This window comes from Malaya genurostris, chromosome 2 (genome assembly GCF_030247185.1).
Source record: "Malaya genurostris strain Urasoe2022 chromosome 2, Malgen_1.1, whole genome shotgun sequence".
Classification (NCBI taxonomy): domain Eukaryota; kingdom Metazoa; phylum Arthropoda; class Insecta; order Diptera; family Culicidae; genus Malaya; species Malaya genurostris.
This window is the reverse complement of record NC_080571.1, coordinates 64,515,289-64,582,551: the sequence shown is the minus strand read 5'-3', so window position 1 is coordinate 64,582,551 and position 67,263 is coordinate 64,515,289. Positions and strand designations below refer to the sequence as shown.

The 67,263-nt window shown below is 39.1% G+C and overlaps 4 protein-coding genes across 7 annotated transcripts in view; all 4 read right to left on the bottom strand.

Annotated features, from left to right (window-relative positions):
• LOC131428499 (uncharacterized) overlaps window positions 1-3,760 on the bottom strand; it is a 23,911-nt gene extending 20,151 nt beyond the window's left edge. Inside the window, exon 1 of the mRNA XM_058592484.1 lies at window positions 3,142-3,760. The gene's annotated coding sequence lies outside the window, so the exon portion shown is untranslated. The remainder of the gene's footprint in view (window positions 1-3,141) is intronic.
• A 6,753-nt stretch (window positions 3,761-10,513) lies between these two features.
• LOC131431635 (ammonium transporter Rh type A) lies at window positions 10,514-19,536 on the bottom strand. 2 transcript variants are annotated; one of them, XM_058597466.1, is made up of 5 exons: window positions 19,149-19,527; window positions 11,774-12,561; window positions 11,486-11,719; window positions 11,339-11,432; window positions 10,514-10,784 (listed from the first exon to the last, which is right to left on the bottom strand). In XM_058597466.1, the coding sequence occupies exons 1-5, from the start codon at window positions 19,321-19,323 to the stop codon at window positions 10,678-10,680; spliced, it is 1,398 nt and encodes a 465-aa protein (XP_058453449.1). In that variant the 5' UTR covers window positions 19,324-19,527; the 3' UTR covers window positions 10,514-10,677. The 2 variants fall into 2 exon arrangements, with proteins under 2 accessions (XP_058453449.1, XP_058453450.1); XM_058597467.1 differs by lacking the exon at window positions 10,514-10,784 and adding an exon at window positions 11,024-11,262 and having other exon boundaries at window positions 19,149-19,536.
• A 10,936-nt stretch (window positions 19,537-30,472) lies between these two features.
• On the bottom strand, window positions 30,473-35,183 carry LOC131429909 (uncharacterized). The gene is made up of 3 exons (XM_058594359.1): window positions 35,026-35,183; window positions 30,869-30,952; window positions 30,473-30,814 (listed from the first exon to the last, which is right to left on the bottom strand). Exons 1-3 carry the CDS (start codon window positions 35,069-35,071, stop codon window positions 30,651-30,653), a joined length of 294 nt encoding a protein of 97 aa, XP_058450342.1. The 5' UTR covers window positions 35,072-35,183; the 3' UTR covers window positions 30,473-30,650.
• Window positions 35,184-35,423: 240 nt separating this feature from the next.
• On the bottom strand, window positions 35,424-58,860 carry LOC131429886 (dynein axonemal heavy chain 3). Of its 3 annotated transcripts, XM_058594328.1 has the most exons (19): window positions 58,692-58,860; window positions 58,121-58,635; window positions 57,858-57,961; window positions 53,615-54,338; window positions 52,584-53,557; window positions 52,329-52,513; window positions 51,994-52,259; window positions 50,709-51,929; window positions 50,331-50,649; window positions 49,303-50,273; window positions 48,804-49,242; window positions 48,627-48,741; window positions 48,362-48,566; window positions 45,574-48,301; window positions 45,357-45,486; window positions 42,410-45,287; window positions 41,720-42,346; window positions 41,578-41,616; window positions 35,424-35,857 (listed from the first exon to the last, which is right to left on the bottom strand). In XM_058594328.1, the coding sequence occupies exons 1-19, from the start codon at window positions 58,822-58,824 to the stop codon at window positions 35,555-35,557; spliced, it is 12,876 nt and encodes a 4,291-aa protein (XP_058450311.1). In that variant the 5' UTR covers window positions 58,825-58,860; the 3' UTR covers window positions 35,424-35,554. The 3 variants fall into 3 exon arrangements, with proteins under 3 accessions (XP_058450311.1, XP_058450310.1, XP_058450312.1); XM_058594327.1 differs by having other exon boundaries at window positions 51,994-52,513; XM_058594329.1 differs by lacking the exon at window positions 41,578-41,616.
• Window positions 58,861-67,263: the final 8,403 nt, after the last annotated feature.

The window sequence follows — 67,263 nt, the reverse complement described above, 5'->3', positions numbered from 1 at the left end:
CAGTTTGTTCGTGGTTCGTCTCGTCATCCATTGCGTGGTATTGTTGTTGATTTCGTTGCTAGTTGCTGTCGATGCGCCTTGTTGTACATTGTTTGCAGTTGCTGGTCGGTTGGATGGTAAGCTGTTAACTGCAGCTGGTGTACTTTGTTCTATATGGGTTACGTTGGATGGTTTCGTTGAAGGAGATACTTCCCTGTTGTTGGTGACTGTCACAGGTGTACTGGGGTTGCTTGGGGTTGATGTGAAGGAAGCACCGTTGTCCTTTGGTATAGTTGTCTCCTTGTCCGGTTTATCACATGGCTTACCGTAGTGAACAGCTTTTTGGCAATATTGACATGTGGCCATCTGATTGTCATAGGTAACAAGTGAATTGCACGGTATTCTTGTATCCTGACCGAATGTCACATAAGAAGGTATAGGCCTCCCCAAGCGCATGCGTAACAAACGTACGCCATTTAGAATACCGGGGAAAAAATTCTTCCACTTTTCTTTTTCGATAGAGAGAATCTCTCCGTATTGGGACATAGTTGCGCGAATATAGGGATCGATGACGCTTGAGGGAAGATCATGCACACGCACTTCTATAGCACTATCTTCCATATATACTGGAATGTTGTACTTGATATTTTCATGCTAAACATAGTGCACATTATTGTTGTCTTTAGCGAATTGAATTGTATCCAACTCTTTATAGAACTGGATATAAACAACATTATTGGTCTTATTGCATTGAAGTAAATGCACACGTTTAATGTCAAGATGCATTTGCTCCTTAAGCAACCTTCAAGTTCTCGTATCGAAGGTCGAATTTTGCACTGTCTGAAGTCAACAATAATTGTATTCTTTCGTACCGGTGGTAGCTTTTGTTCGTTAAGTTCACTCATTTTCGAGGTCTATTGTTCACTACACAATACTGTACTTGGTTTCTTCTGTCCCCTTCTGTGGATGAGATGTAAATGTAAACCCGAACTAAAGTTTAGTTTTGTTTTATTCCGATCGAATTCTCGTGTGATTTAAGCGACATAGAAATAAAATTATCTTTAACACTTAGAGAAATCGTGTAATAAGTGTTAAAATTGTTGTATTTGGATTTTTTCTATACCAGGTAGGATAAATTTTTTATCGTTCCGGAACGTTTTCGACACTGAATTCTAGAACTGGATTTTGATCCGCAGTTGAATTTTAGTTAGAATTCTGGTCCGATATTTAGTTTTCAAAGTCGGATCCCGAACTCTGCTCAGAAACTCAGTGCTAAAATCCAGATCCGGAAATAAGTTTAAAAATCTTTAGATTTTAGTTCTTGAATTACAGTTACAACATTCTGGAAATGGTGATTGAATTTTAGAACCAAATTCTACACCTGTATTATGATCTAGAATTCAGAATCTGTACTCTGTAGTTTAGAACTGAATTCAGGAAATACAACTTAATCTTGGATCTGAGTTCTGTTCCTGCATTTGGGTCTGAAGCTCCAGAACTTCAGTTTAAGAATTATGAACCTGAATTCTACATCAGAATAACCTATTTCAACAAATAAGTTATTCTAATAGTTCTTTTGAAAACGTTTATAGTTTTCAAAAGAGCTGATTTGTAGAATTTTCACGGTCGTTGCTCACTTTTCAGTGTATTTTGTTCCAATGCAAACGATCAGCAGCTGGATGATGCTATATTTTTTGTTTGAAGCGAAACTTCCAATGCGAACCTCTCGCATGATGGTTTTATTCTCACTCGTTTGGTGCGACTCATAACTATCCTTCACATAAAACGTACAAATTTTGAATTATTTGTATTTCAGAGGTTGAGCACCTCTTTGTAATTCGTGCAGTATTGTTCGAATTTTTGCTCTAGGATATTCAGGGAGACCATCTCATGTATCTCAACAGACCTTGTCCAAAGAAAGAAATATATCAAGTGTTAACCTTTTATACCTACCCAGTAGGTAACGCAGAAATGAAATGTCGTTTACTACATCAAAACCGTCGACTCGGGTAACCGTACTTTAGTGTAAATGCATCGTTCCAAATTCTAGTAGTGAAGAAAACGAATGCTTCCACAATTCACACAATCGATCAACGAACTGACAGTCGGAAGTGTGCCAATTTTATTCCTATTCATGACATCCAGTTATGCCTCTGACATTACCTATCCACCTTTTTCATTTCAACCACCCTACGCGCTCTGCCCTTTTTCAGAAGGGTTCATTCAGCATGTATTCTGGGTTTAAATATAACGGCTTTGGAAATTCATTTCCCAAGAAAAAAATATCTTAAATATACCTACTATTTACTATTTAAACCATCGTCCATTGATTCGACTTCGCAGTTGTTGGTAGAAATATCGTTGTGGGGTTATTCAGTCTTATTACTGTTATTTTTTAATGATGCTGGGTTTGTTGTTTGAAACTGCATTCTGAGCCTAGATTTTGGAACTAAAATTCAGGTTCAGAGCAAGATCCAGGATCACAAAAGAGTTGCAGAAATACGTTTCGGGAATTTTTTTCAGAATCCAGAGTTCGGTTCCAGTTCCAAAAGTTGGTTCAAGAATACTGGAACTGAAACTGTATTTTGAATAAAGAATTCAGGCCCTGAATTCAGTTCCTTTCCCAGAATTCAGGTTCAGTATTGTCCGGAATTTTGTAACTGAATTGTGAACCGAAGCTTTGGAACTGAAATTCAGGTTGAGATCAGAATCCAGGTCCAGAATTTAGTTCCATTATCCAGTTCTAGAGTGCTAGGTCCAAAACTCTGTTCCAGTTACCAGTTCAGTTCTAAAGTTCTAATACAGAATTCAGTTCCAGAATTCAATTCCTTAATTCTGTTGAGAAATTCATGTCCAGAATCTAAGTTTAGAATCAATTATTAGAATTAGAATCTGAACCTGTAGGTTCCAAATCTCGAATCAGGAACTGGACCAGGATCTAGATTTTCCGTAAACGATTAGTATGGTAAAACCTGATATGTATCAGGGCAAAAAAAAAACATATTTTGAGCAGAAATCCAAATTTTGTTAGAAATATGACTCGTTGGTTTAAAATGACAGTTTGCATTGGCGTGCAGATTGAACTAAATGTACTGTGAATTTCTTTTTTTTGTTTTATTGTGTGATTGTCGCAGAATATATCATTTTTTTAAATATACCTACCGATTTCCTGAGATCAGCAATGTTTTAGTTCTGTAGAATTTAACCAGAATGGTTAGTAATTTTTACACAAACCAACATAAACGGCATCCCAACAATCGCACTTCGTTCTTCGTATCATGTTCGTAGGTTCATTCAGTTTTCTATTTTCCGATGCACTACCAGCATTTCACTCTTGATTACACTATCGATAATCAAAGCAGCACCCGCACAGTGGCACCAGCTCTTCGGTAGCCAACGAACCTACAGCAGCTAATCCATACAGGAGGTGGGTGGGAGGCGGCCTGTAGAGACGCAGGTTTTGACGTCTCACGCTATGTAACTCATGTCTCGTGCATCTCACGTTCAATTGTTGTGGGAATATCGAATCGAGAGCTTAAGCTCATGCACCAGTGATCCATTCAAGCTAAGGTTTCAAAAGGGTCATTAGACTACCGAACGACTAGCTGATGTATCGATTTGTCGGATGGAATTTCATTTGTTCTATAACCACGATGGACAACAAGGGAGGAACGGTAGGGGGAAACTGATCGACAGGCTTTGTTTGCACCGGACTGCCACAACGGGTGTGAGCATGTAACGCGACAGGTGTGTAAAGGTGACTGAATTAGTTCCTTTTCGGTAGCCGACTTTCTTCGCTTTGATTTCGCACTGTTGGTGGCTTTCTTATGTTTTGACTATCGGAGAGTCTATTTACCGAATCGGCGCGAACGGGAAAGTCTTGAAGTGTTACTTGTTTGGATGTTCCACTGTTGTACATATATGAATTCTAGGCTGTCGTAGAAAAATATTTCCTCGTCTTTCCGCAAAGTGAACGGCTTCCAGTGGCCATTGTTAGTCTCAGGAAGTCTTTTCCCAGTCATGCTTGGCAGTCTAGTGTGGTACAACTTCAGCGTTTCTTGCCGTTCAACAACACAACTATGTTAATGGAAAATTAGCAGCAGCTGTATGGTTTCTAGGTTCTAAATACATTGGTGTGTTCATTTCCTTACACTCAGAGAAAAAAAAGTCGTAGTCGGAATACTCTTAGTAAACAGTCTCTGACGTATACAGCTTTGCTACTTTGAAAGTCATCAATGAATGTAAAAATGAAAGTGTGGCCTACCTTAAAACTCACTTGAATTTAATTGCTGATTTTTTTTTTAACAAAAATGAATTTATTCTATTTTTTTATAGTTGTGTTTGTATAATTATGTTAATAGTACAAGCCAAGACTACCTAGCCTGCTCCGTCTGTCTGCTCTGATTTTGAAAGTAAAACTGTTCAAGTGGAGTCAAAGTGGGGCGAACACCTGTGGTATGGGAAAGTTTTTTTTTACCAATGTGTAATGTCTCTTTCAGCGACTTCGATGGAGTTGCATAACATCATCTTAGAAATTTTGGCAACCTAATTGGATTGGCAGTCGGAAACCGATATGCTAATAGTGATTGTTGGTGGGAAACGAGGGTATGCTTGAATGGTTCTGTATTATTTGCTAATTTCCTACTTACAGCTCTTTAGGGTATTGGAACCTAATTGGATTAATGCGTGTTATGTGTGATTTAGATTGACATTCATGGTATTGTTTCTGGCTTTTGGCTCTTTTCACTTACTTTTCTACTATAATTTTGTTGTAGAAATTTGTGGGAATATGATGTTGCAAGTTGGATTGTTATTGACTTCTAGGATTTTTACTTAATAAAGAGATTGTATCACCATTTTTCAAGGACGGCTGGTAGTCTAAATTGGAAGAATATGTCTTGCGTAATCACTATGTGCAAATTAATCAGTTATTGTACAGAAAAACCGCCGAGTATAATCAAGTCATCTACTTGAAAAATGTACAACGGAATGTGAAAGAAGATGTTTGGGGTTTGAGCGGTTAGTGGAATGAAACTGAACCGTTTTTGAAACAAATGAAAGTTCCCCTAAATTTCACTATGCAAAATTTTAACTGTTTCGTCATAATACTAACGTAATAGCGACAGACTAAAACCAAAGTACTAGTATTTAAAATGCTATTTGCATTCATCCTCAGTGTAACAGTTTAGAAGTCTGTTTGAATAAAGTTTGCTGTGCTTTTGCTTTTATAAAGACTGTCCCAGAAAGTATGTACGCAACCAAAAACCGCTGCCATTTCGCAATGGTTCAGAATCTGTCAATATTTATGGCTGCGTCCTGTTGTTTAACTCTTTTCAAACCACTGGTGCAGTTGTTTATTCGTTTTCATTAGATTGTTTCGAAATGCGTGGACTTTCAGCAGAACAACGTCGACAAATTGTGTACAAATGGTGCACAGAACGCGGACTGTCACTGAGAAAGATGGCAAAAATGGAAGGAGTAAGTGAAAAAGCCGTGCTAAATGCAATCAGGAAGATCGGTGAGGATAAACCGAAAACGGGTCGAAAAAAAGGTCCTGCTAACTCTCAGTTGGATAAACGTATAGTGAAGGCGTTCGAGCAAAAGGAGGCTTCAGTTCGGGATGTGGCCAAAAAAGTGGGCACTTTGAAGTCAAATGTTCTTCGTGCTAAAGAACGTTTGAATCTTCGAACCTATAAGAAGCAGAAACAACCAAAAATCCTTGCCGCGACCACAATATTATACGGTGCGAGAAGGGCAAGTGTTAAAACAGTCCGAGACATCGATTGAAGTCGAAAAAGTTGGTAAGAAAGCTATGGTCCGGCAAACAATTTGTAACTGCGGTAAGATTTCGAAACCCTTCATCACCACTGCTTCAATGAACAGCGAAATATACATCAAGGAATGTTTACAAAAACGACTTCTACCCATGATTCGAAGCCACATGGATCCAGTTGTCTTCTGGCCAGATCTTGCTTCTTGCCACTACTCGAACGGTAGAAACCATTCAACAGTTCGAAAAAGATTGGAAAAAAGTGTCAAAACTTGTCACCAAGAAGTCTGTACGGAATTTAATGAGGAACGTTCGCAAGAAGGTTCGCCAGCTAGTCTACACTGGCTAAGTAGCAAATGTTGAGAATAATATTCTGTTGTTGTAGTCTAATATTATCAGTATATCGAATAAAATTGGAATATCTAACACTTGTGAATTATGGACGCACTTTGATTTCGCTGTAAATAATTCACAAGTGTTAGATATTCAAATTTTATTCGATATACTGATAATATTAGACTACAATAACAGAATATTATTCTCAACATTTGCTACTTAGCCAGTGTAGACTAGCTGGCGAACCTTCTTGCGAACGTTCCTCATTAAATTCCGTACAGACTTCTTGGTGACAAGTTCTGACACTTTTTTCCAATCTTTTTCGAACTGTTGAATGGTTTCGGCTGCCAAGACATGTTTCCTAAGATGTGCCTTCGGTAATGCCCAAAATTCCTCAATTGGTCGAAGTTGTGGGCAATCTGGTGGATTCATGTCTTTTGGGACGAAAGTGACATTTTTGGCAGTATACCATTCTACTGTGGGACGAAAGTGACATTTTTGGTAGTATACCATTCTACCGTTCGAGTAGTGGCAAGAAGCAAGATCTGGCCAGAAGGCAACAGGATCCTTGTGACTTCGAATCATGGGTAGAAATCGTTTTTGTAAACATTCCTTGATGTATATTTCGCTGTTTATTGAAGCAGTGGTGTTGAAGGGTTTCGAAATTTTACCGCAGCTACAAATTGCTTGCTAGACCATAGCTTTGTTTCGCAGCTACAAATTGCTTGCTAAACCATAGCTTTCGACTTCGATCGATGTCTTGGACTGGTTTAACACTTGCCCTTTTCGCACCGTATAATATTGTGGTCCCGGCAAGGATTTATAATCGAGTTTCACCCTCGGCCTGATCGATGCTTCTTGTTTCGGACTACGTTTTGGTTGTTTCTGCTTCTTATAGGTTCGAAGATTCAAACATTCTTTAGCACGAAGAACATCTGAGTTCGAAGTGCCCACTTTTTTGACCACATCCCGAGCTGAAACTTTCTTCTTTTGCTCGAACGCCTTCAGTATACGTTTATTCAACTGAGGGTTAGCAGGACCTTTTTTTCGACCCGTTTTCGGTTTATCCTCACCGAACTTCCTGATTGATTTTCGCTCGGTTTTTTCACTCACTCCTTCCATTTTTGCTATCTTTCTCAGTGACAGTCCGCGTTCTGTGCACCATTTGTACACAATTTGTCGACGTTGTTCTGCTGAAAGTCCACGCATATCGAAACAAACTAATGAAAACGAATAAACAACTGCACAAGTGATTAGAAGAGAATGTAAACAACAGGACGCAGCCATAAAAAATGACAGATTCTGAACCATTGCGAAATGGCAGCAGTTTTTGGTTGCGGGGGGGCAGTCTTTATACAAAATCAGACTTTCTAATGACTCCAAATGTTATCTAAAGAACTATAAAGATTACTTCTTTGCAAATCGGAGATAAATATCATCAGTTTAGTGCAACTCTAGAGTAATTTGATAAGCTTTATGTACTTTTCGCTGTGTGAAATTTGCACCAAACGAGTGTGAATAAAACCAGCATTTGACTTCTTCGCGTTCAAGAAAAATGCTCAGAACAGTGATTAAGAAATCGTACAGAAAACAGTTCTGCGTCAAACAAGAGCGATTGCGTCACTCTGCTGCTGGCCGGTTGCATATGAAAAAAATACAACGGAAAGTGGACAACGTTGGGGAACATTATTCGAAATCATTCCTTTTAACAGCTCAACTTTTATATAAAGAATTATTAGAATTTTTGTTATTATTATTATCATCTGTTTAAATATGCAAATAGGAAGTAAAAATAATCAGTTTAGTGACGGTTTAAAGTCTGATGATTGTAATTGAAAAATTTCCGGCTTTTTTCCAATTGGTTTGAATGCGCTTTGTTGATTTCAGGGTGCGCAAGTGGTATCAGATAACGATATATTTAATAAGACACACTGCCTTAGCTCTTAGATGATAGTGAATAAAAAAGTTTTTTGACGTGTAAAGACTGTCCCAGAAAGTATGGACGCAACCAAAAACCGCTGTCATTTAGCAATGATTCAGAATCTGTCATTTTTTATGGCTGCGTCTTGTTGTTTACACTCTTCTCTAACCACTTGTGCAGTTGTTTATTCGTTTTCATTAGTTTGTTTCGAAATGTGTGGACTTTCAGCAGAACAATGTCGAAAAATTGTGTACAAATGGTGCACAGAACGCGGACTGTCACTGAGAAAGATAGCAAAAATGGAAGGAGTAAGTGAAAACGCCGTGCGAAATGCAATCAGGAAGTTCAGTGAGGATAACACCTTGAGGATAAACCGCAAAAGGGGCCAAAAAAAGGTCCTGCTAACCCTCAGTTGGATAAACGTATACTGAAGGCGTTCGAGCAAAAGAAGGAGGTTTCAGTTCGGGATGTGGCCAAAAAAGTGTGCACTTCGAAGTTAAATGCTTTTGATGCTAAAGAACGTTTGAATCTTCGAACCTATAAGAAGCAGAAACAACCAAAACGTAGTCCGAAACTAGAAGCATCGATCAGGCCGAGGGTTCGAAAGCTGTACAATACGATTCTTGCTGGAAATTTGAACTGCATAATCATGGAACCTACGTGAAACTCGATTACAAATCCTTGCCGGGACCACAATATTATACGGTGCGAGAAGGGCAAGTGTTAAACCAGTCCGAGACATCCATTGAAGTCGAAAAATTTGGTAAGAAAGCTATGGTCTGGCAAGCAATTTGTAGCTGCGGTAATATTTCAAAACCCTTTATCACCACTGCTTCAATGAACAGCGAAATATACATCAAGGAATGTTTACTAGAACGACTTCTACCCATGATTCGAAGTCACAAGGATCCTGTTGCCTTCTGGCCAGATCTTGCTTCTTGCCACTACTCGAAATCAACGGTAGAATGGTATACTACAAAAATGTCACTTTCGTCCCAAAAGACATGAATCCACCAAATTGCCCACAACTTCGACCAATTGAGGAATTTTGGGCATTACCGAAGGCACATCTTAGGAAACATGTCTTGGCAGCCGAAACCATTCAACAGTTCGAAAAAGATTGGAAAAAAGTGTCAAAACTTGTCGTCAAGAAGTCTGTACGGAATTTAATGAGGAACATTCGCAAGAAGGTGCGCCAGCTAGTCTACAATGGCTAAGTAGCAGATGTTGAGAATAATATTCTGTTATTGTAGTCTAATATTATCAGTATATCGAATAAAATTTGAATATCTAACACTTGTGAATTATTTACAGCGAAATCAAAGTGCGTCCATACTTTCTGGCAAAGTCTTTAGATGATTAAAATCACTCTCCAACACGAACGCCTTCATAAAAGGTTCTGGTTTAGAACTATCATAAATTTATTATAAACAACTACACAAATTATTCCGTAATATTTAGTTGTGTGTTAGAATGTTTGATGTAACTTATCCGTAGGCGTAGGCGCGTCGTTTCAAATTCTAGTAGTAAAGAAGGGGAAAGTTTACACAATTGACACAATCGATCAACTGATTGATATTCGGAAGTGTGTTTCAAATTTTATTCGTATTCATGTCATCCAGTTATGTTTCTGACATTACCCACTCACCTTTCATTGTTCACTTGAACACTTGAACTGATTAGTCTTTTGGAATCCTCACCGCCTAAATAGTGCACATAGAAATGTATCAACACAACGTAGATTCATTTGCTTTGCTCTTCGACGTTTTTTTGGAACAATCTTCACCAATTATCAAGCTATGAAAGGCGCGGGTTATAAATCGGTCTCGATAAGCTACAAGCTACAATGACGGGAAGATGTATATGTTTTTCGCTACAGCGCTTTTCTAGAATCACTTTTATCAGGTGTGTCAGTTAATAATGCGGGATAGTAGGTAATAATATACTTACTTCAAAGTTGTTGCCCTCGAGGCCGATGTATGTTTACCATCTTTTCACCAACTTACGAATACCACGTCGAAAGAACTGTTCATCTTTTGAAGTGATCCAGTCATGAAGTCATTTTCCCACATCTTCATAACTAGTGAAGTGCTGATCTACAAACGCGTGAAACATTGATTGAAACGGAAGGGGCCAAGTCTGGAGAGTATGGCGGGTGGTGCATAACTTCCCATCTGAGTTCAGAGATGACGTTTTTAACCACTTTTGTGGTGTTTCCGGGCGTGTTATCGTGCTGCAAAATAGGTTTCGGCATCTTCAATTTGTTGAGCTTTACTTTTAAATCGTTTAAACCAATGTTCACAAGTCCAATTCCATAACGACGCATCTGGTGATTTCAGCATTGACAAAAGATTTGACAATGATGCGATCTATGAACCAAATGTTCTTCAACAATATGTGAATAGTGACGATAACGAAAAAGTGTAACCATAATTTCTATTATATTCAATGAAATTACGTTGTTCAGTTTTTGTTGTCATAACGTTTCGAAAAATAAAACAAGTTGATAAGTATATTCTAACGATGAACAAAGTTAATTGTCATCAACTGTTTTTATTATATATTTTTTGTTGACTTAACCATGAAAACAACTCTCTCTATTCTATGACTTGAATTTTCTTATGAATGTAAGTTGCAGCTTCTGCTATTATCGGTAGCACACTGCAAATTATTAACTAGAACATGTAACGGATTCCGCCGGTGTTTCCCAGTAGATATCATCCTTGTGAAGTTCTTCAGTTTCCAGTTGACGTACTGTCGGTGATTTTAGCACTAAGCCTACGGTTACGAGAAAAAAATTCGTTTATCAGTATAACATCCGTTGGATTGTTTTGTAGGACAACATATAACTGAGAGGTGAAGTGTTTTGCAAATGTGGTAAAAATTAGAAGACTATTGATTTTTTGAGTCATTGTTAAATACTTTTCCTTTATACAATACATGTAGTTTAAAAAGCAGAACATAAATAAAAACAATGTGAACGACAAAAACTGTTTTCTTTTTTTTTATCCAAAACTACTTCCAATTGCGTATTACTTCCGATATTTTTGCTTTGCCCTTTTGAAAATTATATCCGCCTTCAGAATGATAAAAGGAACCTGTGAGTTGGACATGGGTAAAGATGTTGTCAGGCGAGGTGAGGGAGTAACAACTTCGACGGTGGTTTCCAGTGATTCCACTGTCCACCAGGCATCATCCAGGAAATGTTCTTTCGGTGGCATGATACCTCCGAAAAAGCGATGTCGTATAGTAAAGCCTTTTGAGTTGTAGTTGTTAGTAGCATGAATAGTGATATTAGTTCAATAAGATTGTTACTTTGAAGAAGTATTTACCAGTGAATAATCCACCAACTATGGCGATCAGTAGGGTCAGCAAAATCCCCAACAGTTGGTAAGCACCTTGTTTGGGTGCAGTTCGACCAAAGCCCTGCAAAAAAACATTCTAGCATATAGTTTTGAAACAAGTTATTCTGCTCATACCCCAATAATGTATTCGTGAGTTTCGATCACAGTTTCATTTGCGACGGTTGAATTCGTTATCGGAGTGAGTGGTTCCATAGCAGGAAAGATGGTGGTTAGAGAGCTTCCGTATGTTTCGAACGTTGCCAGAGATGCATAGATAGCGGAGAATACAGCGGAGAGAAGTGCCGGCATTCCGTGCAAGTTGTTTACTCCGCAGGTATCCGCTATTCGAAGATTTGACAGCATTGCTGGCTGCGGGGATAATGTTATTATTATTTCAGGTAACAAGACGGCCATAAAACTTACGGTCACAAATCGGTACCCTAAAACAGAAATGGCTCCTGCAATAACACCCACTAGTAGTGCTCCGAATGGATGTATTACCAGATTACAGATCGATCCCACCGCGACTCCACCAGCCAACGTGGAATTCTGGACATGGACCATGTCGAACTTCTTCTCGTGGGACACCAAAGCCGATACCACAAAGGCAGTCACTGTGCATCCAGCTAGCGAGAGATAAGTGTTGATGATTGCTCGTTCCTGATCGGCTCCATCGACTAGGGCCGAATTGAAGCTAGGCCAGAAGATCCAAAGAAAGATCGTTCCAATCATGGCAGTAATATCCGAACTGTACGAAGAACCCTCCATCGGACCGGGCTTGGCATCTTCCTTCTGGGGTCTCATGATGAAACTAACCGCCAACCCGAAGTACGCTCCGAAAGCATGCACCGTAATCGAACCACCAACGTCACTGATTTTCATCAGCTCCAACTGGAGGAACTCGTTGGCTGCAAAGATGGCAATCTCGATGATGCCCATTATCATCAGTTGCATCGGTGTGGTACGACCCAACAGTGCTCCCATACTGATCAGTACTGCTGCTGCGGCAATATCCGCTCCGATCAAGTTATCCAATGATAGAGGAATTTTGCCGTGTTCCATTTCGTAGCATCCGCGCATGATGATGGCCCACTGGATCACGAGTGCTCCCACCAGCAGGTTCAATCCGGAAGCACTGAAACCGTACCGCTTGAGGAACGTCATCAGGAATGCAAAACCGATGAAGATCATCACGTGGATGTCTTGGAAATCTAGGGTGAAAGTAGAAACGAAAATCAATATTTAATTTTAACAACATTCCTCGATGAATTGAGGAATCGATACAATCATTACAATAAGAGTTGAATGTAGCAGAAGCATGAAACTGAATTCTCTAATGGGGAAGTTTATGGCGATCGTGCTCTAACACTTCGAACATGAGGAACGCGGTTTTAAAACTTAAAAAAAGAAGATTTCAACTTAAACAACGTCGCACGGAAAGTGAAAGTTGTTCTATGATGCCAAATTGCAAGCTTTATTGAATGTAGACAACACGCAAACACAACGACAGCTTGCAGAGACACCTGGAGTTCAACAGGAAGATTCAGAAGTGTGGAAATTGGGAGCCGCATAAACTGACCGAGTTCAATGCATAGGGCGCTGGTCTTACAAGGCAGTTGTAGTGTGCTCGGGCCCCGACTAGATAGGATTTTTAGTGTCAGTAGGATCATAGTACTAGCAATGCAATGATTCTGTACGCTATGAATCGGCTGCGAAGTATATTGAAACAAGAGATCAAATTCCACTAAAGGATTGTAATACCAAGGCTATTTCTTTTATGAATCGAACGAGAGATAATTAGAGAACCAAAAAGTGACGTGTGAAATGGTAAAAGCCTTGGTATTACATTCCTGTAGTGGAATTTGACCTTCTGTTTCAACAGACTTCGCAGCCGATTCAGAGTGTACAGAACCATTGCATGGGTGGTGCTACGATTCTATTGAACCTCCAACCCGGGACCATGTGAAATGGTGTTTCTCCGAAATAAAAGAAAGTAAACTGGTGATGAAAAGTTAATTTCTTCTGAAAGAGCTCCAAACACAAGAAATCAAGGGTTAATCCAGGTAAAGCATGGACATTAGAGATGATTGGGTCTTGGCTATTTGTATCCGAAACCCGACCCGAATCTGAACCCGAACCCGACGAGCGGCGGGTTCGGGTTCAGAAAAAAAAGTCGGGTACAGATGACAATTTATTTCTTTTAAAATGGATACGGGTCGGGTTAGGATTAAAAACGGGTTTCGAGTATTTTTCCGAGTTCGGGTAAAGATATTTATTTATTATCGGGTACGGATCGGATTCGGGTTTGGAAGAAAAATTATTCTCGGTTTCGGGTCGAGTACAAAAAAAAGTTGTTTTCTTTAGATCGGGTACGGGCCGGGTTCGGGTTCAATAAATCATTACACCTGGTAATGATAGAAACACGCATTGAAACACGTCACGTTTTGCTCCAAATGGAAGACAAGAATCTGCAAGCAAGATCAATTTGCACAATAAAAGTGAAAATTTTCACACGGTTTTATTGAAATGTATCACTGTTGAAAACATTAAAAAAAAAAAAATTAGAATCATTTTGTATTGTAGAGAAAGGTCAGTTCTGGAAAACTGGTGGACGACGATTTCGAACTCAAATTTAACAAGTGGTCCATGGATGTTGTTGTTAATCTATGATTTCTCGATTTAAAACAACTATTATTCTGATTTGATAGACAACTGATTGTTTTGTTGTTTCAATTAATCATGATTATTCGTCGTACACATATGCTGCAACAAAGTATGTGAAGTATTGTCATCATGTCAATAATTTTGGTTTACAACAAAGAATGAAAGAATTTCGCTGTTCGTGAGAAAATCAATTATAAGATCATTTTGGTTATAAATCGAATGACTAAATTGTTCGTCTAAAACAATATGCACAAATGTGTCTCCCTCATATAAGCCAATAAAAAATACTCATGGTTTAGAACCATACACAGTTAGTGCCTGTTTTACTAGCGAACAAAACGTACCGTAAGGCCGCAGCATTCAATCACTTAACATATTCCCATATTTCTATGAGTCGGTTTTGCACGATACGCTTGTGCGATGATTCGTTCAATTCAGGCGGTTGAAATTTTGCGCTCCTCACTTTGGCACAGAATTTCACCTAAATGCTCGTTCATACAAAACACGTTAACATAACTTCAATTTTGAGCTATTTGTTATTTGTTTTTGATGAACATATTTTCAATGGTATGAAGAAAAAATTATATTGTTTCAATAAATACAGCAAAAGATATTCACGATTGAATTCTGAATTCATTGTGAAGAGTGAATTTTGAAAAGGTGTAGTAAAGTAAGACGTATTCACGTCAAAAAATACACTCGAAAAAAATTAGTGTTCCAAATATGAAAAAATAAACGAAAAATATCCTTTTCATTATTTTTCATTAATTTTATTTAAGATTATTTCATTGACGTAAATAGTGATTATAATGATAAAGAAAAAACTTGTTGATTTTTTCTAACCATGAAGAAAAACCACTTCCAAAAGCTTCCATCATTTTTATCCAATTGATACAAAAATGTGTTCATCACTGTGTGACTATTAATAAAATATTGAAATACTTGGTTATACATAGAAATTTACAATGATGAAAATAGAAAAAAATGCAAAAAAAGCTCTTTATGAGTTGAAGTTAAACACATTTTAATAGTTCAAACCAGTGCGGTAAAATTTCATTTTCAATCGAATAATATAAGATGAAAATGAAATTTATGGCCACTGACCGTCAGCGTATCCCTACTAATTCATTTGACTTATGCTGCCAATTCCAAGTGAAGCTCCCAGCATTCATCGTCAGTTGAATAATCGTACCTAGTCATTCGAAGTTTTGCTTGCTCAGTTTCAAGTGCCAAGTAGTCTAGCTGCTTCATAGTCTTCGCTCTTGGTAGTAAGCAAATTCGATCGAATAGAATTATAAATGGAGTAAAGTGTTAAAAATGAAAACTTAAGGAGGAAACAATTAATTAATGTGTATTCTGGGATTGATATTTCAGCTGTCTGATTAGTCTTTCATCTATTATCTTGAACCAATTCGAATGTTTACATAAACCTCATTTGAAGGCCGCTCTCACACTATTGAAAGAGATATTTTGTTAATTCAAGAGATCAACTGACGGTGGTTAAACTAAGCCTCGATTGAAGAGAAACGAGTGATGACTGAATGCTGCCCGTTCGGCCCGTCAGCAAACATTGTGTGTGTCAGAGAGTGAAGTTTACTGCATTAGAGAGATCGTCAATGTGTTCCACATTCAGTTTCAATTGAATTGAATGAAGTTTTACAGCACTGGTTCAAACAATGGATTTAAATTGATCATTTTGAGGGTCGGAAAATAACCTTTCCAAAAATGCGTTAGGTATTGAAAAATGTTCAAAAATTCACTGGGACATGAACACAGCACGAAAAAGTCATTTAGCTTTACGTCTTGATAGATGGACATGAAAGGAGTGTCGCAATTGATAAAAATTTACATCCCAAAAAGTAAAACTATATCATGTCAGTAATGCCATAGTTGATTTAACTGAATCTGACATCAAAACAGATAGAAAGCATACATTCAAATGCTAATCGATGTGATATCAAGTCTTCACTCCCTAAAATACAGTATGAAAAACAATGAAATGCATTATTGAAGGTGAAAGCCAGACATGTTTATGTAAGACAACTTGGGAACGTTATTCCTCTACTGGATGAATTTTTATTTTAAATCTGAATATCGCATTCCATTCCATTAGACAAAATCGATTTCTTTAAATTTCTTGAATTTCTAGTTATTTAGTCGTGGTCGTCCACAATTTTCTATTTTGCACGTACTGTGCAATGAGTAATATTAATCATGAGCTACAAAACTACCATTGTAAGGGTTTTCAAGGAATATCAAGAAACCGGATGTCGTCATCTTGAATTTCAGAACCACATCAAACATCGTTTTCCGGAATCTACTCATCAATTACTTTCCGAAGATATCCACATTGTAAGGGTTTTAAAGAAATATCAAGAAACCGGAAGTCGTCATCTTGAAATTACTCACATTGTAAGGATTTTCAAGGAATATCAAGAAACCGGAAGTCGCCATCTTGAACATCAGAACCACCACAAACATCGTTTTCCGACATCTACTTATCAATCCTGTTCTGAAAATACACACATTGTAAGGGTTTTCAAGGAATATTAAGAAACCGGGAGTCGCCATCTTGGATTTCAGAACCACCTCAAACATCATTTTCCGGAATCTACTCTTTAAACCCGTTCCGAAAATATCCATATTGTAGTAGTTTCCATGGAATATAAATGATTAGGAAATCGCTTTCGATGTATGCCAAAACCTCTTTTTGCGAAGTAGGTTCGTAAAAAAAGTTTACATTATTTGGGATTTGGTTCGTAAAAAAAGATAACGTTATTTGGGAATTGGTTCGTAAAAAGAGGTAACGTCTAAAAAGTGTTCGTAAACCGAGGTTTGGGTGTAGACGACTAGACGTATTTAACCACGCTTTAAGTGACCAACTGAGTTCTGCTAGAGGCTCACACTTCGAAGGCATTTTATTTATAATTTCTTCTCGTTTCACCTTCGGCACATCAGTGCACAGAACTGTTCAAATTGAACTGCCATGTGCACCTAGCAGTTCCATTTAAAGTTCAGTTTGAACTGCTTTAGGCACTGATGAGCCGAAGGCGTAACGTGAAAAATCATCATGTCAGACAAGGCAAATTTTACGTTAAATGGATGCGTTAATAAGCAAAACTCTGTATAAAATGTTCAAAACGACGTATGTAACAATGAGAGATTCTCTTTGTTTACTTTCTCTTTTGATTATTACGGCACTCTTAGCAATCATTCTCTCCAATTATTTACCGATAATAATAACTAAAGCTATCATCTTTTCATCTACTCTGGAGAAATTACCGAAAAAAGCAGGAGTATTTCGCAATAATCGAAAGAGAAAGTAAACAAAGAGAATCTCTTAATGTTACATACGCGTTTTGAACATTTTATGCAGAACTGTCGGTTCTATGCCACTAAAAACCCTCAATTATTCAAGGAACAGCCTCTATACGACCAAAATGTCACAGTTTGGTGTGGTATTTGTGCGGATATGGTGATTGGTTTCTATTTTCTCTAAAGATGATGATGGAGCAACGAAAACTGTTAATGGCAACCGTTATCGAGCCATGATAAATGATTTTGTGATGCCTATTGTTCGTGAAAAAGGCTTGAATGACTACTGGTGTCAACAGGACGGTGCAACATGCCATACAGCACGACTAACAATCAATTTGTTACGACCATTGTTCCCCGGACGAGTCACATCGAAAAATGGTGATTTTTACAGGCCCCCGAGATCACCAGATTTAACGCCAACAGATTTTTTTGTGAGGCTATTCAAGGTAATCCAAGGTATCCATAGCTCAACTCAAAGACATACGAGGTGAAATCGCCACCGATCGACCGAAACATTGGCAAAACCGATGAAAATCGCCGAAAAAAGCACATTCTGTATCCAAGGCCATAGGTGGTCATTTACGCGATTTCTTTTTCCAAAAAAAGCTGTGAGGATATGCTCCTTGAACTAAAATAAATTATAATCGAAATGAAAATAAATATAGTTTTTTTTTCATATATTTTGTTCAACAACGAATGCCTCCACTTTAACTGACCCACCCTGTAGATATGAATTATGTGCATTAGGTGAAAACCAAAAAACCCCTAAATGTTCATTTTATGTACAACAGTCAGGGTATTTTTCGCACGAAGAAAGATTCAAATTAATGTTAGCAATTGGAGCTAAATACATTGGTCTAAGCCGTTCGTAAGCAAGTCTGTGAGTGTCGATTATGCCGAGATAAATTTCCTTATCTTAAAAGATTCTTGCAGTGTTTTCAAAGGATTCACCTTTAGCTCTACGTGAAGGTGCAGTAAAATTGAATCAAAAAGATTTCAGGCAGAACTGTACTTGGTTGGCAAATAAAATACTTTGAAAATACCAATGGTTTGGATTAACGTGAGCTATTCTGATGAGTCTTTGTTTTGAGTATATTGTATTATCGAATACACCAGAACAACTTCTACAAGTAGACAGAAAGAGTAACAGACAGGTTCAGGTTAAATGAGGGTTCTTGTTTGAAGCTGCTCGTAAACAAAAAAAAAATCGGAATTTTATTCCTATTAGCGGACAATTGGATTATCAAGAAAATCTTTGTAACCATCTACCAAGTGATGCTTCGTTAGCAAAAATGAGTTTGGTTCTTCAAAAGGATACATGTTCGAAAACAAAACGGAATCGAGCATGTAGCAAGTGGAAAAAGCACAATCGAATTGTCGGCTTAGATTCGAAGGGTTTTTAAAAAATAATATGAAAAAATCTCACGGAAAGCTTATCTCGAAGGTGTGTGAATTGAGATAAAAATGAGATAGCCATAAATGTAGTTATTTAACAGTAACCACGCCCTTATGTAACAGACTGCAGTCATTCATAACGACAAAAAAACAATGTATGACCTTCGAGCATCCAGAAAGATCGGGTGTCCATTTTCAAATTTCGCCCTCTTTTTATAGTTGTTTGCACTAATCAACCCGTTACGTTGTAATCGAAACTTGGAGAGAATTAAATCGCAGCCGATGGGGATGATCTGCCTCTCTCTCTCTTTCGCATCCAATCAGTTGAGCCAGCGATGAGAAAAATGATAAAATGAATCCGCGAACTTTTATTGCAACAATACGTATCCATGTTTGTAAAAGCTAAGATCACTTCACTTACGTGGATATTTCGGTAAGATTTTTTCGACGATCGGTCCATCCTCTGCGGGTTTTGTTTCGTTCTTCGGTAGAACACTTTCCGAATAGTCGGTGAAAAATCCGAACACGATTATAAACACCAGCTGCACCAACAGTAATAGCATATAACCGGACACCGAGGATCCTGGGGTGTGCATTTCTAGTCAAATGTTTAGGATTCCGCACTTCACCTAACTGAATGTAGTGATCAATACACCACGAATTGACACACCCTAAATTACGTACGGGTTGAGGCTCCCAAATCAAATTCACGTGATAATCCGTTGACCGTTCGAAACGAACTGATCCTATTATGGATCAGAACGAAGGTAAGTTCTCCCCACCCGCAGATCTATACCGGTGCTGGTTGATTCGTGGTCGCATTACGATTATTTTGATGGACAGCAAACAAACTTCTGAAGTGTATTATCTGTTTCCAGGCCCCTCTGTAGTATGAATTAAGTCTAAATTGTTCCGCAAATACGTTTACCCTGGGAGCAGAGAACTGTGCGACGCTCTGATGTGAACAGTCAGGGTATTTTGTTGATCATCGCTTCTGCCGAACTGGAAAAGTGAAAATGTACGTAGATGAATGGATTATGTTAATATTTGCGAAGCTCGCATTTTATCACACCCATGCGATCTAGCATCCGCACCATTTCGCGCTGATATCATTGTCCAGCGCAGTTGCTGTTGACCTTCGGTGGGCGATGTGTCGCCTGTTGGCTCGTGTACCCTGATAAGTGAAAACCACTTTTCTTCGACCACCGTTTCTCACATTTACCATACAATGAAAGCAACGGAAAACATTGAAAATTCGAAAGCACTGGTACGCTCTCGACCGAGCAGTAATGAAAAATTCAAGATCAACTCGTTTCGGTGGCTCATCATATCAAACACACCCCATATCACGATGGGCGATGGACTCGAGCCGGACTTTTGAATCGCGTTCGTGTAATTGATTTGAATATTTAATTTATGGGAAAGCCAGCTTCGGGTTTTGACAGGGGCCCTTGAAGTAAAATGGGACACTTGAGACGAACCAACCGGGCGAATTGAAAATTAGCCCAGACAGTAAATGATCCGTTCCGGCGCGATCGACGCTTGAGCATGAAGGGTATAAATTATGTACGTGTGATTAGCATAATGAACGCCTAACATAAAGGAAAATGAAAGAAATGAAAACAACTTGAATACGTTTTGAACAGTTGTACCTGTATTTTTATGTGACCTTGAAATTGATGTAAAAATCTTTTCTAACTCCTTAGGAATCAATATCCTAGGAAAAATTGTATGTGTTTTATGTGGAATGCTTATGGAAAGCATCAATTTGTGGCGAGTGAATACGTTTTCATCCTACATTTTGCGGTAATGCATTGAACGGATTAATATGAATGCGTTTACCGCAAGAGTGAAAATATTCAGCGAAAGCTAGAAACAACACACATAAAACGTGTGTGTAGATAAACATTTAAAGCGTGAAATTTAATATAAATATTTTGATTGTTCTTATAATTATTGTTTGCAATTCATAATGTTACAGCAACGCTAAAGTTTTACTAAACGAAAAACAGGTTGTTTTCACATCAATACACGGAAAGACCGAAATCACCATTTTGGCGAAAAATTCGTTAATTTTCTGATTTTAGCTAGTTATTTTTTGAGACAACTAAAATAATCTTACTTTCGCTAATTTAGATTTTTTAAATATCATTCCCTTAATAATAATAAAATATTTGTTGAAATGGCTATTTTGTAGTTGATTTCACCAATTAAACGTGCTGTCATTTCTTAGCTAAGGCACACTTTATTTCCATTCAACTAATTTTTTAGTTGATTTTGAGAAATAGAACGTTGTTTTCAACCAACATAAATGGTTGAATTGGCTTCTGCAATTTGCAGCTATATGGCGCACTGTCACTGAAAAAACGTTAATACCGTAATGACTGTAGCCACTAGATGGCACACTACTACCGAAAAAAATTTCAGTCGCGGTTGTCTTTTCTATATTGGCAGGTATAAATACGATGTTGTATTGGAGAAAAATACACAAACGAAACATAAACTTCTTTTTTAAATTTTTTTTCTAAATCGCTGTTTTCTTCATTCGACTTCGCGAAATCGGCTCTCTCACTGAAAACTTTGAGCACTCGGAAAACAAAAACCGAATACAAGTAGTACACCGGACGGCGTAGCCCGCAAAGCTTCAAATGCGCACAAATTTTGAATAAATGCACTTTTCACTAGGAGTGTACGTCATTTTTATAAATCGGTTTACAAATTTATATATGGATATATCGTAACACATGCGAAAAATATCAAAACAATTTGCAAGCAGTTTCAACAAGGCTGTCCTTTTTAGCTTTTTAATGGATTGTTTTGCTTTGACACTTCTCATGAATTTTTGGCTAATAAACTTGTTAATAAAATCAATTTCATTTTCGTTTTCTTTGTACTGTCCTTCAGCAATGATAGTGATAGATAAATAGAAACAAATTTTCTGAATTTAATTACAAAATTAGTTGTCAACGAGAATTTCGTGTTGGATTGAAATATTGCTGGTTTGTGTCCAGAATATTCGCCAACTAAACACATTCTCTAAAAATAAGACTTTTTTTCTGCAAAGTAAATTCTCAATTTTAACTAATTTCATAGTTATTTTGGAAATTTTGTTGTTAAAATCAACTAATTCAAAAACAGTAATACGAATTTGGTGCAGAGCTGATTTCGGTCGTTCCGTGTACAGAAGATCGCAGGTTGGTTTGATTTCCAATGCTAATGCTCAAATCAAGTAATGTATATTAACAACATCATAATTGCAAAATTATTCCCACGGTGTTCGAACGAACTTTTTGAAATTTCCTCCATCCGTCGTATGCCGAACATTGGAATGGTAAAATCAGGGGGCATGATTTTCAACGTCGAGCCAACTACGCAGCGTCTAAAGTCGTCATTGAAGATTTCTTCAATTTTCCTTTGGCCAATATGTTGGGATCATCACTGTAATTAGTTTCAAACAGCTATCAAGTCCTGATAATTTTTCCACTCTGCCAAAAACGGAATTGAAAAGCAGCAATTTCACATTTTAAATGCATCTCGACGATTTTGTACCTAACAATGTCTAACATGAATAAATGAAATTGTTGATTTTTCCGTAAACTTTATACACTAATATAAACGTACTAATAAACTGATCGTGACTACTTTGGATTTTATTTCTATCAGCCTTATGGCAGAAAAGAAGAATTACCTTGGACGAATTTCGTTATATCTGTTTTATTTTTTCAAAATACTTATGACTGAAAATAAACCAACAGAGCATGTTCACTGTCACCTAGTGGTGTAATGATGCCTTTCTCGTGTGACTTGTTTTCTTAGCAATATTAGTCTGGTTTTGGCAGAAAATCGGAATAGTTTTGAGCCAAAATTGAAAAGTATTTGTTCGTTTTTTCGCAGTATCGATCTAAATGACGCACAGTGGTTCGAATCAATAAAAACCTGGATATAAATCAGTAGCTGCCAAACCGTTCTTTTAATGCATATAGTTGCTTTTCAGAAAGTATTTACAAATATATACCGCGTAATTTGATTCTATCCCTAATTGTTCATGGCCTACTTTGACAAAAAATATAACCATAACTTTTTTTCTGAAGAGATAGAAAATTTTTTGCTTCGACAAACTTTTTGAACTATTAAAAATAATTTACTTTGTCAAGCATACCAAAAGTGTAGGTCGCACCGTTTCGGATATACAAAGTGTTTTTGTGACAACCCCCTTGAAATCAACTTTTATTCATAACTTGTTTCAAGTTATGCATACTTTGTTTGGAATAATTGAAGAAAATGAAAAATCCCATATTTTTGTTGAAGGTAGTGCATAGGTTTGTTATTTCCTGGAAAAGTTATACAACATTTTACCTATAATAAAACCTTACACCGAAGCGAAATATGCAACTTTATGCAGCTGATTTTCACAAAATATATAGGAAAAGATATGCCCAATACTATAAATAAAATCTAAGTGGAACTCGATGGAACTTTTTTTAGGTCATTCCAAAGTTAGTTTTAGTTATTGAATCATGATAACTCCCTTAAAACTAGTTTTCTAATCATAACTTGTTTCAAGTTATTTTTTTTACATATTTTGTTTGGAATAATTGTAGAAAATATAAATTCCCATAATTTTGTAGAAGGTAATGCATAGGTTTATTCTTTTCTGAAAAAGTTATACATCATTTAACCTATTTTTACCTAGGAAACCTTGTACCGAAGCAAAATATGCAACTTAATGCAGCAAACTTTTACAATGCTTTTAGGAAATTATATTCCTAATCCAGTTTATTTCATAATAAGAATATCCTGAGTACTATTCGTGTGACTCATTTTCACTATGGCCGTGCTGAAACCATGCATGATTAAGAAACGGAGGGTGTCACGCGTCTGCTATTTTTGTAACTCACTTTTGCAGTGAGCGTAGAGATGTGCAATTCGTTCCTGAGCTATTCCAGTGAATCGAATCTTTAAAAAGAGCTGATAGCTCACAGTTCTTTTTAAAAGAACCGCAGCTCACCAGTTCACCGCACTGGTAAGCAGGGATGCCAGGTTCACAGATTAATCTGTGTTCCACAGATTTTCAACCTTTTGCATAGATTTAAAAAATGGCACAGATTTCTGAAAATGGTCACAGATTTACACAGATTCTGAAATCGATCACAGATTTTTGAAATTGATCACAGTTTAGCACCAAAAATTACAGAGCGTTAGGAAATAGTGAGACCTTTTTTTTGCTTACCAAAATGATTCCGATTAGTTATTATGGGAACGGGCAAACGTGGACAGATTTTGCACAGACAGGTTTTTGGCTTGATCACAGATTTTTTAAAAAATGACCTCGCATCGCTGGTAAGGTGGAAACAAGCTACAAGCTGAACGGATTTTCGGCTCTTGAAGAGCGAGTTATAAATGAGAAGAAATGTGTGCATGAGCTTTTGTTCGTTTTTTTCCAAATGTGTATTTAGCCTTCTTTAACAGATTGAATGAGCCGTTGTCGATAAGAAATCTTAATAGTTGCACAAAAAAAAGTGAACAAATCTTACCTCTCACTCAGTAGGCTAAGGTACATTCAGGGATGCCACTTTTGCAGATATTCTCAAATATGAAATAATAATAATTCGCAAACAAGTTAGTTCGCATAACATTGTTCTTTGTACATCAATGATTTCGATAATGCATATGAAAGAAAAACGGCGCTCAAAACAAACCTTCAGTTCAATTTAAATGAGCTGATGAGCTGATACATTGAATCGATTCCCTTTAGTGAGCTGATCGGTTCGAAGCTGCTCACCGGTATGAGCTGCTTCGCACATCTCTAAGTGAGCGTCGCACGAACTTTTGATAATTTTTAGGATTTTCAATATTTAAAACCCACTTTGAAAAGGCCTAAAAAAAATGCATCGAGTTCCACTTAGATTTTTTATAATATTGTTAATTGTCAAAAAGTAAACAAAATAAAAATCCCAACAATTTGCTTAAGTTGCGCGTGCAAGCATAAGCATGTTTATGCGTGTTTACGCGCACTTTGTAGTAGATACTTAGGTAATAGATGTAGATTCTACGTAGATAAGTCCAAAAATAATTGTTTTTAAAATAAAGTGAATATATCTCAAAAAATAATTTTTTTACACTATTTATATCTTTAGCAAAAATACTTCAAATGTATTTTTTCTTCAAAATAAGATAGAAAAAAAAATTTTTTTTGGAAAAAAATATATTTTTATTCGAAATTGGTGCTACCCCCTTAACATAAATTAAGGTGCCACTTTCAAAAGAAGCGTAATATAAACTTGTAAAACTTCTTCGAAGACACGTTAGCTCTTAAAAATCAGTGAAAGTCAGTACAGACTTTTGACCGTCTTTTTCCAGTTTTGGACCACTGTGTGACGGTTTGAAATTTTAAACACACTTCTCCCTGCAGCTTTGGACTAACTTTTTACCTTTCTCATATAGAAAGGTCCAGCTATCGCTGTGAAAACCGACTTTACAAACGAGGCCCGGAGAGATCGAGACGAGATCACAAAATGTCTGTGCGTATGTGTGTGTGTGTGTGTGTGTGTGTGTGTGTGTGTGTGTGTGTGTGTGTGTGTGTGTGTGTGTGTGTGTGTGTGTGTGTGTGTGTGTGTGTGTGTGTGTGTGTGTGTGTGTGTGTGTGTGTGTGTGTGTGTGTGTGTGTGTGTGTGTGTGTGTGTGTGTGTGTGTGTGTGTGTGTGTGTGTGTGTGTGTGTGTGTGTGTGTGTGTGTGTGTGTGTGTGTGTGTGTGTGTGTGTGTGTGTGTGTGTGTGTGTGTGTGTGTGTGTGTGTGTGTGTGTGTGTGTGTGTGTGTGTGTGTGTGTGTGTATGTGTGTGTGTGTATGTATGTATGGATGTATGTCTGTGTGTTTGTGGGTATGTGGCAAATAATATCACTCGATTTTCTCATGGAGATGGCTGCACCGATTTTCACTAACTCAGATTCAAATTAACAAGGTCTTATGGTCCCATAGAGTGCTGTTTATTTTTATTCCGATCCGACTTCCGGTTCCGGAATGACAGGGTGATATTAGCATTAGCATTAGAGACCGCCCGTGTGTTGCTACTCCGTTATTGATCTGGACCAATTGAGATTGCAAAATGATTTTTTGAAGTAACATGTTTGGGAATAACACATTGTTTCACACTGTGCAAACTGTATTGAACCATGCATGCTGATCAATACCGACGCCGGCCACGTCCGAATGCAGATCTACTTGGGAGGGAAAGGATTGTTAGTTCGATGCATGTTGCTACTAGGAACCGAGGAATCCTCTGCATTCCCACATGCATCACAGGAGAGGATACTTTGTTAGTAAATGTTTTAATAATGTTATCATGTGTTTATTGCTCTGGGTAGCCGGCTACCAAGAATGTTTTAAAGTATTATGGTTTTATGTGTTACTTTGTGCTGGCAATATAATGCACGAAACAGTCAATCTCCGAAATTGACAAAACTCCGGACAGCCGGCTGTCGAGTATGCAGTCACTCGTTTATGCATCTACCTTTCGCGTTTTTTTTAGTCATGCAAAAAAGCACATGCGGATTGATAAAAAAAGGTATCATCTCACTGCTAGGTGGATTAAGCACGTTTTTATAAATGAAACTACGTGATACAAAATAGACGAGCGAATAGGATTTAGACAAAAAAGTTGGTTCATTGCATTGAAATATTCTAAACGGTTATTATAAAATCATTTTAAATCACCAAACAAAGGTCAACAGATTTCACACGCGTCTTGATTCTTTATTATTTCCGCTTTATTATTTTAATTATTTATTAAAATTATTAATTGGTTATATTAGTTGATCTGGGCAGCCGACTACCGAGAAAAATATTAATTTACTGTTTGAAATATTAATATCAAGTGTTTTTTACTATGTATCCAATATACCGATATATGTTATATCTGTTATTAACTTTGTAATATAAACGGATTTACGCAATGGTTGATTTTTATCATTCATTTTATAATCTTTTCTCCGAAGCTAGACGGAAATTGATAGGTTGAATAAAGAGATGATTTAGTAAAATAGAGTAATCAGAAGTAAAACATTGAAAATATCTGATAACTGAAAGGAAAAAGAAACTCCTGAAATTGTCGCCTTTTACGACATGGAAGCAGGAACCCAGTGGATCTATTCTTGGTTCATTTTTTTCCGCCGGATTCCACACGGCATCTAGGCTGGTACAGTCCGGAGAGAGCTAATAGGTACTATCAATCTCCTAGTGGACCCCAGCCCCTGGCTCCGGAATGACAGGGTGATATGTACCAAAACTATGTAAAAATTGTCACTCACTTTTCTCAGAGATGGCTAAACCGATTTTCACAAACTCAGACTCAACTGAAAGTTCCTATGATCCCATAGACTGCTATTAAATTTTATCTCTATCCGATTTCCGGTTCCGGAATTACAAGGTAACATGTGCAATTCTATGAGTAAATGCACACACACAATTTTATTGAAATTATTTTAACTAATTTTCACAAACTGAAATGGAATAAAAGATCTTGAAATTCTTAAAAAAGTCCTCGAATAGTTGATCTGGATCCGGCTTCCGGTTCCGGTATTACAGCGCGATAACTGAAAATTTTTCAATCTCATGAGTATTTTTCCACAAGTGATGGCGTAACTTTTTGTGGAACTTTTTATAAAACTATCTGGTAAATGCATCTAGTGAGCAAATCGTGTTAGTTAAAGGATATATAAACCTCTCAATGTCTTAAAAGATACTGTGTATCTTCATCCAGATTCGACTTCCGATTCCGAAATTATGTGGCGATAAGTGTCAACTTTCAAACCATCGTACAAAATGACGATGCAAAACCGGTGCCTGCTGGTGCGGTAGAATAAAATACCATCGCCTTTGCTCCGTTCGCAGCGTTCTTAGTTCAATTTCGAATAGTGTACAGGGTTGCCATATTTAAATCTATATTTTCAGGAGAAAAATCTAAAAATCTGTATTGGGGGATAGAAATTCTGTATTGAAAATCTCTATAAATAATGTATAATTGATAAGAAATTAAAGCGCAATGAAATGAAAAAATCGATCCTAAAAATGACAGCTTTAGAGGTATTGGCAATAATTTCGTTTTACTATCTTACATTGTGACGAAGGCCACCATCTTACCATTTTATCAGAAGAAATTTTAGAAAAAATCAAGAATTACACTAAAATAATTTCAATAAAAGTTTATATAGATAACCCGTCATTAGTAGATGGAACCATTTACAGCGACGATGCAAAAAATTCTCGATTTGGCTCAGAACTGGTTTATTTTATAGGCTAATTAGTTACTAAACGAACCGACTTCGGATATAACGATTCCGGGAGTACCAGAAATAGTGGTCAAAAACTCTAAAACGAAACGCACTCAGTTTTCCCAAAGATGATTTGATCGATTTCACAAACTTAGGCTCAAATGAAAGGTCCTAATGTCTCATTAACTGCTGTTGAATTTCATCCGGATCCGACTTCCGGTTTCGGAACTATAGTGTAGAGTGTGTTTCAAATTTCAAACCGTCATTTAGTACGACTATGCAAAATAAGGAAAAATGCATATTAATTTGACATAACAGTTTATTGAAAAGGTTATGCTAGTTTGCACTCAAAAAAAGTTTCAAATTTGTGATTACATAGCTTTTCCCTATAAGAAATGGAAATACCTGCTTTAATCATCTCTGAAAATAGTGAATGAGCTCCATTTTCGAGTATATGATTACTATCTCCGGTCGTGAATCGATAACCGGGAACCAGTATAGCCGGAATCGTTTTTTTTGGCTTTCTACTGATAATAGCTACCGATTGGAGTAGTTTTGAGGCCAGTTTAGATGTTTTTACGTATTTTGTTTCGCCGCTTTAAGTGACGTTATATTATTTTTAACACACAGAAGTCGGATCCGGTTGCAATTCAGGAATACTTTATGGGATCCCAAGAAAATTTGAACCTAAGCTTGGAAAAATTGGCCAAGCCATCGCTGATAAAAGTGAATGAGATTGAGAGGTTTACAATTTTCCTTACAAAAAAATCACAGAGTTGCGAAATCAAATGATCTCTTAATGGTAATAACCAAATTATGTATATAATAGGGCTGAAAAGTCACCACTTGTGGCAGAACACCCAACTGAAATCTTAACAATTTAAATTTAACTCATATTGCAATAAATAATACATTAAAAAAAGTCATCGCTTTAAACGGAAGTTTGAAATTTTTAACGCACTCAACCCTGTAGTCCCGGGCCCAGAAGTCGGATCCGAAAAAGTCAATAACAGTTTATTGGACCGCATCTCTCATTTGATGCCAAGTTTACGGAAATCGGTTTAGGAGTCGCTGAGAAAATGAAAGTTGGTTCCGTTTTAAGAGTTTTTGATCACTATTTCCGTGACTTCTCAAACCGGGAAATGAGAACCGATACAACCGAAATCGATTGGTTCGACCAGAAACTAACATCAACTACAGTTGAAGCAGTTTTGATCCAAAAATAAAAGTTTTTTTCGTATGACTTATGAGAATTTTTACACAATTCATCATATAATTCTGGAGGTCGGATCCGAATTAAGTTCAATAGTAATCTATGAGAATACAAGACTTTTCTTTGGAGCCTAACTATGGGAAAATTGGTTGAGATATTTCTGAGAAAATGAGTCGGGAGCTGGGAGCCGATAATCATGCAGGGTATATTATCATGCTCTGGATTTTTTATTTATCACCATATAACTCCGGAACCGGAAGTCGTATGATGATTTTATTCAATAGCATTCGATGGAATTTTAAGAGCCTTCATTCGAATTTAAGTTTGTTACAATCGGTTCAGTGGTGCAGTGGTGCCACTGTAGAACTTTTCGACTGTGACTAAAGCTATCTGAAACTTATCAAGAAATTATTGCAGGTCCAGTGATAGCACCAATTTTTTCAAATGCTACTGATTCAAATTAATTATTTGGTTGATTTTGGATTCTGCCAATTCCTTTCCAAATCATTAGTTTATGGGCAAATTAATCGATGACGTTAACTTTGATTTGCTGAAAACATCACTCCTTGCCATGACCAGGTCATATTTTGCACTGAGAGCCTGTTTGTAATCGAGCAACTTCAGAAATGGGTGGCAAGTAGTCAGACTTCATATACTTTTACGACATTTTCAGTACGGAAATCTATTCGTGTCCAAGTAGAAGATGTAGAAATTTGGGTACTCTACAAAATATACACTAAAGAAAGTGATTTTTTTAAAAGTTAATTTAAAACTTAATCTTAAAACCAACAGTGCCTATTTGAAAATAAAGAAATTGCTGCTTAACCAATTTACAGGCATTTGCGAAATTTCATTTTGGGATGAAAACAGAACAATTTAACACAAAAATAAAATTGTTCCGGGAAAACATGGTAAAGTGTGTTTAAAATTTCAAACCGTCGTTTAGAGCGACAATGCAAACAATGGACAAATTGTTCTAAATTTGGCTCAAATTATTTAAAAAAATTAAAAATTTTTGCTAGTTTAAACTCGAACAAACTTTTATATTCAGTTTTCGAAGGAAAAGTTGGTCAAAGACTCTGTTAGTAGTATTAATGAAAATATGGGTATTATTAGAAAAGCATCATTACACCACTAGGTGGATTAAAATAGGTTTTTCTATGTTCTTCTTGCAAGATTTTTTTTTGTAACAAAAAGTGCATTGTTTCCTGCTGACTGAAAAGATGCTCATACTTTTGACTTCATTGAAATTGAAAGAAAATCATACCGTTTTATTTTATGAGAAAGTACTTTAATAAAAATTTAAAAAGTATAATCTAAGCTGTTCTGTTTCATGGATGGAATATTTGGAAAGGATTTCCAAAACGTGAATGAAAAGTGTTTCCAACTTATTTATGTGTTATTATAGTAAGCTTTTAATTCTAGATCCTCCTCGCCGATGTTCATTGCGTATCATCTTGCAGCATAGCAGGTGTGTACGAGTTAACATTTTCAATTGGAGTTTGTAGAATAGTTTTACGCATCACCAAATATGCCAGTCCGCCTAGAATGATGTTTGCTAGTCCGGCCAGTGTAACGATAGCCCACGCCGGGATGGCGGTACCACCTGTGGAATGCGGAAGTGAGAGCATTGGAATATTTTACCATTACGATTACATACGTTTGTATGTGCGGTTGATTGTCCGACGGCCACGAAGAATTTTTCTCCTAGCTTCCGTTTCATCTAAGCACATGCTCAGTAACACTGTAAATGATAGATAGGTTTAAGAAAAAATGTGCTTAAACTATTATTATTCATCAAGTGTAATTTTTGTCACATATATTCCAGAATAATTGGAACTGTCAGATTGAAAGTTGTCAAGGTACCAAGTGATGTACAGTTATAGAGTAGACACAACGTAATTAGGCGTGTGTTGTTTATTTTCCAAGCCTGCTGTCGTATGTTTGAGAAACGTTCTGAAAGGAAGCATCATAGTACGTTCCATACAATTTGTTCAGTACACTACTGAACCGACTGTGAAGTTTGCAGAATCAGATGGCGTTTCTGAATGTAAATTATCGAACCTTTCAGCATTTTTCGATATGTTTTCGTAAAATCCTATTTCTAAACAGTTTTATAATAGTGAGGGTACACGTGACCAGCTGATTACCCAAAGTTATCTGCAATTTACAACGGCATTTATCGTAATGACTTAGGATAACGTAAGAAGGAATGCGCTTCTTCAACCTGTTACGCCATACTCATAAATACCGGGTTTAATATTAAATATCTCTACTCCTATACATTTATCAATTCGTCGAAATCTCGGTAAACCGCTTTTAAATAACCGTTAAATCAAAGCAACAATCTTCATTTATTTCCAAACAGTTTCGAAAGTGCAGAGTAAGTGTAGACGTTTCAATGCGTAGGGCACTGGTCTTACAATCCAGTTGCTGTATGTTCGAGCCCCGACCTGGAACGAGTCTTACTGTCAGTAGGATCGTAGCCATGCAATAATTCTGTACGCCAAGAATGGACCGCCAAGTCAGTTGCAAAAGACGATCAAATACCACAAAAAGCGTTCTATACCACGGTTTTTCCTACAGCTTGGAAAGAAATAATCCTAGGGCTCAACCGAGTAAAAACTAGTGACCTCTCAGTGTCAGTGCCAATAAATTATACTTTGTTATTCAATTTAAGGAAATAGCTACAAAAAATTTAGTGTACTTCCGCTGTAAGGAAGCCGTCGATGACAACGTAAGTAAGATATTTCGAATTGGTTGCGAAGTCGTCAGGCTTACATTTTGTTTCCAGCACCATGATGCTTGTTCTGTTGGATTTCATACGATACTTACGCAGTAGTATGAATGTCTCTTGCTGTTGCCGTTTTTCTATGACTGATACACGGATGGCCCTTTTATTGTAAAATCCATATGACGTTTATGAAACATTAACTTTCAAAAGACTATGTGTGAAACTTCATGACATTTCGATCAGTCGATTAGCGACAGCCATTTAGGTGAAACTGTTTTTTGTCATTTTCAAAACAATGGATTCAAAACAATTCCGTGTGTTAATTTATCATTGCTTCTTGATGAAAAAAATACTGTACAAGCAATGACTTTAAAAGTATTATCTGGACTCTGCTCCATCAAAAAGAACCATTTGTTCTTGGTTCACTGAAATTAAACGTGGTCGTACGAACACCGATGATGACGAACAACTGAAGTGGTTACTCTAGAAAGCAGGAAAAAGTTTACACATTGGTTATATCTTACCGTAAATTGTAATTGCGTGTGATAACTAAGGTCGTAAAGATATCGGAAGGTAGTGTGTATACAATTATGTATGAACATTTGACCATAAGAAGTCGCATTGCGAAGTGGCTGCCGCGTTTAGTCACAGTCGATTGAAAACATCAAAGTATTGATGATTCTGAGTAGTGATTGACTTTGTTTACAAATTATAAATCAGATATTTTCCGTCGATATGTTGCAATGGATGAAATATGGATCCATCACTTCTCTCTGGAATCACAATCGTCTGAGTTGACTGGAGCCGGTGAACTACGACCATAGCGTCCAAAGGCGCAACAATCAGCCGGACAGGTTACCTTAAAATATTTTTCAGGCTTCAATATTTTGGGACGTATATGGTAAAGGGTGAATTTTTAAGAGCTTGAGAACTTTTTTAAACAATACAACGCATAAAATTTGCAAAATCTCATCGGTTCTTTATTTTAAACGTTAGATTGGTACATGACATTTACTTTTTGAAGATAATTTCATTTAAATGTTGACCGCGGCTGCGTCTTAGGTGGTCCATTCGGAAAGTCCAATTTTGGGTAACTTTTTCGAGCATTTCGGCCGGAATAGCCCGAATTTCTTCGGAAATGTTGTCTTCCAAAGCTGGAATAGTTACTGGCTTATTTCTGTAGACTTTAGACTTGACGTAGCCCCACAAAAAATAGTCTAAAGGCGTCAAATCGCATGATCTTGGTGGCCAACTTACCGGTCCATTTCTTGAGATGAATTGTTCTCCGAAGTTTTCCCTCAAAATGGCCATAGAATCGCGAGCTGTGTGGCATGTAGCGCCATCTTGTTGAAACCACATGTCTACCAAGTTCAGTTCTTCCATTTTTGGCAACAAAAAGTTTGTTAGCATCGAACGATAGCGATCGCCATTCACTGTAACGTTGCGTCCAACAGCATCTTTGAAAAAATACGGTCCAATGATTCCACCAGCGTACAAACCACACCAAACAGTGCATTTTTCGGGATGCATGGGCAGTTCTTGAACGGCTTCTGGTTGCTCTTCACTCCAAATGCGGCAATTTTGCTTATTTACGTAGCCATTCAACCAGAAATGAGCCTCATCGCTGAACAAAATTTGTCGATAAAAAAGCGGATTTTCCGAATGGACCACTTAAGACGCAGCCGCGGTCAACATTTAAATGAAATTATCTTCAAAAAGTAAATGTCATGTACCAATCTAACGTTTAAAATAAAGAACCGATGAGATTTTGCAAATTTTATGCGTTTTATTGTTTAAAAAAGTTCTCAAGCTCTTAAAAAATCACCCTTTATAATCTTCATCGACTATCTTGAGAAAAAAAAAAACAAATCAATAGCGAATACTACATAGCACTACATACTCAATAGCAAATACTACATTATTAGATCGTTTGAATGCAAAAATCAAGGAAAAACGACATTATGGCCCTTATTAGGGTATTACTACGCGGTGAAAACTAAGTGAAGTGAATGTAGGTCTTTATCACGAAGGCCACTTCAGAGAAAAAAGTAATTACATAGATGAGCTTGTTGTTATTACAAACATCAAATCACCAAAATTTTGTTGGAAAATATGATTTTTTCACTACAGTGATTTCTTCACTGAGCGTGATACTGGTAATAGGTAAATTCAAGTGAAGTGATATGTGAGTGAAGTGAAAGTGGAAGTGGAAGTGAGAACGGTAATAAGGGCCCATATGTCGAAGAAAAAACCACTGATTCACCAAGACAATGTACCGATTCACAATTAGATGAAATTAAATAAATTAAATAGAACGAATTACACTTCGAATTGCTTCCTCATACACCGTATAGTAGAGTTCTGGCACCCATTGACTACTGACTATTCGGTGATCTCAAAAAATGCTCACCGGTAAGAAATTCAACTCAAATGAGGAATGTGGAGCCTATTTTGAGGCTAAAGACGAAAGAGAAGCATTGGAATGATTGTATTGCTCTTGAAGGAGATTACATTGATGAAGAAAATCGATTTTTTGGCAAAAAAACGCTTGTTTGTGTTACTCACACGACTTTTTGAGTAATGAACTACATCACTAATACACTGCAAAGACCGCACAAACGTAGTTCACTTCGGTTCTGATTTTATCTCATGGATTTATCACCAACACTCAAAATAAGTGAGTTATGTACGGCCATTTGAAAAAGGAACAGTATTTCTTGAAATATTAGTTACACATTTTCACATTAGTTTACTATGTATATAAACAATTAACTCTCATAAAAAATCCAATCTCTTTTATGAACCGCCTGATAATTTCTCACTTCAAAAGCACATTTTCACACAAGTTCTTTCATATTTATTACGTTTTGTGTTAATATAATTTGAAGCTGATTTTGTATATTTCGTGAATCATAAATTGTTTTTATCTAGTAAATAAATGATTCTAGCACACTTCATAGTAATTTTGTTGTGAAACTATTACCCGACATGATTCATATCTGGCTGCACATCACAAAGTATGATGAGTCAACAAGACAAATTTCTTATGAATGCTGTTGTTAATAATTGATCTTTTGTTTTACCTAAGAACAGTGTAAAGTAGAAGGCTTTCCTTTTGAGTAACTGCATTGTTAGGAATTAGACAAACTTCAAAAGCTTTTAAATGCAAATTAAAATAGATTTTCCGTTTTTGGCTCGCGATCCTGAAAGTGCCACAATAAACTAGCTGGTGTGTCGAGAATGGATCACAGTGGAACCTGTTTCGCCGTACGTTTTCAGGTGTAATCGCAGGACTGATAAGATAAAACATTTGCTTCACCTATGTTTATTCATAGTGGTATGCATTGGATGCGGTATGCTGGCAAGTGCGATGAATTTCAAGATAAGATAGGAATATGTTCCATTTTTCACGATAGGGCAGTAATATGATGAAACTGATGGTGTTGGGGTTTGCTGTGTTGTACACATTTATTTCCCAAAGAGATCTAAAAAATGTTCGTGTGGGTAAAATATGTTGCAAAAATACATTCGTGAATAACGGCACTCAGCTCTATCAGCGTTTTTGTGTAAAAAGTAAACAGTAGTATCAAAAGGTATTCCCGGAATTTAGAATCAATCATCCAACTGGCATAAACAGGCGGTTCCTCGAAGAATCCAATGTTCCGGTTGCTGTTCGCTGTCCAGATCGAGAAACATTACGAAGTTTGTCGAATGACCCGTGGTGGAGAGAACTCCCCGGCGGGCACTAGTCTTGTAGATTGGACACTCGTACCGGTGGAGTTCGGTTGTTCGTTTGCTCTCCTTCGGAGTCGGCGTCATGGAAATTATGGGCAGCACATCGTACAGCACACGTGGCAACGGTTCGTCCACGTGTTTGAGCTCTCTGTTCCAACGGGCTCCCTCCAGATACAGACCCTGTGATGGAAAAATTAAGTGCCATTAGATAAATAATTTCACAGTCAAAATGAATGCTAGAGTTTATGGGAAGGTTCCGGTAGTTTAATCCGTTCTTGAAAATGAAAATTAGTTTTTTATTTCTGTAAATGTTTTTAGTTCTGCATACTTCTTTGATAGAATATTGTCCTGTTTATGATTTTATGTGTACTATATTTTCTTCGATAAACATTCGTTAATTTTGATATAATTGCGGAATAAAACTGACAACATCAACCAAGGAAACCTTCGTTACTGATTTTTGAATTTTGAAACCTGTTTTATCCCACCTAGTGGTGTAATGATGCCTTTCTCATATCAATCATACTATCATATATAATACTGTGGTATTCTTCAAAATAATTTTCTTCGATTCTTAAAAGAATAACCGAAATCGGTTTGTTTGACCGTCTACTGATAAAAATTATCAATTGGAAAACATTTGAGGTCGATTTAGAAAAAATTTTAAGTTTTTTCCCCATTTTCAGTGATGGTATACTATATTTAACCCACTTTACCCTATATTTCCGGATCCGGAAGTCGGATCCGCATGAAATTCAGGAATTACGTATGGGACCATAGGACCTTTCATTTGAACCTAAGTTTGTAAAAATCGGTCGCGCCATCTATGAGAAAAGTTAGAACATATATTTTCTTATTTTTGAACATTTTACCCCATAACTCCCGAACCGGAAGTCGAATCCAAATAATATTCAGGAATTTTTTATGGGACCTCAAGACCTTTCATTCGAATCTAAGTTTGTGAAAATCGGTTCAGCCATCTCTGAGAAAAGTTAGTGCACTTATTTTCACAATTTTTTGCACATTTTACCTCATAATTTCGGAACCGGAAATCGGGTCCAAATAATATTCAGGAATTTCGTATGGGACCACAAGACCTTTCATTTTAATCTAAGTTTGTGAAAATCGGTTCAGCCGTCTCCGAGAAAAGTTAGTGCAAAAAAACGTTACATACACACATACTCACATACACACACACAGACATTTTGCGTACTCGACGAACTGAGTCGAATGGTATATGACACTCGGCCATCCGGGCCTCCGTTCAAAAGTCGGTTTTCACAGTGATTGCATAACCTTTCTATATGAGAAAGGCAAAAATATGATTTTTTGAAAATGTTAGGCCCTACAGGCTCCCTGGAGTAATAAATTGTTTCCATTGATTTTATAGACAAAAAACGTTAAACGCGTTTTTCTCGAAAGCAGATTTTGAATGTCCGTATCCATCGTCATTCAAAAACTACTGCACAATTTTTTTTTTCAAATTTTGCACACACTTTATACATATAAAAAACCAGACCCCAACGTTTTCCTTTTCGTTGTTTGTTACTTCGGGGAGGTATTATAGCTACAAAATGGCGGATTTTTTCGTGAAAAATCTTAGTTTTCACTTTGAACAACCACCAAAAATTTAAAAAAAATATCAAAACCAAACCAAATTATCAAACAGAAACGTTGGGATCTAGAAAAACTTCTACTTTAACTATGTGGCGTTCATTTGTTCACTTCTGATCAGTCTGCGCTGAGATACAGTGGACACCGCAAATCATGATTTTTAAGAAGCGTTCTCAAAATACCTCTTCATCGACTTATTTCTCAATATTTTCCCACGAAAAAATTACAAAATGTTGTTCAAATGATGCTCTTTATCATGCAAAACATTTGAATTTATTTTGTTGAACGATAATTCTGGAAAAATAATCGCAAAAATGATAATTTTTTTCATCGTTTAGACCCCTTAAGTTTAGAAAAGTTTTTTTTCCGATTAAACACACTTTACCCTATAATTCCGGAACCGGAAGTCGGATACGAATGAAATTTTGAAGTTTTGTATGTGACCATAAGATCTTTCATTTTAACTTAAGGTTGTTGAAATCGGTTACGCAATCTCTGAGAAAAGTGAGGAAGTAATTAGAAATAGGATTTTTTACACTAATCACTCTGTAATTGAAGAGCCGGAAGTCGGATCTAGAAAAAATACTAGAACTTGGTACTCATTTGAATCTAAGTTTGTGAGATTTGGTTCAGCCGACGACACAACCAGATACTCCGAAGAAAAATCGGAATAAAAAGTGTTCGTGAGTGATTTACCACCAGTTACCATAAATATAGCGACCCCTTGAAAATGACAAAAACTAACTATTCGAGCAACACTGTTCAAGTTGCTATGCTCTAGTTACCAAGGAGCACCAGAATAAATAAACAAACAGTTTGAAATAGTTGTGGAATAATTCCACCGTTTTGAATTTTTGTGTCTTTTCCTCTTATTTAGTGAATTCTGGAAAGCTATTAAATAATGTGGATAATCATAAACGCAAATTATGATAAAGCTGAGTGCAGGTGAGTGCTTGAATTTTATTATTAAATATTATTTTTCTATTGCAGTTAACATTCTTTCGCCGCCTTCGGAAATGCTTCTGAGAAGGGAGATATAGTATCTTTCTATTCGTTTCCTACGAACAGTTATATGTAAATTTAAAAGAGATGGTAGATAAATTGTTTAGATATACATAATTTAGTTAATTTCAGATTAATTCAATGGAATCTTTTGTGCGATCACTGAACCTCATATCAAACGGATTTGTTCACCTCATTTCTGCCGGAATTAATTTAGTGATCCATTAAACACTTCTAAAGGGTGAGAAACTGGAAAATCTGAGAACAAATCATACACTCTTGCTTATGTGCATTATTAAATAAAACAGTTGGCATATTAAAAAATAAACAGTTGGCATATACGAACAACATGAGTCTGAAGTTAACTGTATCATCCGAACGGAAAATAAGATCGCTCCGTTTATTGAGTAGAATTTAATAATCACATTTAACCTTTATATACTCAAATTTATATACTACATTCACCCGGCTGCGCAGTTGATTATATCGGTTAAATCGAAATCTACAGTAAAAAGTTTATTCAATACTGCCAACTACATTCAGTGGTTTCGTTTCAAGTTAGAATCTCTTGTTTTTGTTTACATTCCATATTTAGTTACCAAGGATACTGGTAACTGTTTTTCAAAATCAATAATTTTCCAACTTGTGTTGCCAGTTCCAACATTTTTTCAAGCGATTTCGTTTTGACATTACCAGTTACTGAGGGGTAGTTAGATTTGCGATACAGTTTTGATAGTCGAGTGGCAGGTCGTGTCGTCGGTTCAGCCATCTCCAAGTTAAGTGAATGTTACATATACACATTTTTCCACATTTTCTGTTTTGCCCCTTTGAGTGATGGTATAAAATTATTTTTCACAATATAGCCCTAATGATAATTTCTATTAATATAAAAAAATTTCAAGTATCCTACTGCGTGATATCCTAATGATACGAAGAAATCGAAGAAATGAATTGTTGCGAAGAGCACGGGGTCGGACGTTGATATTAATTTCGCGGAGCAAAGCAGGCCAGTCTATCTTCTTATTCAAAACATTTAATATTAATAAAGCACGTCCAACATCTCGTCGAACTTGTAGTGTATCGAGACGGATTAGTAACCCACGACTTCGTAGCTTGGTAGCTGGTGAGGATTGTTCCACGGTACGAACGACATAACAGTACTCCAGGGTTGAACGAACAAGTGAGCAGTACTTAGATTTAGCCATCCTCATTATAAATCCTAAGGGCATATTCAGTAGTGTTCTAGTCCTAGATGCATAATTTATGTCAGTTACAAAATTTAAATCTGAATTTTATAACCACAAAAATTGGCAGCCCCAGCAGTGTTTTACTCGTGTTTAAAATATATAAAAAATAGAACGGCATCGTAGACCAGTTTTAAATTTGACAGAAGAACTGGTCGAATTAATAAAACTAGAACGGCTTGCTGGGGATACGTTTGTTCCAGTTTCTGCTCTAGATTATAGATCTTCCATATATAACTTCTAGCTGCTGAATTTGCTCTAAGTTGCGAGAAGCTTCAGAAACAATATAGCTGATGTGTTGCTTGAATGTCAGTTGCTCATCGAGAAGAACACCAAGGTCTTTAACACAAGTCGTCCTGACTATCGTTGATCCTATCAGAAAGTATTCGAAAGGAAATTGCTCATTTTTCTTCGAGAGCGTAATGGTCGAGCATTTGTCAGGATTCAATTTTATACGGTTAACTTTACACCAATCGGCCAAGCTTTCAATGTAATAGTAGATTAATCCCGGAACCGGAAGTCGGATACGGATGAAATTCAGAAATTGCATATGGGACCACAGGACCTTTCATTTGAACCTAAGTTTCTGAGAAGCGGGTCAGGATCATTTCACCGTAGGCCATTTCGCCAAAAGCCGTTTCGCCGAATGCCATTTCGCCGAAAGAGTAATTTCGACCGAAAAATCATAGTAAGAAGGAGAAGGAGAAGGAGAAGGAGAAGGAGAAGGAGAAGGAGAAGTAGAAGGAGAATAAGGAAACTAGTTCAATGTGTATTGTTTACTACATAATGTAGTGACAGTAGTCGTTTCGCAATCTTTGCGAAGATGTAGTCGGAAGAACAGGAGAGGCGTAAAATAGTTTTGCGCACGCACCTTGAAAATCCGGATCTCTCGCGTCGTGTCATTGGCCGGAATATGGCAATTGCACAATTCACGGTACCTCGTGTTTAAAAACGGTGCAGCGAAAGGTCATTTGTTGATAAGAAGGAAAGAAGTGACCAAAATTGACTTCCGTATAGTGAAAAGTGCCACAATCGGGTTATTCAAGCTTTTTTGAGGCGAACAGTTCTGTTAGAGATGTGTCGAAAAAACTTCGTTTGGACTGAATTTTCGTGCGAAGGGCTACTCACGTACAACTGTTTTCACTGCCCATCATAAGCTTGATGCCCCAGAAGACGTAAAAAGATGTCAAAGTTTGCTAAAAAATACATGATTTGGCAATCCATTTGCTCATGTGGAAAGCAGTGCACTTTATTTGTGACAACCGGTGCAATCAATAGGCACGTACATATAAAGAAATGCCTTCGAAAGCATCTACTTCTACTTCTAAAGTCACACAATGCTCCTACGATTTGTTGGATGGATTCAGCCTCATGTCATTACTCAAAACGTGTATTGGAGTGATACAAGCCTATTGAGGTCAACTGCGTGGACTCGAACGTTCCGAAACTCCCTCGAACGCTCCGAAACTGCGACCAATTGAAAAGTACTAAGCCATCATAAAGCAGGCGCTTCGGAAACATGCTAAGGAAATGAAATCTGAGGAAGATATGAAGCAAAAATGGAATTCACTGCATAAAAAAGTTTGAAGATGTTCGGTTGAGTAGGTGAATTTTACTGAATATTTTCTTGTGATGCAATTCAGATCCGTACACCCCTCACTTCACAGAAGAACGACGACTCATGGGTGTCACGGAATTGAAGATTCGGGTAGGTATGAATACGTTTATAGGGAAGACTTGCGGACTCAAAAAAGCCCTTTAATACTACAGTTTCATGATTTAGTAATTAAAGTAAAAAACGATATAAATAAAATAAATCCATGATCATCGTTTGGTTCTAGCACCGATCAGGAGGACTCGAAGTTCACCCAAGCTTAACAGTTATTTTCGTATTCATGTCAGGCGGCCCATTTGCTGTTTAGCTTTTAGGTCATCTACAATTTAGATTTGAACTAAGCTCAGATTGAAAGTGCACTTTTCAAATTATTTCATGCAATTTTACAAATTATTTCATATTTTTGCACCATTGTTTTTACTTACATCAAAAGTTACAAAGTCCTCATTTTTACCACGCCGATTCTTTGGAAAGCATTGAAATGTATATGACAAAGAATATTTCAAACGGTGTTATTTTGTTTATTGAGTGTATGAAATAAATTAATACTCAAAAACAAAGACTTACCCTGACAAAAGTACCGATATCTGCTCTCTTCAGGACCCTATCTTCCGACTCGAATTCCGTCACCTCGAATGACATCACCAGATCGTCAATTTTCAGCTTATTTTTTCGCGAGTGATTCTGCATGACACCAGTCAGAAACGATTGAATGAAGTAGAATCCACTCATCCAGTAGACTTTCGGTTCACCGTCGTCGATCCAGCGTTGAAAGAATCCCAGACGCGATACGAAGTCATTAACGTAGCTACCGAGGGGCTTCAAAGATGGATAGCTTTTGGCAAGCCACGCCTGTGGTACCTTGCCGATGTTCATCGAACGATAGACTCGGTCCAGTTCAGGGATCATGCTGATCTGGCCCTGAATCGCTCGTTGCACGTCGATCAGACTAGCCTTGATGTAGATGATCAACCGGTTGAAACGAGTTAGTTCCTGTCGCAGAACAGTGTTCATCGAGTTGGTATACTGAATCGGGTACTTTTCGGCTGTCCCCTCGACATCGAAAGGTTCGGGTATTTTTTTCAAAATCTCCATACAAATAAGTAGAACCGGATCGGTTTTCTGTTCGTCCTTCCCGGCGGAAGATTTTCCAGCAAACAGTTGTGTTTGAGTCAGCAGCACACGGTCCAGTAGCTAAACAGACAACGAAATCTTTGATAGTTAGTCCACAAAGTAGGAGTGAAGATGTTATCCTACCGAATTAGTTTCTTCAATGTTCCTGGAAATATCTGCATTCTCGTGAAGTCCAAAAACCTCCGGATGGGCTGTCAGTGGCAATGTCGATAGGTACTCCAAGGTTTCGGATTTCACAGGATCCACTGGTACCCGATAGGTGCCGGATTCAGACAGTTGATACGCGTCCACTTCAATGGTTTCCGGATTGTAGATACGGTTCAGAAGTGACATGAGCAGACGCCGATCTTTGTCATCCGTCACTCGTCCACCGTAGTTGCACTCGCCCGTCAGATAGATGTGCCCTTCGAACGGTATGTACGAGTACTGATGAAGGAACAACTTCAACTGCATCAGTGAAATCTTCAGGTCAGATTCGTTGAACTCGTACGGTATGTTCCAGCCGAGCGGACCAAACTTACAGCGTTCCTGAACAACCGCATGGAAGAATACTAGGGAGAACACACCTCTTGTCCATACCCGCGTGGTATTGCTATCGCCATGGAACGCTTCATCCAGGAACGTTTCGTTATCAAGTGGTTCCGATGTGTAAGCCCTCATCATGTTCAATTTCAGTCCTTTCGGGGCTTCGTTGGTCATTTTGACGCTGTTCTGTAGTATTGGGACCGGGAATTTCTTACTTGGATAAGACGTACACCATAGCCGATATTTCGGATGGACGTGTTCGTACAGGCTCGAATCCATCACCAACTTCTCCAGTTCGTCCATGTACGATTCAGCAACGTGGCAGTTCTGCAAGATGACCCATTGGCCAAGTTTGATGGCATCCAATATTGTTTTGGTCGCTTTAGGACCCTGTCCTTGACCGAGCGATATAACCCGACTGTCATCGCTCATATATTTTTCACTAGCAAATGAGAACAAGCTGTCCATTGGGTCAGATCCGGGTGATAGCATAAATATTAGTGGGATTCTTGGAGAGCTATCCTCGTAAGAGGTACGAAGGTTGAACTGGGGAGGTTCGATGTAAGATTTGCCGATCTTGTCAATGATAAACTTTTGCAGCGCTGGCACGACCTTATCCGGGCGTAGGCATTTCAGCAGGATAAGTTTTACCAAATCGTCGCGCTCGTGATATGGTTCCGGGAATTGGCATTCTTCTGGAGCACTCTGGTTGTAAAACTCTCTCCATTGATCCAAATTCCCTTGGAACGATTCACGAAGCTTTTCCAATGCCTTCAGAGAACTCGCACGAACAAGATCGGTCCATGCTTTGTCGGTAAGCCATTCCGGTGCAGGGTTTGGATAGGGGTTTTCTAGAGCAATTCCTTCGGTCAACAGGAACGAGAGTTCCTGATCGTCAATCTTGCCCTCTCCACGAAGTATTCCCGAGCAAAGAACGAAGGAAAACATGAGCTTGTCTCGTTCGAACAGCGAGCGACAAACGTTGGTGTAGATCGCTTTGGTGAAATAATCGATCAGCAGTTGTAAGCGTTCGTCCAGGCTGTCCGATTTTGGTGTTTTGAGAATCGTTTGCACGAAAATGTTCAAAAACCAGGTAAGGCTGAACTGATACATGGGATCAATGTTAGCTAGTTCGGTGGTACAGAAGAAGAGAACTGCGGAATGGCGTGCTACTGGGATATAGAGCTGCCGGGCAGCATCGATTTCCGCTTCGGTTGCCACCGCGACGATTTGTTTCGCCTGGATTTCCTCAGAAAGTTGTTTGCTGGAGGTTAGTATGTTGATCGCATTCTCGTCATCCAAGATGTTACCCTCGGACGAGGAAAGGACCTGCAGAATCTTTGCTTCAGCATTGTACAGAGCTTCCTGATTCTGAGCAGATTCGATGATGAGGCTCTCTTTCTTTTCCTGCAGATCGGGACGTTCTTGTATGATAACGGTAGCCAATAGTTGCGAGCGTAGTCCTTGCTCCGTGATCATAAAATTCATCAACGTCACCATGACGGCAGTTTCCGGTAGATAGTGTGGATTGCGCAGGCTTGTGGTTATATAGAAACGGAAATTTTCATTGTACTCGATCAAACCATCGCCGAATTTAATCAGATTGGCACCTCTCGAACGGAAAACATTTTTCTCCAAGATCGAGTTTAATCCCGAGTCAATCATTTCGCCAACATTCTCAAGTAGGACCGGGTAACCATTAATTAGAGCATTTTCAACGACTCTCATGTAGTTGGGATCCAGTTGCTGGATAACTTTCAAGCTATTCTCCTTTTCCATGTTTTTGACCCACTTGTTGGCTTGACCCTCGGGATCGATCATCAGCGGCCACCGTCGAGCGTGTTTAACTATTATCCCATTCTCTACCGAAAACCCGTCCGTCGGTAGACCGCAGTTGGACCAATTTCTAATTTCTAAAGGATTTCCAAGAGTAGCCAGAAGCGAAAATTTGTCGGAGCAAGGAATTTCTTTCTGCAAGGTAAGCTGATTCCAGTCACCGATAATGCGGCTCCGGAATTCGGTCGAAAAACAGCCCAAATAGGCAATGCAGCCAGCTGCCAACAGAACGTCACCGATCACATTTTCCAATGATTTGTGTAGGTTTCCCGCACACTCCGACCAGCGCTTCTTCTCGCCTCCCAGACCACCGATTAGCTGTTCCGCACGGACCAGTTTTTTCTCGCAGCTGTCAATCTCGTCCTCCAATCGCTTTTTCTCTCGGGACTTTTCGGCAAAGAAATCGTTCAGCTTCTGCAGCTTGTCCAAGATTTCCTGCAGCTCGGCCCGTTTGGCGTTGAGCTTTTCCATCTGCATCGCGAGCTCCGCTTCGGCCCCGGCCAGGGCAACCTTCTTGGGGGCTACGATCTTGGCCACCCGGTCGTAGATTTCCATCGCGCGTACCCATCGGCAGAGTCCCTCACAGGCCATCGAGATGTTTTTGATTTTCTCCGGTACGAACTCACGGTCCGCTATGTAGCTATGTTGGGAAGAGTTGTTAGAATTCCACGAGAACAATAGGGAAAGTATTTCAAATGCGAACACTTACACATCACGAATTTTCTTCATCACTGGAACGGGAATGTTATCCTTGTCGAATGTTTTAAGACCGTCTAGAAACTTTAGGTCGCCTAACATTTTCTGCGATGGACCCCAAAAATCTTCCAAAACTTTGCCGGCTGTGGAAAGAATAAACAAATTAAAAAAGGGGGGATTTGATAGTTACGTTTTGCCAAGGATCCGTTTGGCGATCGGATCCAACTCACATGGATCCGTTTTGCGATCGGGTTTGATGCCCTTGATTACACAAACCGCCTCCAGCACTAACTTCACTCCCGACGGTGGATTTTTCATCGACTTGACAACGGTTATGTCGGCAGGTTTTAGAGTATCCAGCGCCACAAGTGCAGCTTCAAGTGCCGGAACCGCTTCCTGCAGATCGCTTTCGCAGTCATCCTTGATGGCTTGTGCCGACGCGGCCGCCTCGTTGGCAGCCGTTTCATCTGCTCCAACAATTTCCTTCTTCTTTTCGGCTTCAGCCGTTTCTCGTTCAATGTTGACCATAATCTTTTCGGTTTCGTCCGAGGTTTGCTTCAACTGTGGCTGGAGGTTTTTCAGTTGATCCTGCATTACTGACACTTGACCGGCCGCAAATTCTAACTTCTCCAAACCGACCGTGTACCGATCCCGCTGAGCAATAATCTCGGAAAATTTCTTACGATACAGTGTATTGAAGGATCGTAACATCTCCAAGTATGACGTGGGAGTTACATAGTTTATTCTTCCTTGTTCCAGGAAGAATCGTTTGGAAGTTTCAACCACTCCCCGGTTGAACACCATAACTAATTCTACAAGCTTTCTTTCGAGACGGTTGAGTTTCCTTGCTTTATGTTTCTCCTGTTCTTCGTCGTTCGGTTGTAGTGACGTCGCTGATGGTTCGGTTGATGGAGTTTCCTGATCCAGTTCCATAGATCTAATGAAATTCTCTGCAACTTTTTGCAATGCATCATCTGGCCATGAAGTGAACCAATCGATGGTACAACAATTGATCAAGGATGGATAGATGCGTATACGTTTTTTGAATGAATCGCCTATCGGCGAAAAAGCTAGTGCGATGTGCAGATTTTCTCGAACTCTTTCCACGAAGAAATTGTACAACGAAAGGGCAGTCGAATCTATCGGCTTATTCGTCTGTCTGGCAATAGTTTGCATCTGCTCTAGTATGACTGCTTTTTCGTCGGTTTGGAACAAATTTGGAATGTCAGCTGTGTTCAGCAGAGAGTTAATATCTTCCACAAAGGCTTCCTCTTTTGCTTGTGAATCATTGAACAAAAATACCGTGGATTTTCCTTCATTCCCTGCGTTCATCAACAGTTTCTTCATATCCTCGCGCCATTCGTTTATCGAATAGCTTCTGGTAACCTCGACCTCAAACACATCGGCGTCGGCCATATTGGCGGCCATTTTAACCGAGCTTCGTCGTCCAGCTCCACCAAGTCCGACCAGAAGCAAATGTCCACGTGGCATCTGTAGAACTCTTGAGATTCTAGATACGTGTTCAATCGCAAATCGGAACAAGACCAGATTCATCGGTGACTTGGAATGGGCGTTGTACTCGCTCAAATAGTAGTTCATATTCTTTTCTAACTTCGTCCAGCTGTCAACCTCGTCGTACACACGTTTGACAGCATCCGGTTCCATGTAATTACCAAACAACAGGTCACGCATATGTTTATCGGTAACCCGTTGGCCACTCTCCAAGCGGTCTCCAAATGCCACTTCAAGTTTCATTCGTAGCTGACTGTTGGCAGCTTCGTCTACTAAACGTAAAAGAATTTGCTTGTCATTTTCGTCAACCAAACGATCGTAGAAAACGCGATATGTTTCGTGAGCCCACAGACGGACCAGCTTCTCCGGATCCGGAAGACGTTTGGCGGGAACAAGCACGATTCCTTGATATATTCGAGTAACATCTCTCAGCGAGAATAGATAGTGTGATTTGGCGGGTGTCGGTAGGAAATTGGCAATTGCTCCTCGGTACACCGAGATAACTGCTTGGCTCAGATTCTTGCACAACCGAGACACGGTATCTGGATAACCTTTCGAAAAGTGCCACTCTCCGATAGAGGTGAATATTCTGAGCAAAGTGGTGTCTTCGAATGAATCTACGGACACTACGAAAGTATGTCGGTATAAACGCTGCGGGATGTAGTTACTGCCTCCAAGCAGTCCCATCGCTCCGACGAACAACAGGTCAATCAACTCGATCTTGGAGGTATCGCGCAGATCGGACCAAAGTCGATGGTCCAGCCACTGTCGAATCAATTCCAACGGAGGTTGAGACCCGTATTCGTCTCGAGCGGGCATGGCTACATCATCGATAAAATTGACGCATTCTTTTCCTACGGGAGGTCCAAAAACTCCCTTTCGGCGTCGGTCCAGTTTGGACATAATAGTGTCCTGCATCTGCTGGGCAGTACTCCGAGCCGAACAGTTGATGATGTTGGAGATAAATTTGTTTTTCGGTAAATCTCGGATGTAGCTCGCAATGGTGGCACTTTTTCCGGTACCCGTGGGGCCAACCAGAAGTATGGGAATGCCGGCCGAAAGACACATTTCTGTCCAGTATAGGATATAGCCACTTTCTTTCGTCGGAATCATCAGTTCAGAAACGATACAACTTTCCGGTAGAGCTAGTTCTTCACTCTTCAGCCATGGCCACCAAGTTTCCTGCTCATCGAAACGATAATCGAGGAAGTTCATCTTCTCCGGGTACATTTGTCCTCGATTAAGAGAATAATGTTTGGGTTTCGGGTGATCTTCGTTAGCTCCGTACATGATTTTTCGTAGAAGAGGATCAATTGTTTTGCGACCTTCGACTGTAACAACGGAAAAGTAAGCCCATGCGTAGCAGAATAGGAACATCTGTTGGAACCAGATCTGGTTGTAGTTGGAGGTTCTTGATATAAATATGGTGAAGAACTTGGACAGCATCTGTAACAATAAGGATATTGATCTTTTGGAAAACTATTCCTCTATCAGCACGGAACGTACGGCATAGTGGTGCATCTCCGAGAGTTGTAGAACGGTTTCGACGGATTTCAACCAATTCAAAGCTGGAGGGATAAGCCATTCCGCCAACTGTTCGAATAAACCGATGTTGATCTCGTTTACTCCCCGTTCTTCCAGGTGCAGGAGGTATGATTTATGCAGTGCCATCCAACTCAGTTGAGAAGGTTCCATATAGATCATGCCGCATCTTAAATAAAATATCTCGATTAGTAGAAAAAAAAAGGTCATTTCTGAGACAGTAACAAACCGTGAAACTGTAGCCGGAGATGCCTGATCCAGATCGGCGGGTTCGAACATCAAATTCATCATTTTAGTCATCTGGATTATTTCGCCGGACATCAAGCATAGTTTTCGGTTGTCGTCTGTATAAAAGATGTGGATTTGTTGTACCCGCTATACTAATTAAAATTTATCCGTGACCTACCAAGAACTGTATTCAAGTTCTCAATCCATACGGCATCCACGGGACCATCGAAAATGATCCATTGTCTTTCCAGACTGTGAGTGTACACCATCTCCCGGAAGGTGTTGGCCAACACTCCGTCAGACCACTCGTGCGAGGCCGGATCGAAACTACCGTATAGCTGTCCCATCGAAATCGCTTTCGGGTTAATGATCCTAAAGGTGACACCCTGTTCCTCACAGGAGAATCCTTTCTCCTTACGTAGCTCCCTAAGCGTTTCCGCGAGCACCTGATAGGCAGTCGTTTTGCCACCCATTGAATCCCCGACAATCATGAGACCATGCCGTACCAGTAGCATTTCGTAAATCTGCATCACCTTCTCGATGAACCACGGGGTCGGTTGAAGTTTGCGTTTGACTAGTTCGATTAGCAATAGGCGAACGATGTCTTCACGTGCGGGCTAAGAAAATATCTAGTTATTGGGAGCTCTCAGCACATGACAATCAGATCGTTCACTCACCGGTGGCAGCTCCACGCCAGGGAACAAATCCTTATAAATTCCCTCGAATAATGGAATGTCTTGCTGAAGAAACTTTGGCAGATTGACGTCGATGATTGCTCGCAGAACAATCTGAGCTTCCGACAGCTGAGGCTGTGATCTTCGAAGAGCACCGGCAGCGGTGAGAACTGATTTGACAGCTCTCATACCATAATCATAATGCGACTGGGATGACAGTTGCTCCGAGCACAGCTTGTAGGTATGGACAATTTTCTGCGCTAGGATGCGAGCTTCGTCGAAACCGTTGGAATATAGCGTAATCTCTCCTATCATGGCATAGTCGGGAACCATCATGGCTACCGTACGGAACAGAACCTTGAGATTATCCGGAAGCTCGGTTCGACCGGCATAACCCGGATTCATAGTAATAAATATGTTACACGTCGGATCAAGCCTCAGAGTAGTCTCTTCAAAGGTGAACTTTACCACTTTGCAAGCGATGGCACGTTGAATCGTCAGAATTTGCTGAGCCACTACTGACAGCACTTCCAGCTCAATGCGATTGAACTCATCGAAGCACGCCCATGAGCCAGATTGTGCCAAACCTTTGAAGAACTTTCCAAGCGCTTTGTAGTCCAGTCCGTCGGAACAATTGAAGACGACGCATTTCTTGGCCACAGCTTTAGCAAGATCTTTGCACGTTTCGGTTTTACCCGTACCGGCAGGACCCTCCGGAGCTCCTCCGAGGTTTAGTTTAAATGCGCCCATTAGCGTTCGGAAACACCGATCGGTCAAGGGAGTTGTAACCAGGCGTCCAGTGTTGCCAAGATATTCCATACCGTACTTAAGATCTGTAGTTACCATGCTACAGGCAACGTAGCTTTGTTTGTCGTCATCATCTATCTTCCAATAGTAACGCAACTGAGAGAACCAGTTGAAGTCACCCGTATCGGAGATGTTTCTTTGGATTAACAAGTCAATGATGTCCCGAGCTGTAATGAATATCAGAGTTAAATGAAAGTAAGGCAACATACCGACCCTGAACGGACCGTGAACATCTACAACAATCAGAGCTTCGATTGTGATGGTTGCTCCCGTAGATAGATCGCCTCTAACTAGATCCACCAGTTCACCAATTTGCGAGGTACATTGTTGGGAATAATCGGTTAGTTTGCCAGTTTGGATTGCCTCCTCCGCTTCTTCGGTCCATTTCAGGCAGGAAACTACCTGTACAACTTGTCCAGGCCAATTCAGTACCCAAGTTTTGCGAGGATCTTTGAAGTAAGAATCGTACGACTGCCAGATTTGTTCCTTGACACTTTCCAGCATAACAACCTCCACTTCCTTAAGCCATTTCTCCACCAATCCCTACAAGAAACAATTTCGTTGAGTTGGATAATTAACTAAAAAATACAAATCTATCAAACATTCGCTAGCGCAGGGTTAATCTTCCTCGTAACTGGAATTTGTTCATCCTCCGCCGATGTGAATGCCGTGATTTCCATCTGCGAGTCAAACTGCAACGAATTAATACCCTCGAAGCACTTCTTCATGTGGGGTTGGACGCGCATCGGATCCTTTGTCTCGGACAATATTTCCAACAGTTCATCGTTAGACAGGAAGAAGAACCGTGCAAAGAACAAACGTTTCTTTTCCAGGTACAAATTCAGTCCTCGCTGGATGTCTTCCAGGTCTTTGAAAGCATTTCTCAGCACATTCAACAAATCTGGAAAATCGGTAGCCTGGATAACGTGCGGATCAGTGGTCGTATGACGCATAACTTTGCGGAACAATTTATCGACGGTCTTGAAATGACGGCCTTCGGTAGGCATCTGGCGCATTATGTCCTCGGAGCTAAAAATAGGCTCCAAATACATCCAAGTAGCTTGAACCTGAAGCCAGATATCGATGATATCCTGCATCGAAATAAGTTTATCCTCCCACATGGTTGCTTTGCTACCAAGTGCCGCAATGTACGGAGATCCTCGCATTGCCTGGGCTTTCAGTATATGATCATCTAGCAGCGTTTGGATATCATCGACCGACGACAGTATGGACATGTCGGAGTCACGGTACTGAACGCATACAAACTTTACATCGATCCATTCTTCTTGCATGTTAACAAGTTGTATATTCAGCTCGTACTCTTTTCCGGCAGCATTGGAAATCTCTTCCAATCGGTTCTGAATTTTCATTACGTCTATATCGACCATCAGACAAAGAGAGTTCTGAACATTCGGATCTACTTCTTGACCTAGTTCTTCCGATATCTGCACCCAATGGCGTTCGCACAAACCTTGTCTGCAGATTGCCTCCATGATCGGCAGATAGATCTTGAACTTATCAATTTTCATTCGTATTTGTTCGGCTACGCGTTTCGCTTGCGGACTACCGGTAAGTTCTTTCAGTAGTACCGTCATTGAATGAGACATTTCTTCAACGGCTGCGGTAATAACTGTGGCATCCAGTTCCCTGAACGACCCAAAGTACCACACTTCGTGGCACGAATCGAACTTGTACGCCGTGTGCCAAAGGCGTTCGATTGGAGCCATCTTATCAATCATTTCGTTCAATGCCGGGAAGAACGATTGATCAATTTGCAACAGATTTTCGTCCTGATTGATTTCCTTGGCCTCTTTACTGCATTTCTAAAACGAAAAAAAACCAATACGGGTTGAATCGTAGGTGTGAACCGATCAGCTATTCAAATACCTCCAGGGTCATCATCAGACCGTCAACCGTGGCAACCTTTTCTTTCAAATCATCCAGCGAGAGCATTTCGCGGATCTCTCGGGTCCGGAAGTGGTCCATTTTTTTCTTCTCGGTATTCAAATACATCTCGAATTGGACTCGTCGCTCACGGAGTGCCATTTCCAGATTTTCACGTACCACCAAAAGGCGGGCACCGCTGAGATCAAGCACTTTCTCCAGCTCCTGGGGCCAGAGAAAGAGACGCGAGTTCAGATTGATATCTTCGTCTGGAAAAATAAAGCCCAACATCAGTAGGGTGTATTGTTCTCGAACCAATTCGGGATTTCGCATATTACGATCGAGTATGGCGTAGGTCAGGAGGAAGAGAACACGCTGGGCGACATGCTTGATCTCGGTCTTCAGCTGGTACATTCGTTCTTCACGACACTGCGTAAGGTAATTTTGGAGGGCGACCACTTCCGGAGTTTCTTTCGGGCGTTCGCCGGCGTGCAGCGACATGTCCTCGAACTCGTCACAGATTCTACAAGCGGGCATAGTCTAGTCTCAGGGCGTTCGGATTTATGCACAAATTTTCTTTCCTCAATACTTACCGACGGTTTTCCACTTGATTGAGCGTTATGAAGTAGTTGATCACAAAGGCCTTCAACTCTTTGACTAGGTTTTCCAGCACCCGGTTTAGGCGACTGTTGTCCAGCATGAACAGGTTCAGGGGAATGAAGTCCCGGAGAAAGTAGATTCCATGCAACAATTCAGTAAATTTTTCCACGAGGTCTTTGAAAATTTCAAGGGATGGAAGCTCACGCTGCGAGAAAATACTTTCTGTGATGGCTTTCATTTTGTTTGCTAGAACCGGAAAGTAGTACTCGTACATCGGATATAGATAAGTGGTTGGTCCGGTTTGATTCGCCGACACTATGCTTTTGACTTTTTCGTACAGTTTCTCCATATCGGCGTTATCCTCCCGTATGTAATGCAGATACCCCAGTTGTTTCTTGTCTTGGGTTAAGTAGTACTCCAGTCGTGGAATTTTGTACCCTACCTTCAGGATATTCACAAAATAGCTTTTGAAAAGATCGGGTAATTCTTCCATGTAGGGATAGATAACAATCTTGCCACTGCTCTTCATGATGAAAGAAGTTCTTCGTTCGTCAACCGTAGTCGTGAACAGGTCATCGGTTGACTCCGACGACAGAAGGCTAGGGTCATCGTCATCGGCTTCGTACAGAGACATATCACTTTTCTCAGCGTTCTTCTCGATCTCGGTATCGGGTTTACCCACGACGGAAACATTCAACGTCATGAAAGGTTTCTTTTTAAGCTTGTGGTGCGTATCTTCACCACTTGGGGCATCTCCACCGCGATACACTTCCAGCGCCTCTGCTAAATGATCCAGACTCTTCTTAATCAAGCCTTGCAGATGATACGAGGTCAAGGCGTGAATACAATTAAAGAAGATTGTTCCTCTGCCACCGTGGATGGAATTTCGGGGCACCAGATCCTTCCAATACTTTCGCATAACGTCCACCAAGTCAGCTACGCGGGGCATCCAGTCGTTAACCAGAATCTGAAAAGCATTTAAATTTCAACGTTCTTGAAGTGAAGAAACCCCAACAAAACTCACATCTCTCGTTATCCGACAACTTTCGTAAACCGTTTCGGTGATTTTATCCGCATGCATTGGAATATCCGTATTGTAGAACTTGGCAGCATCTACCACCAGCAAGTTTCCGTACAACTTGTGCCATAACAAGTTGATGGCTTGCAGCACTGGGTGATTCACCATCAAAACTTCTTCTAGGCGATTCTTAGCCACCTGAATTGAACATTTCCACGGAACCGGTGCGATTAATGTCGGTATTGGAAACTCCGGTGGTTCAATGGTCAACTGTAGTCGTCTACGTTCCTCCTCCGACTGGAGAATGTATCGTAGAAAGGAACGCTTCACGTGATACCGGTAGTCTTCCTGTAGATCCATTAGCAAAATCGTTAAGTAGACAGCTTGATCCCGATGGACATTGTGTTCCGGATCGAAGAGATAATCTAGCAGCATCACTTCCGGGTGAATGTTGGGCCAGAGTTTCTCTTCTTCCAGGATAAATCTGCAAGCTTGTTTCAGGTAGACTATTTTGCTGTCGATTTGGGGCAGAATCTTCTTGATCAGATGCGAAGGGTAGTGGCTAATTTTCTCCACCGACAGTTCGTCCAGAAGGCCCAACGTTCGCTGACGCATTTCCTCGTCGAATCCGGAGCTGGCTTCTGTGTAATGATTTTCGTATTTTTGCAGGATTTTCTGTTTCTGCTCGTCAGGATGAACCGGCAAGAGGGCTTGTAGGTACTTCAGCTTGCTAGAGAATGGCTTTGATTTATTTGGCTAATATTTGCTCGAGAAATAAATCTTTGGTTTTCAGGTTATGTTTAAATTAGAATCTAAACGCTTTTCATGTGTCGAGTTGAAGCGTCAGAGAACTGCTATTTGAGATTGAACAAACTTTCTAAATTTTAGATAATTTTTTTACACACATCAAAAACTGAACTCGTTTGCCTTGAAAAAGAAAACCCTTCAACAACCCTGTAATTTTACTCATAGTCAACGTTCAGCATCATATGTGTCAATGCCTCGGTTATTTGAAATAACATTTTAGTAAAATTGGGGTGAAATGTGCTATAATGGAGAAATGATTCCGAACGTGTAAAGTGATAATCATTCTATCTTCTTATTCCTTATTGACTTTTTGTCTTCCTACTGTTTATTCATCCCCTCATTGATTATGAGTTCTCCTACTTATTATTATTGGTCCTACTGATTAAAGACTGTACTCGAAAATCATGCAACAGTCAAAAATGATCACCAAAAATTACAATTGAATGCCGAGTTTTGACTTTAGTTATGTGATTTTTTAATCTTTGGTTTTGCAGACTCCTCTCCAAAGCAACATAACCACACCTTGGACCTAACGCTACCCATCGGATCATGTGAAACACTAGCGCCATCTTCCTTACACACTTTCATCCATTCGTTCTTCAAATCCTTGTCGTTTCTGAAGACTTTTCCAAATCTCTTTCATTGTTTTCTGGACGAATCGGAATGGGAGAATTGATCTTTTGGGCTCAGTCTTGAATCGGAAGAGTTGGTCTTCCTTTTGCTGTCTTCTCGCTGCTGGGTCTTCTTAAACAAAGTCTTCATTCGGGATACGACCGAATTATCGATTTCCAACCGTTTCGCGATCCACATGCGGGGTTCGCCTGCACTTCTCATAACCAATTTCATCGATTTTCACTCATTCAATAGAAAGTTATACACAAAATAAAGTGCTGCATTTTTGTCGAGTACAGTCTTTATCCATTTTCTTACTGAGTATTCGACTTCCTACTAACTGTTTGTCTTCCCACTGACTATTCATCATCCTCCTAACTAACTGATGCCTCTTCTGAGACAGAGCTCAAAATTGTCACGCATTCTCAATGAAATCCTCCAACAGACTTATTTTCGAAGCATTTTCTTCTCTCATTCCAAAAAATTAAGTATCAATGTTACTGTCACTCGCTCCTCTATGACAAAACGAAACCAAACTAACGTTTAGAGGGAGAATCAGAAGAATTTCAGTTCTCATTTTTTCATAGATATAATAAAAATGTGTGGCGTTTGGCTATTAAAAGTTACTAAAATATGATAAATCAAAGTAACTACACCCCAGAACCTCTTTAGAAACCAAAACTACTACAGATTCGAGCACCAACAGGTAAAAGTCACTGTGGAACCTTTTTCTGTTATTTTCGATTCACAAAGCTTCGGTTGAATATTATGTTACACTGGATTTTTACTGAAAACCGCAAATGACTGAAAGGGCAAATGAAAGAAAGAACACAATTTTAAAACTACTGTTCCACTTATGTCATTAACTGGATCTTGATCTTGTTCTCAAAATTTGCAAGCGCAGCTGAGAGTGACATTTATTTCTTGTCATTTTCGTATATTTTTAATCAATGAAAATGACTTTTTTTTAGCTCTGCTACTAAATATTCCCTTCTGATTATTCCTCCTCTTAGTGACTATTCGTCCTCCTACTGACTATTGCTCTACTGATTATGCGTTTTCTTACTGACTCTTTGTCCTCCCACTTCATTATCTATTCATTGATTCCTCCTCTGAGGTTATTCGTTCTATTTATGGCTGCTCATCCTCATACTACCTGCTCGCCCTCTTACTGTCTTTTCGTCCGCCTACTGACATTTTCATCTTCCACTCAATGTTCGTCCTCTTACTAACTATTTGACTTCTTACTGACTATTCATCCGTCTACTGACTAATCACCTTCCTACTGATTGATACATTTTGGCACCTGCAGATCGTGGATGCAGAACGATTTATTTCTTTTTATTTTGTGCTGTTTTCACACCTCACTCACTCCAAAATCCCTTGCCATGTTCTTTTTATTCTTTCACTTTCCATCAGGTAAATGATGAAAAGCCACGGAAAGGCACAAATCTCCAAATAACTAGGGGAACGTGCTACTTGAGCCAATTAGTTGTGATTCCTGATTTCTGATTAATCATCTTCCTACTGATTGTTCGTCCTCTTATTGACTGTTCGTCATCATATTGGCTATTTATTTTCTTATTGACATGTGGCAAAACCTTTGCATACGGATTCTGTGTGGCAAGTCATTTGTTTAGCACTGTTGGAGAGATCAATTTGACAAAAGACTAATTCGAATCGTTTTAACTTAGAAAATGTTAACGGTATACAAGTTGTGTCTAAGAAAAAGTTTTATGTAATCAAAAGAGAACTTTAAAAAAATATGCACTGACTAAATGCTTTTCCGATGATTAGAAAATTAACCGAATAAATAAGACTAAAAGTAGTGTCGCATCATTTCTTTTTGCTTTCGACGTTGTCATAATTTGTTCATTATTTATTTTTGTATTATTTAGAGGTCTTAAAATCATTCGCCGCTTCGGACCATAAAAACTTTTTGTCCCTATGTGCGAGGTTGGGAATCGCTATACTCACCAAAAAGATGGAATGTTTATTTTTCATCAAAAACTTTTTGAAAATGCCTTCAACATATTTTAACGTCAATAAGCCTTATAACCTCTTCTTAATTCACCGTGTGATGTGTTAATGCCAGTATTTGTATTGAACGAGCCTAAACTTTTTTTTTAAATCGGCTTCGAGAAAATTGATCCGAAAGGAAAATAGTGCGTTCTGTCAGTTAGGTCACTTTTTCCATTATATCTCCCGAATCGAAAGTTGCAGTCGATTGAGCTTCGAACTTGATTAACAACCCAATAATTGGTTTTAAACTAGCCCAAGTTTAAGGCAATCAGCCATCTTCGAGAAAATCGAGTGGAAAGAAAAAATAGTGCGTTTTGTCGGTTATGTCACTTATACCACTCGTTTTACTTTACAGTGCAAAATAGATTTCCTACAACTACACTTTTTCTGTACAATCAACATTTTCTGAGATACATCCGCCATTTTAATGTGAAAAAATAGCCACGCTGAAGACGTGTGTAAAGTTTCATTCAAATTTGATGACTTGTTTCCTATTTCTGAAAGTACTCCACTGTCGAATGCATCTCCTACTGACTAGTCATCTTCCGACTGATTGTGAAATCGTAACCGAAAGTCATTTATTCGAAAGCTGTTGCACCGGATACTGTTTATCCGATTCGTTGAGCTGACGTTTTCGGTGAGAAAGCCTTCGGTAAAAAAACTTTCGGCGAATTACAATGGAACTATCGATTATCATAAGAAATTAATATGATCAAGGAACTTAATATTTACTAAATTAAGTCATTGGGCTGAGTTCGAAGAAAAGATCGATTGGACAAGAGATAGGCCAGATTCAACACATACTTACACACTTTCATTCAGCTTCAACTTTTTCATGTACTGCTCGTTACTGAGTCGCTTCCGTTTGACCCTCACCGGACAGATGGTTTTCCCTTTGGATGATGATGTGCACTAGCATAAACAAGAACCCCAAGAAAGCAAATTCAGTAAAAAGTCAAGCAACCTACTAAGTAGAGCCACCGTCGAAGCGGCTAAAATTGGCGGTTCCATTAGCAACACTTGACTGCTACACGGGAGTACCCACAGGGGGTGATTACAAACTGTACTTACGAATTGTGGTTTGCGTGCTTGTTCTTCCTTCTGCCGGCGACGTTTTTCCGCTTCCCGGATGCTTTTGGCAATCATTCGGTCCAAATGACGCTGTATGCGTAGCAAAGCTTCGTCGTTTTCCTCCGGTGTGCGGTAGGCGAACTCATCGAAGTGAAATTTTTTGGGTCGTTTCTTGCGCCGAATGGCCGGAAGTTTTTGGCGGCCATTTTGATTGGCTCGACCGTACCGACGGAAGAACTCATTTCCCATGAGAAGCGGTTTGGTGAGAGCTAGATCGTGGAAAACTTTTAGCCGCAGTTCTTTGTAAAGTTGAATCAGTTGGCTGGTCATGTCGGGAAACCGACGGTCGGGCGGAGATAGCGAAGATGATTCCGGTGATAAGTACTCCGGGCTTCCCAAAGAGGACAATTTTTCCGGTAATAGTAGCCCTTTAAATCCCCGGCCATCGCTTCTTGGACATTTGTACAAGCTATAATCCTTATTGAAACAGGCAGGTTTGATGACGTTGATTTTCGCTAAAATATATGATTAAAAATCAATGGTAAATTCCAAGTTGCTCGATCCAGTTTACATATCTGCTCTTCTATGAAATTTCTAGCAGGATCTAACGGTAATTCGTCTTTCTTGTAAACGAATTTGTAAAACGGAACATCTTCAATGTTTCTTTTCGCTTTGGGTTTAATCTTTTTCACTTTTCTCAGCATTTTAATCAAAATTTACACAAACGGCTAGGAAAATAATGCGTTCACATTTTATTCGCAATAAACAGTGAAAATTTATGGCAATTGTTGGGTTACTGTAAACGGAATCGTAGTAGCCAAGGTAATGGTAACGGTGGATACTTTTGGCATCAACACGTGCTAATTGCAACTTGTTGACACCAACAACAAATCCTACAGGTTTGTTTTGATTGCCTGTTGAGTTGAGAATCAGGTCAAGGATCCAACAGGTGTTAGCTTGTGGTTACTAGGAGGTAAGTACACATGTGGTTATAACGATGTAAGCAAATAGCAGCAGGTGACGGAAAGTTTGCAAAGTTTGCATGCTCAGTTGCCAGCCAAGGTGTCCAATTGAAATCCGGTCTATGCGCGAGAACTTTACAAACTTTGAATTGTAGAATAAACCGTAGCATATTGAACAGCTGCGTTAAAAAGTTCACTATTTAAAGAGAGAGAGAAAAACTGAGAGAACTGATGACGTTTAATGCTTTCTTTAGAGTGCCAGATCCAGAAATAAATTTCAGTATCTCTGTTTGCCTAACTAGAATGTCAATTCAAGCAAGTGTTAAAAATATCTGGAAAGACTGGCAATAGAATGAATAAATGATATAATAGGTAGGAATTAAAATTTTCGAAAATACTTCCACCGATGTGGAACTTGAATTACTTGACTACAAAGACTGTCATAGAAAGTATGGAAGCACCAAGTTTTTAGTGGAAATAATAAAAAAGTATTGGATATACTGTTAATATAAGACTAGCGCAACAAATTAGTATTCTCATCATTAGCTATCTAGTGATTGTAGACTAGCTGGCGCACTTTCTACTGAACGATCTAAACTGGGTTCGACACAGACTTCTTGCCGACAAAACTCGGCACTTTTTTTCGATCTTTTTCAAACTGTTGAATGGTTTCGGCAGGTCGGACATGTTCCCTAAGATGAGCCTTCTTCAAAGTTCAAAATTCTTCAATTGATCGAATTTGCGAGATATTTGGTGGGCTTATGCTAAATGTAACGAAAGTAACATTTTTTGTGGTATACCAAAAGCCGCAAGATCTGACAAGAAGACGGTAGGGTGCTAGTGGTTTCGAACTATGGGTGGAAATCGTTCTTGTAAACATTGCTTCATGTATTTTTCGTGAAAATCTTTTGCGAAATCTTACCGCAACAACAAATAGCTTGCCAGACCATAGCTTTCTTTGTAAATTTGTCGTTGTCTCGAGCTAGTTCACGAACCGTATAATATTGTTACCCAGGTAAGGATTAGTAGTCTATGGTTACACAGTTCGAATTCCCAGAAATCTGGGCCAGATAGATGCTTGTTATTTTGGACTGAGTTTCGCTGCTTTTTCTTCTTATTAAAACTTGACTTAAGATCAAAGTCGCGGGTTATAAACCGTATGTTTTTTGTATTTAAGTTGTTGAGTGTCAAGTTCATTATGTTAGTTTATAAGTGTATTTTGTTTTTAATTATAATTAAATAATGTGTCATCCGGATGTGAATTATCTGTAGGTACAAAAATTGAGGAAGTTTTGTGCATATTGGAGAGAGAGACTTATTAAGTATAAACTCCAGTGGTCCTTTTCTCTGCTTCAAATAAAGATATAAATAAATAAATTAATTAGTGTAGATCCAAGCGTTTTTAAGCATGAAGATAATTTGACTTGGAAGTGTCCACATTTTTGTCCACATACCGCACTAAAATCTTCTTTTTTTAACGCTATCAGTATACTTTTATCGTCAAAGGTGTTATCGTCACTGAACTCCCGCATCGCTCTTTATTCGCCTGCCTAACTTACTCCTTAATTTACTTATCTTCCTTAGTTAAAGTCCGGGTTCTATGCACAATATTTCGACGATGTTCTGCTGAAAGTGCATGCATTTTGAGAGAAACAGAGTAAATTGAATAAACGGCTAAATAAGTGGCGAAAGAAATTTCCAACCATCGGACACAGTCATGACAATGGACAGATATTTAATTACTGCTAAATAGTAGTGGATTTCGACTCTGTTCATACTTTTTGGAAGAGTCTTTAGGTCTAAGTAATGAATTCAGTTTCAGAATCCTCATCCAGAATTCCGTTCTGGAATAGTCAGTCTCAGAATCCAGGTCGAAATTGAGAATTCAGGTCCGTGTCCAGAATATAGGTTGATGTCTAGAATCCAGAACTTAGTTTTAGAGTTCTGTTTAAGGGTTGTGGTTTTGCATTAAGATTCAGAATTCATTTCCATGTCCAGAATCCAAGTCCAAAACTCAGGTTAGGAATCCAGGCCCTAAATTAGGCTTCAAAAATCAGGTCCGGAATCCAGCCCGTGGTTCAGAATCCAGGTCCAGGATATAGGTTCATGTCCAGAGCTCAGTTTCAAAATTCATTTCCTGATTCCAGATAGTTTCAAAATTCAGTTCAAGTATTGGGATTTTGCATTAAGATTCAGAATTCAGTTCTAGATCTAGATTTCAGGTCCGAAATTTAGATCCTGAATCAAAATTCAGCTCAAATTTCAGGTCTAGAATCCAGTTTGTGGTTCGGAATCCAGGTTCATGTCCAGAATACAGGTTGATGCCCAGAATACACTTCCAGAGTTTCATTCAGGAATTACGGTTTTGTATTTAGATTCAGAATTCAGTCCCAGATCCAGAACACAGGTTGAAAATCAAATTCCGGAATACAGGCCCTGAATTCAGATTCGAAATTCAGGTCGTGGTTCAGAATCCAGGTTCATATTCAGAATACAGGTTGATGTCCAGAATTCAAATCTAAAATTCAGTTCCAGAGTACAGTTCAATAGTTTACATTCAGATTTAGAACCCAGTCCCGGAATCGAGTCTTGAATTCAGTTCAAAATTCAGATCTAGAATCCAGTTTGTGGTTCGGAATCTATGTTCATGTCCAAAATATAGGTTGATGCCCAGCATTCAGTTCTTCAGTTTAGTTCCAGAGTTCAGTTCAAGAATTTCGGTTTAGCATTCAGATTTAGAACACAAGTCTAAAACTCATGTCCGGAATCTAGGCCTCGAATTCAGCTCAAAATTCAAGTTTTCCAGTTCGTGGTTCAGATACGTTGGTTCAGTCCACGTCCAGAATGCAGGTTGATGTCCAGAATTCATATTCAAAATTCAGCTCCAGAGTTCAGTTCAAGAATTGGGGTTTGGCATTCAGATTCAGAATTCAGTTTCAGGTCCTAAATTCAGATCCGGAATCCATGCCTTGAATTCAGCTCAAAATTCAGGTTCAGAATCCAGCTTCATGTCCAAAATACAGGCTGATGTCTAGAATTCAGTTCTCGAGCTCAGTTCAAGAATTGCCTTCAGATTCAGAATTCAATTTCATGTCCAGTATCCAGGTCTAAAACTAAGGTCCGGAATTCTGGCCCAAAGTTCAGTTTCAAAATTCAGGTCCAGAATCCAGTTCGTGGTTCAGAATCTAGGTCCATGTCCAAAATACAGGTTGATGTCCAGAATTCAGTTCTCGAGTTCAGTTCATGAATTGTGGTTCTGCATTCAGATTCAGAATTCAGTTTCAGGTCCAGAATTCAGTTTCTAAATCCTGATCCAGAATCCTAGTAATGAATCCAGGTTCATATTGCAGGTCCGGAATTCAAGTCAAGCATTTAGGTCCGGAATTCAGGTCCAGACTTCAGGTTCGCAATTCAGTTCCAAAAATATTGGCATTTTTAAACGATGGATAAAGTTATTTTCCCATGTTTAATTAAGAAAGAATACCCTTTTGATCGAACTTTCAAGATAGACTTAAAATCCTCAGAAGAGAAGTTCCAGGTATGCTTTATTGGTTTGAGCTCATTGTCATGGTTAGGTAATTTGAGTACATTTTTGCTTTATTCGTTATGTTTGAATGATTACCACAATATTCTTCCAGTAAAAATGCATTTCATCGCAGCGGCACCATAAACAAATATATAGACTAGACACTGACGATCTGTTTTTGATGTACATCACGGTCCTCCGTTAAACTGGCAACAATGATGTTAAACTGGCAGCGCTGCTGAGGTCCCATCGCCGTATTGACAATACAAATGTCAAGTTGTTGCTTATGTTAACACGGAACCGCAAAACAACCTAATTTTTAGTACGTTCTAATCTAATTTTAGGAAAAGTGGCTCTAGGCAGAGATGGCATATCACTAGAGTGATACACCAGGGCGTAGGTTTCAATTATACACTGCGGATACATTTGCTCCGCTTCACGCAAAGAGGAAAGCGCACTTCTTCACAGTGTCCAGACAGACAGACTTTGAGTGCGTGCTTGTGTTGAAAGAAGCTGGTGCGAGAGAATAACATTCTCTTCGCACGAATCGCTCTCACGTGCTCTCGCCTAAATACACCCAAGTGATCACTGGCGCGTGATGGTGAACGAACACTTCTGTGAACTTCAATTAATAGAGAGTAGATCTGGCCTTCCTATGAAAAATTTGTAATGAAAACCGAAAATTTAACGATAAATTGTTTTATTTTGCTGATTTTGCGTGCCCACGCTTCTTCTACACAAATCATACACCAGAGTGCTCACCGGCGTGTACCCGTCTGTGAAAGTATCTGCATCCACCTCAGAGAATTTATTAGCTAATGCTCTAGCACTTTGGTGCGATTCAGTGGAGGAGGTAAAAGGAAATAAACAAACGCACTCATGATGCGTGCACACTTTATACAACAGTGATGTATATGTGTGAAAGAGAAGAGCTCTCGTCGAAGTTGTCAGTGCGAGGGGAGAAATTTTTCTTGATCTTCGTCACACAGAGGAGATGGACATCTCTGGCTCTAGGTAGTTTTCGTAAGGCAAGTGCAAAAAATACTTAAAGATGAGTAATATCTACTTAATGGTAAGTTATATTTACTCTACATTTGAGTCGTATTGACAGAATTTCATGTTGATACGGTTTACTTAATTTTAGCTTATTGAACGAAATTCTCACCACAGAAAACAGATATACAGGCTCACATATGAACTGCGTGCAAAATCTGCTCAATCTGCATGGCGTCACCACGGCTGACACGAGGTGCCACTTTCACATGACACACAATTTTGGGTTTAGCATTCACTTCACACTAGATTTTGTTTAGCTGGTTAAAATGACAAGTTTATTTTTGTTTTATTCCGATCGAATTCTCGTGTGATTTATGCGACACGGAAAAAAATTGCCTTTAATACTTAAATTTAATCGTGTGATAAGTGTTAAAATTGTTGTAGTTGAAATATTTCTATAACAGGCAGGAGGATTTTGTTATCGTTACGGAACGAAGTGGAACGTTTTGAAAGCTCTCGGCGAATAGTCGAGTAGGTGGCAGAAGTGTTTCCACTTACCTAAACTCGGTCCATGGCTGCTCGTCGCCAGCCACTCAAGGCACGGGTGCTTCTGAGATCACCCTTCACTTGATCAATCCACCTTGCTCGCTGCGCTCCTCTTCTTCTTGTACCAGTCGGATAAGATTCAAGAACCATTTTCACTGGGCTGTCGTCCGACATCCTTATGACATGCCGAGCCCATCGTAGACGTTCGATTTTAGCTGTCCGCACGATGGGTGGTTCTCCTAGCAGCTGTTGCAATTCATGATCCATACGACGTCTCCACGTTCCGCCTTCCATCTGCACTCCACCATAGATGGTCCTCAATACCATTCTTTCGAAAACACTGAGGGCGCGTTGGTCCTCTGCCAACATAGTCCAGGTTTCGTGGCCATAGAGAACATCCGGTCTAAAGAGCGTTTTGTAGATGGTCAATTTCGTGCGGTGGCGTACTTTTCTCTATCGGAGGGTTTTTCTGAGTCCAAAGTACGCACGATTCCCTGCCAAAATACGTCTATGAATTTTTCTGCTGGTGTCTTTTTCGGCGGTCACCAGTGAGCCCAAATACACAAACTCATCAACCACCTCGATATCGTCACCGTCTATCAATATTCGTGGTGGGAGGCGTAGTGTTTCTTCTCTAGAGCCTCTTCCTCTCATGTATTTTGTTTTTGACGCATTTATGGCCAGTCCGATACGCCTAGCTTCAGCTTTAAGTCCGATGTAGGTTTCCGTCATCTTCTCAAGGTTACGTGTCACAACATCAATATCGTCAGCGAAGTCAAAAAGTTGTACGGACTTTCGGAAGATCGTGCCACTCGTGTCGATCCTCGCTCTTCGAATCACACCTTCCAGGGCAATATTGAACAAGATACAAGAAAGTCCATCACCTTGACGTAGCCCTCTCCGAGATTCGAAGGGACTCGAGAGCGTCCCAGATACTCGGACGTAGCACATCACTCTATCCAACGTTGCTTTGTCCAATCGCGTCAGTTTATCCGGGAAACCGTATTCGTGCATTATCTGCCATAGCTGTTCTCGATCGATTGTGTCGTATGCCGCTTTGAAGTCAATGAATAGGTGATGCGTGGGTACGTTGTATTCACGACACTTCTGGAGTACTTGTCTTATCGCGAATATGTGATCCGTAGTGGCGCGGGCTCCAGTAAATCCCGCTTGGTACGGCCCTACGAATTCCTTAGCTATTGGTGATAGACGACGACAAAGGAGTTGAGAGAGTACCTTGTAGGCGGCGTTGAGCAACGTGATTGCGCGGTAATTGCAACAATTTAGCTTATCGCCCTTTTTGTAGACGGGCCATACCACTCCATCCATCCATTCCTGCGGTAGAATCTCGTCCTCCCAAATCTTAGAAATCATCCAGTGCAGCGCTCTAGCCATTGCCTCTCCTCCATGTTTGAGCAGCTCGCCTGGTAACTGGCCATTTGTCGCGGCTTGCCGATCTTCTCACTTACCTCCGACAGATCAGATGCTGGGAATCTGTCGTCGGCTGAGCGTGCACCCAGATTGATTCCTGTGTCGTTCTCTGTATCTTGTGCTTCGTCATTCAGATGCTCGTCATAGTACTGCTTCCACCTGTCGATCACCTCACGTTCGTTCGTGAGAAGGTTACCACTGGTATCTCTGCACATTTCGGCCTGTGGCGTGAAGCCTCTACGTGAGCGGTTCACCTTCTCATAGAATTTCCGTGTATCATTTGCGAGGTACAGCTGTTCCATCGCTTCGCGATCGTAGTCTTCCTGTTGGTGCTTTTTCCCCCGGAAAACCTTGTTCTGTCTGTTCCGTGCCAGTCTGTATCGTTCCTCGTTCGCTCTAGGGCGGTGTTGCAGCATCCTCGCCCTTGCTGCATTCTTCTCTTCGACCAACTGCTGACATTCGCCATCAAACCAGTCAGTTTTCCAATGTATAGCAAATTTTATATTTACATTGACTTGGATTTTGAAAAATTTTGTTCGAGCCTGTATTTTCGTTATCTGTGCCCTCACTGTTGGTTGGTTTTGCTCTTTGTAATTTGACAACAATGGAAGGAGCGAATGGAAGAAAATCTTCAAAAGTACTCAAAATTTAGTAAGAAGAAATTAAATAATAGGTAGTTTCTATTTTCCGTGAAGATTTTCTTCGGTTGCCATAGGAAACAACAAATGTTTGTTGTCTACATAGAGAAGTCTTCTTCAATGCAATTCCGTATTTCCCTGAGTACCAGAAACTCATTGTATACAAGACACGGATCTCGCGTTAATTGTTGGTAAGTGAGCTTGTAAGTTTGTACATTTTGCTTAAAATCGGTTGTTTTTTAATTACTTCTCTTCTCCTACAAAGAATTTTTCAATAAATTAGATTCTCGATTACATAAATTCAAAGAAGATACAGCGGCTATAAATTTTGCAATCTGATCCGTGGAATTGTGAACGGAGCTTGCTAACCAAACCTTCCTCTGTTGTAAGATTTATTTGGTAAAAACGTGATTAATCCACCTAGCTTGGAGATGATACCTTTTTTATTAATCCGCATGTGTTTTTTGCATGGATATTAATTTCCACTTTAGAGTTTTTCGACACTATTTATGATTCTTCCAGAGCCGGTATTCAGGAACTAGCATAACCCAAAATGATTCGTATGGCCAAAAATAATACTTCAAACAATTTACATCTTCTATATCGGTATGAATTTTAAAAACTCATCATCCTGTAATTCCAGAATCGGATAAAATTCATCAATTCTGCATGGGACCATAAGTCCTTTAATTTGATTTTTTGTTTTTGAAGTTCGATTTTGTCTTTTTGAGAAAATGATTGAGCTTTGAGAAACGATACGATACTGGAACCGAAATTCGAAAATCGGTGTAGCCGAAATCAGATAAATTCACCTGAGGAGTGTGTAGACATCTTTGAGAAATTGTAGTGCGTTTTAAATTTTAGGGTACCTTTCTAATCGAAAACTGAATACCGTTTAAACTGAAATAAATTTATTTGGTAATCCAAAAGTAATTCAGGAACCTTGTTTGAGAGTATACTTCTTTTCATATGAATCTGAGTTTGTAGAAAACGGTTTAGCCATCTCCGAGAAAATTGAGTGAAAATATTTATCACACACGCATT

Coding starts and splice junctions, on each gene's coding strand:
- LOC131431635 (XM_058597467.1), bottom strand. CDS start 19,323: ATGCACACCCCAGGATCCTCGGTGTCCGGTTATATGCTATTACTGTTG. Junction 11,720..11,773: donor TAGGGTACCGATTTGTGACC/GTAAGTTTTATG, acceptor TTATCCCCGCAG/CCAGCAATGCTGTCAAATCT. Junction 11,433..11,485: donor CTCACGAATACATTATTGGG/GTATGAGCAGAA, acceptor GTTTTTTTGCAG/GGCTTTGGTCGAACTGCACC.
- LOC131429909 (XM_058594359.1), bottom strand. CDS start 35,071: ATGCAGTTACTCAAAAGGAAAGCCTTCTACTTTACACTGTTCTTAG. Junction 30,953..35,025: donor CTACTTTACACTGTTCTTAG/GTAAAACAAAAG, acceptor TATCATTTACAG/TGTTACTGAGCATGTGCTTA. Junction 30,815..30,868: donor AATCAACCGCACATACAAAC/GTATGTAATCGT, acceptor CGCATTCCACAG/GTGGTACCGCCATCCCGGCG.
- LOC131429886 (XM_058594327.1), bottom strand. CDS start 58,824: ATGCTGAGAAAAGTGAAAAAGATTAAACCCAAAGCGAAAAGAAACATT. Junction 50,274..50,330: donor GATTGTTGTAGATGTTCACG/GTCCGTTCAGGG, acceptor TATTCATTACAG/CTCGGGACATCATTGACTTG. Junction 45,288..45,356: donor ATGAAGAAAATTCGTGATGT/GTAAGTGTTCGC, acceptor TTCCCAACATAG/CTACATAGCGGACCGTGAGT.